Below are 72089 nucleotides of genomic sequence, written 5' to 3'. Positions count from 1 at the left end.
TCCACAGCGAGACAACGGGATATAATGAAGTGTCTGTCTTAAATCCATTGAAGGAATGCTATTAGCAGCCAGCGTAAAGAGAAGGGCCCAGCCCAATCCCTTTGAACTGCAGAACACAGTCGTACAGGGATGTTAATAGCAACATTCTCAACCATCTGGGTGGAGTTGTAACTTGGCTTTTAATGAAGTGAATGAAAAACACTTTAAGGAGAAGTAAAGATGTTTGGACAGGACAAGCCCCTTTAGAAAGCATTCAGTGTTTGTTTTGTTAAATGTTTTTAATGTTTCCTTGTTTCTGTGTTGCTCTGGTGGATTGTTATCTTTACTATAGAGGCCCAACTCAGTTCCTTATTATGAGATGATTATTTTCACATGAAGGGGAACTCTACCTTTTTATGTGAGGGACTGTTTATTTATTTTACTTTGGCCCTCGCCTCCCACCTCCCCCACCCAAAGAAAAGCTCTGTTTTAGCTTCTAATAAGAAGGAGATTTCTGTTCCTCATTTTGAAAAACTGAGAAAGTAAATACCACAGATTCTAGAGAATGGAACCTCAGATAAAACAGGAGATGAGTGAATGTTACAGTTCAAAGTCACATGCTTGTCACCACATACAACCCAGAGATTCCTTTTCTTGCAGGCATACTCAATAAATCTATCAAACAATGAACTTCTGGTAATTGCACCCCCCTCACCATTCCCCATTCCCGTTTCCCTCTCTCACCTTACCTCCTTACCTGCCCAACACCTCCCCCTTTCTTTCTTTCTTTCTTTTTAAATTTTTAAATTAATTTTTAAACAAACATAAGAAAACATCGATTACAAAGAGCTTGAGAGTACATAATTAATAGGCAAGAATACAAATACAAACAATTAATAATTCACATATAATGGTCTCCCAAACTCATCGTAGGTTACAAAAAATGGAAAAACAAAAAAAAACCCCAAAAAACCTAACCTAACTAACATGGGCTATTGTATCATATCAAGTATACACAGTAGTGTCAAAACTCCACACCTCTGTCCAAACAAGTAAAGATGATGACAAAAAGGTTTGGGAAACCTCCCCCTGCTGCTCCTCCTCCTTCCCTTTTTCCCGTGGTCTTTTCTATCAGACTCCCCCTTCTCCAGCTCTTTATCCCTTTCACCAATCAACTTCCCAGCCCTCCCACTCTCCTGAGTTCACCTATCACCATCTACTTCTTCCTCCCCTCCCCTCACCTTCTTGCACTGACTTTCTCATCTGAGGAAGGGTCTTGATCCGAAACGTTGACCGTATACTTTTCCATAGATGCTGCCTGGCCTGCTGAGCTCCTCCAGCATTTTGTGTGTGTTGCTTGGACTTACAGCATCTGCAGATTCCCCCTTCTCCAGCCCTTTATCTCTTTCACCAAACAACTTCTCAGCTCTTTAATTCAGCCCTCTTCCCCTCCCAGTTTCATGTATCACCTACCATCTTGTATTTCTTCCTCCTCTCCCCCTACCTTCTTACGCTGATTTCTCCCCTTCCTTTCAAGAGCACACACAAAACGCTGCAGGCCAGGCAGCATCTCTGGAAAAGAGTACAGATGACATTTTGGGATAAGACCATTCGGCAGGACTGGAGAGAAAAAGATGAGAAGTCAAGTTAAAAGGTGGGGGCCCCCAGTCCTGCTGAAGGGTTTCAGCCCAAATAGTCGACTGTACTCTTTTCCACAGATGCTGCCTGGCCTGCTGAGTTCCTCCAGCATTTTGTGTGTGTTGCTTATGTGGTGAAGTTCCTTGTTTTCCAGCGGCAGTATGTTGCTGTGGAGGCTCTCTGTTAGCTTCATCCTTGCTGTCTAAGTGGTATGCAGGTCCGTACAGTATGAAATAGAGAGCGACCTGTTGCCCACAACAGGCTCCCCTTCTCCACACAGCTGAAGAATGGCAGAGACTGACACGGTCTGCTACCATGGTGTCTCAGGAGCTGCCAGCCAGTGTTGGACTCAACTTAAGACTGCCTCAGGGACTCCAGCTCCAGATTTGTCCTCAGGGTTTACTCCCGAAGCCTTCCCCATGAATGAGTATAGTCACAGAACAGCGGAGGTTTGAGATCAGAGATTTCCTTCTCCTAAATGAGCTGCCAACTGTGGCTGACAAGCCCCACCTGCCCAAAACGACTGGTTTTAAGGTGCCAGTAACCCACCTTTGCCCATTCTGCTGTCAGTAGAAACAGTTCTGTTGGGCTTAGTAGCTAAGCTACACGTGAAGGCCAGGAACCGGACTTGGTTGTTGGAGGCTATTTGAGACGTACGCCATTGGGAGCATTTAATAGGTAGTGGGAGCTTGTCCCCATTACCACCTCACAGGCATCACAACCTTAAGAAACCTACAGTGCAATACATAATAATAAAGAAACTATAAATTACAATAAGAAATATATATATTGGATACAATAGGGTCTTTTAAGAGACTCTTAGATAGATATAAGGAGCTTAGAAAAATAGAGGGCTATGCAGTAGGGAAATTCTAGGCAGTTTCTAGAGTAGGTTACATGGTCAGCACAACATTGTGGGCCGAAGGGCCTGTAATGTGCTGTAGATTTCTATGTTTCTAAATAAGTGGTTCAAAAAGAGCAACAGCAGTGACGGTGGATTTCAGCTGTGGTTGTATTGAAAAGGGAATATTTCATGACTCCCATTGGAGCTGCATACAAACAGCTGCCATCTTGATCTCCATTAGTGTCTCGGCTCTCCCATGTGGTTTAGTTTTCTTTCTCCTGCTGAATTCAGTCGTACAGATGATGATAAGCTCTCAGGTGATCAGTGTACACACACAAATCCAGATTCTGTCCTCAGGCTCATGATACCACTCCAATATTCCATCAACTCCACATACTCATTGACTCCTGAGATTCTGGTCTAATTCAACAGCTGCTCCCTGAGCAAACATTAATCATTCTGATAAACCTAACTGACCAGTTCTGACGAAGGGTCTCGGCTCTTGACATTGACTCTTCATTCATCTCCATAGATGCTGCCTGACCTGCTGAGTTCCTCCAACATTGTGTGCATGTTAATCTGACCAATACACATTTCATTGCTTCCTTGGTATCCCTCATCCTTCAGGAGCATTGACAAAATATTTTATTTTGAAAGATAAAGATTAGTTTTATTTGTCATCTATATATATATATATATCAGAACATACAGTGTCAGCCAACACAGTTCGAGGATGTGCTGGGGGCAGCCCACAAGTGTCAACATGCTTCCTGCACCAGCACAGCATGTCCACAAATTCCTAACCCTAACCGTACTTCTTTGGGATGTGGGAGGAAACCCACGCAGTCACAGGGAGACTGTACAAACTCCTTACAGACCGTGGGGAGGAATTGAACTTAGGTCTCTGTCATTTAAAACTTTGCCACTATGCCACAAGTAGAACAGTACAGCACAGAAACAAGCCCTTCAGCCCATCTAGTCCATGCTGAACTATCTACTTGCCTCGTCCCATCAACCTGCACCCTGACCATAGCCCTCCCATCCTTGTACCTATTCAAATTTCTCATAGGTGTTGAAATTGAACCCGTGTCTACCACTTGTGCTGGCAGCTCGTTTCACACCTCCACCACCCTCTGGGTGAAGAAGCTCCCAACTGCCATGTCCCGCTTAAACATTTCACCTTTCACCCTTAACCCACTACCTCTAGTTCTAATTCTCTAATCTATTTCTAAATTTGGTGTCCAATGGATTGTAATTTTCTGACTGTCCATTCAGTAATCAGCAGGCACAAGAAAACGCCTGGCTCCCAGCCACTGGATAATCATACCTCAGCTAACTGAGAGGCCGCTCATGCTGTTCCTTATGGAACCATATTTTTGGCTGTGGAGTTTGAAATGAATGTTCTTTAGAGGATGAAAATCCCTTGTGGACTGATTTTTCTCACCATTCTTGTGTCTCTGGTTCACTTGTTGTGATGTCAATAACAAACATCTCAAGCAACACACACAACACACTGGTGGAACGCAGCAGGCCAGGCAGCATCCAGTCGAGACCCTTCGTCAGGACTAATGGAAAGAAAAGACAGTAAGGCATTCTTGCTTGAATTTCCAGCATCTGCAGATTTCCTCGTGTTTGTGTTTTTAAACAAACATCTCAAACTCAGTTTGAATTAAAAATACCAATTATAGAACAAGTTAACTTGCAGGTTGTGTCGGTGGTGAGGAAGGCAAATACCATGTTAGCATTCATTTTGAGAGGACTGGAATATAAAAGCAAAGATGGAACGCTGAGGCTTTATAAGTCATTGGTCAGACCACACAGAGTATTGGGAGCAGTTTGGCCCCCTTATCTAAGAAAAGATGTGCTGGCATTTGTGAGGGTCATAAGAATTATCCCAGAAATGAAAGGGTTAACATATGGGGAGTCCGTGCTGGTGGTACAGAGTTATCTACACTCAGTACGAGAGGTCCAGGGTTGGAACCTGGCCAGTTCCTTGCACAAGTTCCACCTGTGCTGTGTTGTAGGTTGAGCTAGAAACTCGGCCTCATAGAACAGACCAAAGCTAAAGAAATGGCAAGATTGCTGCCCAATGTACCAAACTGGTGTGGGGAGAAACTTCAACTTAAAACATATGGGGAGCACTTGATGGTTCTGGGCCTGGACTCACTGGAATTCAGAAGAAAGAGGGGAGACCTCATTCAAACCTAGCAAGTATTGAAAGGCCTTGATAGAGTGGACGTGGAGAGAGTGTTCCTTACGGTGAGGAAGTCTAGGACCAGAGAGTACTGCCTCAGAACTGGGAGATGTCTAGTTAGAACAGAGATGAGGAGGAATTTCTTAAGGCAGGGGTTCATGGATCTGTGGAATTCATTGCCTCAAACGGCTGTGGAGGTCGAGTCATTGGGTATATCTAAGGTGCCAATTGATTAGTTCTTGATTAGTCAGGACATCAAAGGTTAAGGGGAGAAGGAGGAGAATGGGGTTGAGAGGGAAAATAAATCAGCCATGATGGAATGGATGAACAGCCTCATTGGGCCAAGCGGCCTAATTCTGCTCCTTTACCTATTGATCTTAACATTGAACATAGAAGGTTACATCACAGCACAGGCCTTTCAACCCCCAATGCTGTGCTGGCCTTTTAACCTACTCCAAGATCAATCTAACTCTTCCCTCCTATGCAGCCCCCCTCCATTTTTCTCTTAGCTATCATTAATATATCTGTCTCTGCCACCCTCCCTGACAGTGGGTTCCATGTACCCATCACTCTGTGTAAAAGCTTAACTCTGACGCCTCCCCTGTACTTTCCTCCAATCACCTCACAATTATCCCCTTTGTATTAGCCATTTCTACCCTGGGTAAAAGTCTCTGAACGTCCACTTGATCAATGCCTCTTGTACATCTCTATCATATCACTTCTCACCCTCCTTTGTGCCAAAATGAAAAGCCTTAGCTCACTCAACCTATCCTCATAATGGCAAGGATGTAACAATGAGACTTTATAAAGCACTGGCAAGCCCTCACTTGGGGTATTGAGAGCAGTTTTGGGCCATTTATCTTAGAAAGGATGTGCTGAAACTGGAAAGGGTTCAAAGGAGGCTCACGAAATTGATTCCAGGATTGAACAGCTTGTCGTATGAAGAGTATTTGATGGTTCTGGGCCTGTATTCACTGGAATTCAGAAGAATGAGGGTGACAATTGAAACCTATCGAATGGTGAAAGGCCTCAGTAAAGTGGATGTGCAGAAGATGTTTCCCAAGGTGGGATAGTCTAGGACCAGAGAACACAGCCTCAGAATAGAGGGGCATCCTTTCAGAATGGAGATGAGAGGGATTTTCTTTAGCCAATCTGTGGAATCCGTTGCCACAGGCAGCTGTGGAGGCCAAGTCTTTACATCTACCTAAGGCAAAGGTTGATAGATTCTTGATTGGTCAGGGCATGAAGGGATACGGGGAGAAGGCAGGGTATTGGAGCTGAGAGTCTTGATGAAATGGCAGGGAGAGTCAATGAGCCAAATGGCCTAAATCTTCTATATCTTATAGCTTTATGGTCTGGTAGTCATAAGACATGCTCTTTAATCCAGGCAGCATTCTAGTAAATCTCCTCTGCATCCTCTCCAAAGAGTCTGGGCTTTTTTTTAAATCACCAAATTGCTTCAGTTCCATTCTCCACTTCTTCATTTTCTAGAGTCAGTCATAGAACACGACAGCTCCGAAACAGGCCCTTCGACCCATTTAGTTCATGCTGAGCTATTAACCTGCCAAGTCCCATCAACCTGCAGCCAGGCCATAGCTCTCTCGTCATGTATTATTTTTATTCCTGGTTGTTCTCGTGTCAGAATAGGTACAGCTGATAAATGTATATTTTTTTCCTCGGGTTGGGTAACATTTGAAGGAGAGTAATGAGGCCTTGCTGCTTGCAGGAGCATTCACATCATAAAAAGACTTCTTGTGATGTGCAGCCAATTCCTTCAGCAGATCACATTTTTCCATCTAAGGGCTCTACTCTGCCCAGTTGATCTCCAAAACGGAAACTTTGTGTTTGGGAAAGGAAATTTGCCATCTGTGCCCAGTTTTTGTTTCAGTGTGACTGCAACATTGTCTGTGGAAAGTGAGGAGAACAGCCCAGTCCATCACAGGAAAAGCCCTCCCCTCCACCGAGCACACCCACATGGGACGCTCCCATGGGAAAGCAGCATCCATCTTCAAAGACCTCAACCTTCTAGGCCTGGCTCTCTCCTCGTGGACCATCAAGGCCTGAGTCCTGAATCAGAATCAGGTTTAATATCACCGGCATATGTCATGAAATTTGTTAACTTTGTGGCTGCTGTACCTTGAGATGCATAATATTAAAAAATGTAAATTATAGAAAGTAATTTACAGTTAAATATAAAGAAGTTAAATTAAGTTAGTAGTGCAAAAAAAGTAGTGAGGTGGTGTCCATGGGGTTAACATGCATTCAGCAGCCTGGTGGCAGAGGGAAGCAGCCGTTCCTGAATTGTTGAGTGTGTGTCTTCACGTGATGTTTCAGAAGGAGTATGTCATCTAAAACACTCAAAAACTTCTGCAGATGCACCAGGGAGAGCACTCTGACGGGTTGGTATGGGGGGAAGCTACTGAAATAAACCGCAGAAAGTTGGTCAGCTCCATCATTGGCACTAGTCTCAGTACCATCCAAAACATCTTCAAGGAGCAGTCATAAAGGACACCCACCACCCAGGGCGTGCCCCCTTCTCACTGTTACCACCAGGAAGGAGGTACAGGAGCCTGACGGCACACACTCAGTGATTCAGGAACAGCTTCTTCCCCTCTGCCATCCGGGGAGAGGTACAGGAGCCTGAAGACACTCACTCAACGATTCAGGAACAGCTTCTTCCCCTCTGCCATCCGATTCCTAAATGGGCATTAAACCCATGAACATTACCCTACTATTTTTTAAAATTTCTATTTTTTGCATGACTTATCTTAATTTAATTATTTAATATTGTAACACTCGCTTCACCTAGCGGCTTAATATAGGGGGTGATAACCGCCTGCCCGGCCAAACTTAAGAATCTCATTTGGGTGGATGCTGCATGATGGGTCCCCTGTTACAAATTAGTACCCCGAAATAACAAACTGTACACAATATGCGATTAAATGATTCAGCTTTCTAACTCTTACTTTGACTATATGGTTAGTAGAGAAACAAAATATAAAGGATAAAGGGCCCAAATCTTATTAAGCAGTCCGTGCACAAAGTTGGAGATCACTCATAGGCTGATCGGTACCCATCCACCTCCTCTGATCTTCGCTGCCCCTCAGACCCTCGCTCTGAGTCCATCCTGTCCGGCGGTCTACCAAACCTCTGCATTCGCATCTTCTCACTTCATCTCTCTCTCTCTCTCTCTCTCTCCCTCTGGCAAAAGCCCCTGAAATCAACTGCTTCCAGAGTCACAAGACAGGGCAACAAAATCCTGATCGGCTAACATGCATCCACAGTCCTGTTATCTCCAGCCATAGCCCAAACATTGCAGCTACAGAGAAACCATTACTTCAGCTGTGAACATTGCAGAGAAACCATTACATTAGCAGTGAACATTACAGAGAAACCAATACATTAGCAGTGAACATTACAGAGAAGCCATTACATTAGCAGTGAACATTACAGAGAAGCCATTACATTAGCGGTGAAACCTTACAGCGTGTTACAGTCTTCCCCCGCCCCCCCCCCCAAATTGAGTCAAGTCCTCATGACTTTGATATAATTCACCATGCCTTCCTGCAAAACACAAAGTCCAATCCAAGTGCAAAAGGCAGTGACGTAGCTCCCCAGGACAGTAGAGATCACGCCCTGTTTCCCTGGCACTACATAGGCCAACCTATCCGTTGGTCTCCTAATTCTCTGAGACTTCCGTACCTCCTCACCTAACTCTTCAGGCTCAGATGCTACTTGAGGTACTTCGGGCGCACTTGGCGAATTCTCCCTCGATCTATCAGTTGTGACCCCCTGCAATCTGGAGCCCTCTCTCCCGTGTCCAGGCCCCACTTCCTCTCCTTCAGGATCCTGCTGTAACCCAGGCTGTCCACAGATAGCACCCCCCCCCCCACTTAATCTGACTCAGTGGGAGAAGAAGTTTCTTCCTCAATCAATGGGGGAGCTAGCAAAAGGCAGCATGTACCACACATTCAGATCATCATCCTCCAAATTAGTATCCTTCTCATGGGCAGGGCCCGGCCCAGCCTCTCCTGCTGTGGACCCCGTGTTTTAGCAGAGTCCTCTTACTAGGTGTAGGCTCCAAGTTGGGCTCTGGGTCCACCTGCACCTCTTGTCCCGGGGGCAACAGGTGGTTCCGATGGAGAATCTTGACAAGGCCCATTCCCATCCTCTGGTTTCACCCGGAAAACTGGTGGGTTTGGCATCTGACGCTCCACCACACAAGGCGTGGCCACCCAGTGGTCAGCCAACTTGTGCTTCCCAGAGATCCCCAAATTCCTCATGAGGATCCAGTCTCCCAGCAGGAATTGGGAGAACCTCACCTTTTGATCATACCTCCTCTTATTTCCTCGATTCTGCTTGGCAGCCGCGACCCCAGCCAATTTCTAAGCCCTTTACAGCTCTCTCCTCATGTCAGACACATACTTCAGAAAAGGCTTCGGTGGTAAGTCACCCTCGCCAGTCCCAAAACAAAGGTCGATGGGCAGCCTCGCCTCGCTCCCAAACATCAGATAATACGGCAAGTACCCAGTAGCTTCATTTCGTGTACAGTTGTAACAGTGAACCAGATGCCCAATATATTGACTCCAGCTGCTTTTCTTGCTGATCTCCAGGGTCCCGAGCATGTCTAGCAAGGTCCGATTAAACCCCTCTGGCTGGGGACCGCCCCATGGGTGATAGGGCGTAGTGCTCGACCTCTCAACTCCAAGCATGCCCGGTAGCTCATGGATGAGTCTGATCTCGAAATCCCGTCCCTGATCACTCTGTATCCACCTGGGAAGGCCATAATGAATTAAATACTTCTCCCATCACACTTTTGCCACCGTAGTCACCCTCTGGTCCTTGGTAGGAAAAGCCTGCGCGTATCTGGTGTAGTGATCCGTGACGACTAGGACATTTGCCTGGTGTGGGGTTCTATGGGCAGGAAATCCATACACACTAGATTCAAAGGCCTGCACTCTGCAAGTGGGACAAAGGAGCTGCCCGCTATGTTCTATGGTTCTAACCTTCCAGCAATAACAATTAACCTATAAAATCGCCAGAGAAACTGAGGAACTTCTGGAAAATATGACAATTACTTGAAAAGGTACTGAATACATACTGAACAAATTTACTGAAGCCCTGGTCCCAGGGCACATTCTGCACAACGAGGAAAGCTTTGCAATGCCTGCACTTTCTGAGGAGGCTGAAGAGAGCTGGACCATGGATGTCTCCGGATACGCAGTAGAGAGCATCCTAACGTACTGGATCACCATGTAGAATGGAAACTGCTCTGCAGTGGATAAGGAGACGAGGCACAGAAGATGTCATGGCCATCCGGTGCAACCAAGGAAGACCCCAACTGTGATGCCAGTTTGTACCACTGGATCCAGACTTCCAAGGTCGAGAGAGTGGAACTGCCCCAGTTCAACGACTTTTAAAACTCTGCTGCACAGGTTTCCTATCATCATCGGACATGATGGACAACACCAGGAACACGTATATCTCTACATTCCTACCCTAGCATTATCCTTCCCTTGTGAACTCTCGCAGTCCCACACTATGTCCATTGGGTTAGATCTGTGGACTCAGTAATACAAACCAGGAGCTTCTAATCCATTTGGCCTTGTTACAAGCCAACAGCCATCGGGGACACCCATCTTGGTTATTCATAACTGTTCCGTTGCCAGTTTTAAATACCAAAAACACAAGAGATTCTGCAGATGCTGGAAATCCAGAGAGGCCTAGATAGAGTGGATATGGAGAGGAGGTTTCCTATAGTGGGGGAGTCTAGGACCAGGGGACACAGATAGAGTGGATGTGGAGAGGATGTTTCCTATAGTGGGGGAGTCTAGGACCAGAGGACACAGATAGAGTGGATGTAGAGAGGATGTTTCCTATAGTGGGGGAGTCTAGGACCAGGGGACACAGATAGAGTGGATGTGGAGAGGATGTTTCCTATAGTGGGGGAGTCTAGGACCAGAGGACACAGATAGAGTGGATGTGGAGAGGATGTTTCCTGTAGTGAGGGAGTCTAGGACCAGAGGACACAGATAGAGTGGATGTGGAGAGGATGTTTCCTATAGTGGGGGTGTTTAGGACCAGAGGACACAGATGGAGTGGATGTGGAGAGGATGTTTCCTATAGTGGGGGATTCTAGGACCAGAGGACACAGATAGAGTGGATGTGGAGAGGATGTTTCCTATAGTGGGGGAGTCTAGGACCAGAGGACACAGCCTCAGAATAGAGGGACTTCATTTAGAACAGAGATGAGGAAGAACTTTTTTAACTGGAGGGTGGAGAAAGAGTGGAATTCATTGCCACAGACAGCTGTGGAGGCAGTCATTGAGTACATTTAAAGCAGAGGTTGATAAGTTCTTAATTACATGGGTTCAAAGGTTACAGAGAGAAGGCAGAAAAATAGGGTTGAGAGGGATAATAAATCAGCTATGATGAAATGGGGGAACTGACTCAATGGGCCCAATGGCCTAATTCTGCTCCTAAATCTTATGGTCTTATAGCATTTTGTGTGTGTTGCTCTAGATTTCCAGCATCTGCTGAATATTTTGCATTTACAGTGGAATATGTTTGAGGCAGTTTTAAAATCAGCAGCATGATCCAAACACAACTGAATGTTTAAATTGTTATTTGCTGTAAAAAAATCACAGCAGACTCAGGCAGCACTCTATATTTCCATCAACCGCTGTATAATATTTGAACTTAGTATACTCGCCCTCCCCTATTAACATTCTTTCTGCATCTTGTTAGAACAGCAAGATGATTAAGAAACTCTTTTTTTATATAATAATGGACCCAGAGTGCTGTGGGCATAAAGTTACAGTACTTACACAACATGTGCGGCCATTTAGGCCATTGAATAACACTTTGATATTAACCAGATGTTGAATACACAAGATATTTCACATCTGTTTGATATCATCTGGGCTGGTACTGCTTTTTTCTTGGGGCACTGGAATAAAATGAGAGAGAACTACGCACCTGCATGTTCCTTAGCGCCTCTTCCCAACTCCAAATTGTAGCCAGATCACCCAGTCTGCCCCCTGCCAAGTCTGCATGTTTTCCAGAAGCCTCCATCACTTCTTGCTTTCCACAATGACTCCAGCTGCATTGTGGGATTGCCAGTGTTGGATTAGGGTGTAGATTTCTTACTTAACTTGTGCTTTGCTTGTAGTTTACCTTTTATTTTTGTTTATAGAGATACTGTATGGAACAGGCCCCTCTGGCCCTTTGAGTCACACTGCCCAACAACCCCTGATTTAACCCTACAAGTTACAATCACCAATTAACCTACCAACCAGTACATCTTTGCACAGTGGGAGGAAACTGGAGAACCCAGATGAAACCCATGCAGTCTCAGGCAGAATGGACAAACTTGTTTTAAACAGTCGTCGTCGTGGCTATCCCTCGAGGTCGAGGATGATGGTCTTCATTCTGATGATCTATTTATGGGCTCTCGAGTGGCTTATGAGTTCAACCTTGGCTTTGAAAGTTCTTCCGCATTCAGGACAGGTAGTTGTCATGGTCCAGGCTGTGAAATCCACATTCCGGTTCACCGTCCAGTCCATGTTCCTTATTCCAGGTTTTCCGGGTTTCCCCAGTTTCTGTTGAGGCAGGTGATTCTTGTTTGGACTGGCTTCATAAATAGCTTCAGGATTCAGCCTCTGGCTATTGGGTGGTTCATGTCTAAACCTCCTGTCTGTATCCCTTCCCTTTAACTTCCTGACCCTTCTTCTCCAAGAAGGGTCAGAGCCGTCTCTACTTCCTGAGGAGACTGAGGTCCTTTAACATCTGCCGGACGATGCTGAGGATGTTCTATGAGTCTGTGGTGGCCAGTGCTATCACGTTTGCTGTTGTGTGCTGGGGCAGCAGGCTGAGGGTAGCAGACACCAACAGAATCAACAAACTCATTCGTAAGGCCAGTAATGTTGTGGGCGTGGAACTGTACTCTCTGACGGTGGTGTCTGAAAAGAGGATGCTGTCCAAGTTGCATGCCATCTTGGACAATGTCTCCCATCCACTCCATAATGTACTGGTTAGGCACAGGAGTACATTCAGCCGGAGACTCATTCCATCGAGATGTAACACTGAGCGTCATTCCTACCTGTGTCATTCCTACCTGTGGCCATCAAACTTTACAACTCCTCCCTCAGAGTGTCAGACACCCTGAGCCAATAGGCTGGTCCTGGACTTATTTCCACTTGGCATGATTAACCTATTATTATTTAATTATTTATGGTTTTATATTGCTATATTTCTTCACTATTCTTGGTTGGTGAAGCTGTAACGAAACCCAATTTCACTCGGGATCAATAAAGTATGTCTGTCTGTCTGTCTGTCTGGTGTCTTGCTTCTGCCTGGAGCGAAGCTTAGCTTTGCCTGGAGCCTTGCCCTGTTTGCAACTGTCTGTCTGTGTCCATGCCTTTGCTAGGTAGGTCTGGCTATTTTGCCACTACCTAGCATTGGGAACTGTCTCATTGTGTTCAGTGTTCTGTGTAATGAGTCCCGGCCCTATGTCCTGCACCCAAGGAGGGGACCCAGCTCTGTTCTGTGTAATGAGTCCTGGTCCTATGTCCTGTACCCAAGGAGGGGACCCGGCTCTGTTCTGTGTAATGAGTCCCTGCCCTACGTCCTGTACCCAAGGAGGGGACCCGGCTCTGTTCTGTGTAATGTCCCTGCCCTATGTCCTGTACCCAAGGAGGGGACCCGGCTCTGTTCTGTGTAATGTCCCGGCCCAATGTCCTGTACCCAAGGAGGGGACCCGGCTCTGTTCTGTGTAATGTCCCGGCCCTATGTCCTGTACCCAAGGAGGGGACCCGGCTCTGTTCTGTGTAATGAGTCCTGGTCCTACGTCCTGTACCCAAGGAGGGGTCCCGGCTCTGTTCTGTGTAATGTCCCGGCCCTATGTCCTGTACCCAAGGAGGGGACCCGGCTCTGTTCTGTGTAATGAGTCCTGGTCCTACGTCCTGTACCCAAGGAGGGGACCCGGCTCTGTTCTGTGTAATGAGTCCCGGCCCTATGTCCTGTACCCAAGGAGGGGACCCGGCTCTGTTCTGTGTAATGAGTCCCGGCCCTATGTCCTGCACCCAAGGAGGGGACCCAGCTCTGTTCTGTGTAATGAGTCCTGGTCCTATGTCCTGTACCCAAGGAGGGGACCCGGCTCTGTTCTGTGTAATGAGTCCCTGCCCTACGTCCTGTACCCAAGGAGGGGACCCGGCTCTGTTCTGTGTAATGTCCCTGCCCTATGTCCTGTACCCAAGGAGGGGACCCGGCTCTGTTCTGTGTAATGTCCCGGCCCTATGTCCTGTACCCAAGGAGGGGACCCGGCTCTGTTCTCTGTAATGAGTCCCGGCCCTACATCCTGTACCCAAGGAGGGGTCCCGGCTCTGTTCTGTGTAATGAGTCCTGGCCCTACGTCCTGTACCCAAGGAGGGGTCCCGGCTCTGTTCTGTGTAATGTCCCTGCCCTATGTCCTGTACCCAAGGAGGGGACCCGGCTCTGTTCTGTGTAATGAGTCCCGGCCCTATGTCCTGTACCCAAGGAGGGGACCCGGCTCTGTTCTGTGTAATGTCCCGGCCCTACATCCTGTACCCAAGGAGGGGTCCCGGCTCTGTTCTGTGTAATGAGTCCCGGCCCTACGTCCTGTACCCAAGGAGGGGTCCCGGCTCTGTTCTGTGTAATGAGTCCTGGCCCTACGTCCTGTACCCAAGGAGGGGTCCCGGCTCTGTTCTCTGTAATGTCCCGGCCCTATGTCCTGTACCCAAGGAGGGGACCCGGTTCTGTTCTGTGTAATGTCCCGGCCCAATGTCCTGTACCCAAGGAGGGGTCCCGGCTCTGTTCTGTGTAATGAGTCCCGGCCCTATGTCCTGTACCCAAGGAGGGGACCCGGTTCTGTTCTGTGTAATGAGTCCCGGTCCTATGTCCTGTACCCAAGGAGGGGTCCCAGCTCTGTTCTGTGTAATGAGTCCCGGCCCTACGTCCTGTACCCAAGGAGGGGACCCGGTTCTGTTCTGTGTAATGAGTCCCAGTCCTATGTCCTGTACCCAAGGAGGGGTCCCAGCTCTGTTCTGTGTAATGAGTCCCGGCCCTACGTCCTGTACCCAAGGAGGGGACTCGGCTCTGTGTTCCATGTTCCTCTCTCTCCCTCGACCTAGGCTCTGGGTTCTCGTCACATCCACGTGCCTCGCCCAGCACAGGAGTACGTTGCCCAGCCCGGTGCTGGGATTCCCTCGTCCTGTGCTGGGGTTCCCTTGCCCCGTCCAGGAGTCACTCGTACTCGTCCTGTAACCTCGTCATGTCCTCACCTGGTTCTGGACTTCGAGCCTGAGTCAAGACCCAGATTCTGGGTCCTTGTCCAGTCTCTGGCTTGGAGTCCAAGCCCAGGCTCCTAGTTCCCAGTTCCATGTCCTGGTTCCCTATCCTAGTCAGGTCCTAGCCCAGGCCTGGAGTCCTCGTCTTGTATGGGGCCGGTGTCATGTCCAGTGTCCTTTCTTTCCCCTCTTTCCTTGCTTCCTTCGCACACCTAGTCCTGTTTCTGGTACTTCAGTGTCTGTGTCTTGCAATTGGGTCCACTCCCAATGCTCCCCTTATGACAGTAGTTCCAGATGGCAGATCGGGTGCTGATTGTTGCTGCCTTTCTTTCCATTTTCTTCTCTTTTCTTCCAATTCTGCGCATTGGTCGGCTTTGAAAGTTGCTGTTCCTCCTCGCATGATGATTTGTCAGAGTTTCCTGTCCTTGGCATCGGTTTCCCAACTGTTGATGTTACATTTCTTCATGTTGTCTTTTTAGAAGTCTTTGAATCTGCCTCTTTTCCGTTTGCCTTTTTAAGCTGGGAGTAGAAAAATTGTTGCGGCAGATGTTCGTCTTTCACCCGAACAACATGACCGCTCCACCTTAGTTGGTTCTTGGTGGACAGTGGCAGGAACTGAATCGGGTCGCTGGTACCATAAAGGGTGGTGAAAACCACTGGGCTACCCTTTATTGAGATTATTTATTGTCATTCTTCAGTGCACGAGTGTAATAGAGAATGAAATAATTGTTACCCCTTATCCGACAGAGCTCAAAATAAAACATAATAAGATAAAGAACACAGTAATAATTTTTAAAACCACAATAAATATAAACACATAAGAAAGCTTATACAGATGGATTGATTGTACATCCATAAAGCGACACTGGGCACAGGAGAGTCTGTTCATAAGGTGACTGACAGGAAATGATAAAGTAGTGATGGTTGGGTGGTTGGGATAGTGGGTGGAGGTGTTGATCAGCCTTGCTGCTTGGATAAGTAACCATTTTTGAGGATTAGGGAGGTCCTGGTGTGGATGCTATGTAGCCCCCTCCCCGCTGGGAGTGGGACAAACATACATAAGCAGGGTTCGTGGGTTTCTTTAGAATATTGCTGGCCTTTTTCCAGCACCTTTCTGTGTCCTTGACAATGGATAGGCTGGTGCCGATGAGGTGTTGGGCAGTTTTGTGTGCCTATTATAGATCTTTCCTCTCCTATTAAGGACAGATACTTCCTTTTATCATTCCATTAGTATAAAAACAAGAATGAATATGATTTGACTGCCGTAACAGCTAATTAACCCCACCAGTCCTTTATTGCCAATACTCTCTGCTGGCCTGACTCACTTTATTTTGCAATCTGCAATTAATTAAACTTACAGCAGTGCAAAGATGGGGCACTGGAAAACGTGGGTCTTTTCATGAATTCCTTTGACAATTGTAGGCGACATTGTTAGGGAAGGGAGACTAAAGGGATGAGTCGTGGCTGCTTGGAAAAGCCACATAAAGGATCAGAAAATCTTGCATTGTAATATTTCAGAAGACTCCAGTCTGGAATTCCCTTTGAATTGTTCCTGTTTGCCGTCATAAAACCACAGGAACAGAATTAGCCCATTCAGCTCGTCAAATCTGCTCCTCCATTCTATCAAAGCTGATTAATTATCCCTCTCAACCCCATTCTCCAGCCTTCTCCCCATAACCTTTGACACTCTGACTAATCAAGAACAAAGATTAAGGGCTTTACTCTCTGGAGAGAAGGAGGATGAGAGGAGACATGATAGAGGTACACAAGATATTAAGAGGAATAGGTAGAGTGGACAGCCAGCACCTCTTCCCCAGGGCACCACTGCTCAGTACAAGAGGACATGGCTTTAAGGTAAGGGGTGGAAAGTTCAAGGGGGATATTAGAGGAAGGTTTTTTTACTCAGAGAGTGGTTGGTGCGTGGAATGCACTACCTGAGTCAGTGGTGGAAGCAGATACACTAGTGAAATTTAAGAGACTACTAGACAGGTATATGGAGGAATTTAAGGTGGGGGGTTATATGGGTGTAGTGAACTACATATACCTGTCTGGACATGCCCCCCGCTGACTGCTCCTGTGGCTCCTCCCATTGACCCCGGTATAAAGGTGATCAAGGCCTGAGCCCGGCCTCTCAGTCTCCAGGATGTAGTATGGTGGTCACTCACTGCTTGTTCCTTCTTCCAGTCAATAAAAGCCGATATCTCGCCTTTACGTCTCAGTTATTGATGGTGCATCAATGGGAGGCAGGGTTTAAGGGTCGGCACAACATTGTGGGCTGAAGGGCCTGTAATGTGTTGTATCAGCCTCTGCCACAATGACTTGGACATATTTATGCCTCCAGAGCCATCTGTGGCAATGAATTCCACAGATTCACCTCCCTCTGGCTGAAGAAATTCCTCCTCATCTCTGTTCTAAATGGACGTCCCTCTATTCTGAGGCTGTGCTCTGGTTCCAGACTTACTCAAAGAAGTTTTCCCGAGGTATGGCAGAAAACCTGATCCAGTGACTGCGCCGGGATGCCTTCTTTTCTTGACAATTAAGTAACTATTTCTGATGTGTGAATTATTTTTAATGAATGCCCACAGCTTTCATGGAGAATCACTACAACGGCTGGTGGGTGTGGGCTCTGTTGGTCAGGGTTGACCACAGATATTCAATCCCTGCTATCTAGCTGATGAGTCCAAATTAACAGCAGAGACTTATACAGTCTGGCACCAGTGCCATCACAGGAGTTGCCAGTCAGCGTTGAACTCCATGTAGGACCGCCTTAGCGACTCCAGCTCCGGACTTTTCCTCGGGGCTTATTCCCAAAGCCTTCCCGTGAGTGGACATAGCCACGAGGCAGTGGGGGGTTTGAGATCAGAGCCTCCCTTCCCCGAGATGAACAGCCAAACACGTGTGGCCAGGAGCTGGGCTTGGTTGTCAGAGGCTATTTGAGACTCACACCACTGGGAGCATTTAATCAGTAGAGGGAGCTTATCCCTGTTATCCACGGCTATAACAACCTTAACTATAATTACTGGAAAATTCATGAATAATTACACATATATAGGTGCTTATATGAAAATATAAACAAGTGAAGGAGAGTTATCCCCAACCACCCCCACCCCTCCCTCAGCTACGACCATCTTAAGAAACTTTGCAGCAGCTAACTGTTCCATGGCAAGATGGTGGCATGCGCACATATGCACACTGTGTGATACAAGTGTGCACACACACAATCGCACTCATGCACAAGCATAATAATCAGAACTGCAGGTTGTTTGTTTTTAATTTCCCAGCACAGACAGGAGTCAAGATTGTTTAATGTCATTTCCTGTGCACAAGTGTAAGGAAGAACAGAATAATTGTTATTCCGGATCTGAGCACCAAAAAGCACAATAAATACTGTATAGATATATCAAATAATTTATACTGTTTGAATTATTTGTTGGAACTTATGTCCATAAAGTGACTCTAGGCACAGGAGTCTCTGACAGGAAGTGATAACGTAGTGGTGGTTGGAGGTGTGGAGGGGTTGATCACTCGTACTGCTTGGGCAAAGTGACTGTTTCTGAGTCTGGTACTCTTAGCATGGATGCTATGTAGCCTCCTCCCTGATGAGCCCCATCACTGTTGTGTCATCAGTGAGCCTGATGATGTGATTCCTCGGCCGTCTGGCCACGTGGGGGTGTGAGAGCGGAGTGGACTCGGCACTCAGCCCTGGGGGGGGGGTACCCCTCATGAGGATGAATGTGAGGGGTGAAATTCAGCATTAAAATGTGAGGTCCTCCTTGTCAATTCCACCAAGGGTAAATAATCAAACAAGCTTAATCAATCACAGAACATAGAATGCAGAACACCACAGCACAGTACAGGCCCTTTGCCCCATAATATTGTCCCGAGCTTTTACCCTACTCCAAGATCAATTTAACCCTTCCCTCCCACAAAGCCCTCCATTTTTATATCATACAGGTGCCTGTGAAAGAGTCTGGTAAGGTGACCTGATAGAGGTGTCTAAGATGATGAGAGGCATTGATCAGGTGGGTAGCCAGAGGCTTTTTCCAAGGGCGGAAATGGCTAACATGAGGGGACACAGTTTTAAGGTACAGAGGGGATGTCAGAAGTAAGCCTGTATCCCTTTCCTCCTTTCCCCACCTTCTCATTCTGGCTTCTGCCCCCTGCATTTCCAGTCCTGATGACAGTCTCGGCCCAAAACATTGGTTGTTCATTCCCCTCCATAGATGCTGCCTGACCTGCTGGGTCACTACAGCATTTTGTGTTTATTCCTCTGCAGAATTTCTTGTGTTTATAATCTACAGTACTATGCACAAGTCTAAGGCACATATATATAGCTAGGGTGCTAAGACTTTTGCACAGTACTGTAATAATTTTATGTATCACACTGTACTGCTGCTGCAAAAAAAAAACAAATTTCATGACAGATGTGAGTGATAATAAACCTGATTTTGATATGGGTCTCTATTGTGGACTGAAAATGGGAGGGGGAATGAAGAGGGGAATCATGGTTGGGAGAAGTGAAAGGGAGAGGGAGGGAGCGGGAAGCACCAGAGAGACATTCCGTAATGATCAATAAACTAATTGTTTGGAATCAAATGATCTTGCCTGGCGTCTCACGGCTGGGTGTGTCTATACCCCTGGCTCTCCTTCTCTACCGCCTGTCCACACCCCTCCTGCAGCACTCCACCCTCACCATTCCCAATGTCCTTTGTTCCCAGCAGACTTACAAACTTGCTTTCCTCTCTGTGTTGACAAATGCAAGGCTATGCAGAAGTCTTAACACCGTAGCTGTACATATTCCACAGTCCTCTGAATTGATGACACGGATGAACTATTTCATGCACTATTGTCCGGTGATGCAAAGGTGCCTCAGTTAAAAAACTGAAGGGGTATTGTGGGAAGATGTGGAATTATCCACTTTGGAAGGAAGAATAAAACTGTAAATTACTATTTCAAAAGATTCAAAACGTTGTGAAATTCCATTATTGGGGGATGGCAGTAATCCGCTGTGAGCCTAGCTCCAAAGCTCAGGTTTTGTGTCCAACCCTCTCATTACATAGTGGAAAACATTAGCACGGTGCTCAGCACAACGCTGTTACAGCCCAGGATGTCAGAGTTCAGAGTTCAAATCCAGTGCTGTCTGTGCGTTCCTGCCCCTGTGTGTGTGGCTTTCCTCTGGGTGCTCTGGTTTCCTCCCAAGGTCCAAAGGAGTTCCAGTTAGTAGGTCATTGTAAGTTGTCCTGTGATTAGGCTAAGGTCAAATCGCTGGGTCGCTGGGCGGTGAGTCTCGAAGGGCCGCAAGGGTCTGTTCCACAATCTATCTCTAAGTAAAATACACTTACTTGATTCACTGGAAAATTTATTATCTGACTGTGGAACATATATTTTAAAAGTGACTCAACTGAAGGTTGATGTAGTAATGAGAGTAATGTTTCCAGTTGTCAGGAACCATTGAAATCCCTCAAATACAAGAGTTACTATACACAGACCACAGTAGGTACACATGTATTCAGAGCGTAATGGAATATTGACTTTCATTGCAGGGGATATGTTGTGTAAACATAGAAGCTCTGGTGAAAATTTACAAAACACTCGGGAGACTGCATCTGGATTATTTCATTTACGTTTGGCCTTTCTTATTTCCTGCGTCAGACTGGACTTGGAGTACTGTGAGCAGCTTTGAGTTCTTAATCTAAGAAAGGGTGTGCTGGTATTGGAGAGAGTCCAGAGCAGGTTCACAAGGATGATCCTGGGAATGAAAGGGTTATTGTATGAGGAGTAGCACATAGAAAATGCTGGAGGAACTCAGCAGGCCAGGCAGCATCTACGGAAAAGTATACAGTCGATGTTTTGGGCCGAGACCCTTCGTTAGTTCAGACCCATTTCATCCTGATGATGGGTCTCCACCCCAAACGACTTCTGTATTCCTTTCCATCGATGCTGCCTGGTCTGCTGAGTTCCTCCAGCATTTTGTGTGTGTTGCTTGGATTTCCAGCATCTGCAGATTTTCTCTTGTTTGTGGTTGTATTAGGAGTATTCGGTTGTTCTGAACCTGTATTTGTTGGAGCTTAGAAGACTTGACATCTATTGAATATTGAAAGGCCGAAATAGAGTGGATGTGGAGAGAACTTTCCCTAGAGTGAGGAAATCTAGGACCAGAGGCCAAGTCATTAAAGCAGATATTAATAGGTTCTTGATTAGTATGGTTGTCAAAGCTTCTGGGTGAAGGCAGAAGAATGGGGTTGAGAGGATTAATAAATTAGCCATGATGGAATGATGGTGCAGACTCAATGGGCCGAATGGCCTAATTCTGCTCCGATGACTTGTGGGCTTATTTTAACAGGCATGTGCTTGCATTGAAGACAATGCAGAGATAGTTCATTAGATGAACTCCTGGGATAAAGGTGTTGGTGTCTGAAAAAGGCTGGTGTTTAGACAAATGAGAGATGATCCTATTCAAGCCTATGGGCTGGAGTGGAGACTGACAGTAGATGCTGAGGGGGTATTACCGTCAATGGGTTTACAAGAGAAATCTGGGTAAGTTCATGGTCAGAAGGGGTATGGAGGTGCAGGTCAATGGAACTAGATCGGCATGGACTAGGTGAGCCAAAAGACCTGTTTCTGAGCTGTACTGTTCTATGACTCTATCTAGGACTGGGAGGTACAGTTTCTGAATGAGGAACCACCCCTTTCAGCCGGGGGTGAGGAAAAATTTTATCTCTAGGAGTTATGGATCTTACCTCTTACCCACCTAGTGGCTCTGACATCCAATATCATGACGTGTTTAGAGAGGCTGGTTATGGCATGTATCTGCTTCTGGCCTCCTAGATTGTTATTCGTTTATCGCCCAAACAGGAGTAAGGCAGGAAATCCAGTTAAGATGGTGCTACCTAGACGGTACGATAGCTTCCTCGTAGTCAAAGAGCTAAGAAAACTGACTAAAAACATCACTAAAAATACCTTTTCCAAGGTAAATTGTGTTAACCAGTGTTGGCAAGGCATGTTCAGGGAATGAATCGATGCTGATGGAGTTTTAATTCCATACAGTCGGCCCAGGAGAGAGGGTGAATCATTCTGGATGCTGTAACGAGAAGTCAGGGCAGAGGAGATTCGATTTTGATACTCGAACAACTGGCCCGGGTGCAAAGTCGGATCACTGTGGGCACTAAGCTGATTTGACGAGTTTGAGAGCAGCTTCAGGCTGAGCACAAAATCTGGGCCCAGAACAAATTACCGGGCAGCAGTGGTCCCTGGGTCCTAGTGTCTCTGTTTAGACATTGTTTACGCCAGCCCAGATCGGAGGTGAGAGCTCTCACTCGCTCTCCGTAATGTTCACCCCTCTCTCCAGAGCGCTGGAGCCTTTTGCTGTTCCGTCGACAGGTCAATTTAGATGTCAGTCCAGATTGGAGGTGACAGCTGATTTTGCTCATTCTCTGTGATGTTCACTCACTTCTCTCTCCAGAGCATCGGCGAGTTTTACTGTTTGGTTGTTGGGTCAGTTCAAACACCCATCCAGATTGACTGAAAAGACAGGGTGTCAGTCAAGTCAAGTCACTTTTATTGTCATTTTGACCATAACTGCTGGTACAGTGCATAGTAAAAATGAGACGTCTTTTCAGGACCATGATGTTACATGACACAGTACAAAAACTAGACTGAACTATGTAAAAATCCGGATGAGAGCTGATTTCACTCATTCTCTGTGATGACTATCTTGATGGCACTGAGGCAGTGACGACTGACCCGGCTGCTGTGCATCATGACTGCTAACATGATGAACTGATAAGTGAGGCTTTGGGCCTACTCCTGTCTGCCATGGGGTTCAGATCTGAGGACTCATTTTTGGCTCAAAATACAGTTGCTCGCTTCAATTGTTTGCATGATTTTAATTTTTTTTCGTTAATTGGGTTCTTTCAGGTTTCTTGCTTTGTGGCTACCCATGAGCAAGCAAATCTCGAGGTTGTATCCTTTATACATTCTTTGATCATAAGTGTATTTGAAATGACACTGACGCCTCCCTGACCCTGCACTCATTTCTGAAGCATCTGGACAGTAAAGGCCCCTACATTCAATACAGTTCTTCCAAGCAAACTCGTAAACCGAAGAATCCACTCTTCCTCAGTAATGATCAGCAGCAATACCTCCACAACCATTATCCTCAAAACTGGTGCCCCACACAGTTGTGTCCTCGGCCCCTTCTCTACTCCCTGTACACACAGGACTGTGAGGCCAAGCTTTGCTCCAGCTCAGTTTGCATGTTTGCAGATGATACACTGTGGTGGGCCGTATCTCAAATAATGATGAATCAGAGTACAGGATGGAGATAGAGAGCTTAGTGACATGGTGTCTTTCCTCTCAGTGTCTACAAACAAATGAGCTGGTCGTTGACTTTCAGCAGCAGTCAGTGCACATGTTCCTCTCTACATCAACAACGATGAGGTTGACAGGGTTGAGTGCTTCTCGTTCCTCGCAGTGCTCCATTTGTGCTGGTCCAACCATGTTGCCACCACGGTCAGGAAAGCTCACTTCCTCAGGAGGCTGAAGGGATTTGGCACGTTCCCCTTGACCCTCTCCAATTTTTATCAATGGATCACAGCTTGGTTTGACAACTCTTCAGCCTGAAACTACAGCGAGTTGTGGGCGCAGCTGAGTCTTTCACAGGAATCAGCCTCATCTCTGCTTACACTGCTCACTGCCTCACTAAAGCAGCAAGCATAATCAAATACTTGGCCCACCACCCCCATCGCGTCAAAGGTACCAGAGCCTGAAGATCTGTACCACCAAGCTCAAGAAAGCTTCTTTTCCAGTGCTTTAAGTAAAATGGATGGGTCCTTAGTATGATAAAATGCATAGTTGACCTCACAGTCCTCCTCATTTTGATCCTGCACCTTATTGTCCACCAGCACTACACCTTCTCTACAACTGTTACACTTTCTTCTGTATTCTGTTATTGTTTTACCTTGTTCTACTTCAATGCACTGAGTATAAGAAATAAGGTGGATAATCTTGTTGCACTATTACAGATTGTCAGGTGTGATGTTATGGCCATCACTGAATTGTGGCTGAAGGATGGTTGCAGTTGGGAGCTGAATGTCCAAGGTTACAAGTTGTATTGGAGGGAGAGGAAGGTAAGCAGAGGAGTGGTGTGGCTCTACTGGTGAAGAACGTCATCAAATCAGTAGAAAGATGTGACATAGGATTGGAAAATGTTGAATCCTTGTGGGCTGAGTTAAGAAACTGCAAAGGTAAAAGGACCCTGATGGCAGTTTTATTCAGGCCTCCCAACAGTAGCTGGAATGTGGACCACAGATTACAACGGGAAATAGAAAAGGCATATCAAAAGGGCAATGTTATGATAGTCATGGGAGATTTTAACATGCAGGTTGACTGGGAAAATCAGGTTGGTAACGGATCTCAAGAGTGAGTTCGTTGTATGCCTACGAGGTGGCTTTTTAGAGCAGTTTGTCATTGACTTACCGGGGATCAGCTATACTGGATCAGGTGTTATGTAATGAACCAGAGGCGATTAGAGAGCTTAAAGTAAAAGAACCCTTAGGAGCCAGTGATCACAATATGATTGTGTTCAGCTTGAAATTTGATAGGGAGAAATTAAAGATTGATGTAGCAGTATTTCAGTGGAGTAAGGGAAATTACAGTGGTATGAGAGAGGAGTTGGCCAAATTGGAAGGAGATGCTGGCAGGGATGACAGCAGAGCAGCAATGGTGTGAGTTTCTGGTAAAAATGAGGAAGGTGCAGGATAGATGTATTCAAAAACAAAGAAATACTCAAATGGCAAAATAGTACAACCGTGGCTGACAAGGGAAGTCAAAGCTGATGTAAAATAAAAGAGAAGGCAGATAACAAAGCAAAAATTAGCAGGAAGATAGAGGATTGGGAAGCTTTTAAAAACTTATATAGAGCAACTAAAAGAATCATTAGGAGGGAAAAGATGAAATATGAAAGCAAGTTAGCAAACAATATCAAAGTGGATAGTAAAAACATTTTCAAGTATGTTAAAAGTAAAAGATGAGAGTGGATATAGGACTGTTAGAAAATGAGGCCGGAGGGAAAATAATGGAGGACAAGGAAATGGTTGATGAACTAAATTAGTATTTTATAGACAATAGGTGCAGAAGGAGACCATTCAGCCCTTCGAACCTGCACCGCCATTTTGAGATCATGGCTGATCATCTACTCTCAATACTCAGTTCCTGCCTTGTCCCCATATCCCTTGATTCCCCTATCCATAAGATACCTATCCAGCTCCTTCTTGAAAGCACCCAGAGAATTGGCCTCCACTGCCTTCCGAGGCAGTGCATTCCACACCTCCACAACTCTCTGGGAGAAGAAGTTTTTCCTTAACTCTGTCCTAAATGATTTACCCCTTATTCTCAAACCATGCCCTCTGGTACTGGACTCTCCCAGTATCTGGAACATATTTCCTGCCTCTATCTTGTCCAATCACTTAATAATCTTATATGTTTCAATCAGATCCCCTCTCAATCGCCTTAATTCCAGCGTGTACAAGCCCAGTCTCTCTAACCTCTCTGCGTAAGACAGTCCAGACATCCCAGGAATTAACCTCGTGAATCTACGCTGCACTTCCTCTATAGCCAGGATGTCCTTCCTTAACCCTGGAGACCAAAACTGTACACAATATTCCAGGTGTGGTGTCACCAGGGCCCTGTACAAATGCAAAAGAATTTCCTTGCTCTTGTACTCAATTCCCTTTGCAATAAAGGCCAACATTCCATTAGCCTTCTTCACTGCCTGCTGCACTTGCTCATTCACCTTCAGTGACTGATGAACAAGGCCTTTGTATTTCTCCCTTACCTAACTCTACACCGTTCAGATAATAATCTGCCTTCCTGTTCTTACTCCCAAAGTGGATAACCTCACACTTATTCACATTAAACGTCATCTGCCAAGTATCTGCCCACTCACTCAGCCTATTCAAGTCACCCTGAATTCTCCTAACATCCTCATCACATGTCACACTGCCACCCAGCTTAGTATCATCAGTAAACTTGCTGATGTTATTCTCAATGTCTTCATCTAAATCGTTGACGTAAATCGTAAACAGCTGCGGTCCCAATACCGAGCCCTGTGGCACCCCTCTAGTCACCACCTGCCATTCCGAGAAACACCCATTCACCGTTACCCTTTGCTTTCTATCTGCCAATCAGTTTTCTATCCATGTCAATGTCTTCCCCCCAATGCCCTGAGCTTTGATTTTACCCACCAATCTCCTATGTGGGACCTTATCAAATGCCTTCTGAAAATCGAGGTACACTGCACCCACTGGATCTCCCTTGTCTAACTTCCTGGTTACATCCTCGAAAAACTCCAATAGATTAGTCAAGCATGGTTTGCCCTTGGTAAATCCATGCTGGCTCGGCCCAGTCCTATCACTGTTATCTAGATATGCCACTATTTCATCCTTAATAATGGACTCTAGCATCTTCCCCACCACCGATGTCAGGCTGACAGGTCAATAGTTCTCTGTTTTCTCCCTCCCTCCTTTCTTAAAAAGTGGGATAACATTAGCCATTCTCCAATCCTCAGGAACTGATCCTGAATCTAAGGAACATCCGCAATTTCCAGAGCCACCTCCTTTAGTACCCTAGGGTGCAGACCATCTGGACCTGGGGATTTGTTAGCCTTCAGTCCCATCAGTCTACTCATCACCGTTTCCTTCCGAATGTCAATCTGTTTCATTTCCTCTGTTACCCTATGTCCTTGGCCCATCCATACATCTGGGAGATTGCTTGTGTCTTCCCTAGTGAAGACAGATCTAAAGTACTTATTAAATTCTTCTGCCATTTCTCTGTTTCCCATAATAATTTCACCCAATTCATTCTTCAAGGGCCCAACATTGTTCTTAACTATCTTTTTTCTCTTCACATACCTAAAAAAGCTTTTGCTATCCTCCTTTATATTCCTGGCTAGCTTGCATTTGTACCTCATTTTTTCTCCCCATATTGTCTTTTTAGTTAAGTTCTGTTGTTCCTTAAAAACTTCCCAATCATCTGTCCTCCCACTCACCTTAGCTCTATCATACTTCCTTTTTTTTAATGCTATGCAATCTCTGACTTCCTTTGTCAACCACTGTGGCCCCTTTCCCCCCTTTGAATCCTTCCTTCTCCGGGGGATGAACTGATTTTGCACCTTGTGCATTATTCCCAAGAATACCTGCCATTGCTGTTCCACTGTCTTTTCTGCTAGGATATCTGTCCAGTTAACTTTGGCCAGCTCCTCCCTCATTGCTCCATAGTCTCCCCTGTTCAACTGCAACACTGACACCTCTGATCTGCCCTTATCCTTCTCAAATTGCAGATAAAAACTTATCATATTCTGGTCACTACCTCCTAATGGCTCCTTTACTGCAAGATCGCTTATCAAATCCTGTTCATTACATAACACTAAATCCAGAATAGTCTTGTCCCTGGTCGACTCACATACAAGCTGTTCCAAGAATGCATCCCATAGGCACTCTACAAACTCCCTATCCTGGGGTCCAGCACCAACCTGATTCTCCCAGTTCACCTGCATGTTGAAATCCCCCATAACTACTGTGACATTACCTTTGCCACATGCCAATGTTAACTTCCTATTCAACGCACCCAATATCCATGCTACTGTTTGGTGGCCTGTAGACAACACCCATTTGGGTCTTTTTGCCCTTACTATTCCTCAGTTTTATCCACACAGACTCTACTTCTCCTGATCCTATGTCCCCCCTTGCAAAGGACTGAATCTCATTCCTCACCAACAGGGCCACCCCACCCCCTCTGCCCACATTTCTGTCCCTACGATAGCACGTATACCCTTGTACATTCATTTCCCAGGTCTGATCTCCCTGCAACCATGTCTCGGTTATCCCAACAACATCATAGTTACCCATTTGCTCCTGGGCTTCAAGCTCATCCGCCTTATTTCTGACACTTCGTGCATTCAGATATAGAATTTTTAGCCCATTTCTCCTCTCTCTGTTTAAATCGCTGCCTATTGTGCTTAACCCAGCTCCCCGAACTCCCATCAGGCTATAATATGCCCCTTGAATTTTGTTGTCCTTCCTAAATTTACTTATTCTTTCTGCACATTTAACTCCATGTTCCGTCAGACAATCCCTCCGTACATGTGTCCTCCATATCACTTGTTCCGCCTCACCTTTCTCTACTACACACTTAATATTCCAGAACCGTGTAGTCTGTATTTTGCATCAATCTTCACTGTGGAAGACACTAGCAGTGTGCCTGATGTTGAAAGGTGTGAGGGAAGAGAAATGAATGCAGTTACATTACAAGAGAGAATGTGTTCAAAAAAGCTGAAAGATGTAAGGCTACATAGGTCATCTGGACCAAATGAACTGCATCCTAGAGTTCTGAAAGAGGGAACAATAGAGACTGTGAAGGCATTATTAAAGATCTTTCAAAAATCACTGGACTCTGGCATGGTGCCGGAGGACTGGAAAATTGAAAAAGTCACTCCACTCTTTAAGAAAGGAGGAAGGTAGCAGAAAGAAAATTATAGACCAGTTAGCCTAACCTCAGTGGTTGAGAAGATGTTAATTGTTAAGGATGAGGTGATGGAGTACTTGGTGAGATTGAACAAGATAGGACAAAGTCAGCATGGTTTCCTTAAGAGAAAATCCTGCCTGACGAACCTGTTAGAATTCTTTGAGGAGATTACAAGTAGGATAGATAAAGGGGATGCAGTAGATGTTGTATATTTGGATTTTTAGAAGGCCTTTGGCAAGCTGCCACACATGAGGCTGCCTACCTTACCAAGCTAAGAGCCCATGGTATTACAGAAAAGTCACTAACATGGTTAGAGCATTGGCTGATTGGTAGAAGGCAGCGAGTGGGAATAAAAGGATCCTTTTCTGGTTGGCTGCCAGTGACTTGTGGTGTTCCACAGGGGTCGGTGTTGGGACCACTTCTTCTTATGCTGTATATAAACGATTTAGATGATGGAATTGATGGCTTTGTTGCCAAGTTTGCAGATAATATGAAGATTGATGGAGGGGCAGGTAGTGTTGAGGAAACAGGCAGTCTGCAGAAGGACTTAGACAGATTAGGAGAATGGGCAAGAAAGTGGCAAATAAAATACAATGTTGGAAAATTCATGGTCATGCACTTTGGCAGAAAAAATAAATGTGCAGACTATTTTTTAAACAGAGAGGAAATCCAAAAAATCTGAGATGCAACGTGACTTTGGAATCCTTGTGTAGAACACTCTGAAGGTTAACTTGCAGGTAGAGTCGGTGGTGAGGAAGGCAAATGCAATGTTAGCATTCATTTCAAGAGGTCTAGAATGTAAGAGGAGGGTAGTGATGCTGAGGCTTTATAAGGAACTGGTGAGGCCTCACCTTGAGTATTGTGAACAGTTTTGGCTCCTCATCTAAGTAAAGATGTGCTGGCATTGGAGAGGGTTCAGGGGAGGTTCACAGGGATGATTCTGGGAATGAAAGGGTTGTTTGATGGCTCTGGGTCTGTATTCACTGGAATTCAGAAGGATGAGGGGGATCTCATTGAAACCTTTTGAATGTTGAAAGGCCTAGACAGAGTAGATGTGGAAAAGATGTTTCCCATGCTGGGGGAGTCTAGGACAAGAGGGCACAGCCTCAGAATTGAGGTGTTTCCATTTAAAACAGATGTGGAAAAATTTCCTTAGCCAGAATTTGTGGAATCTATTACCACAGGCCACTGTGGAAACCAGGTCATTGGGTGTATTTAAGGCAGAGCTTGATAGGTTCTTGATTAGACGTGGCATCAAAGGTTACGGGGAGAAGGCCGGGGAGTGGGGCCATGATTGAATGCCAGAGCAGACTCGATGGACCAGATGGCTTACATCTGCTCCTATGTCTTATGGTAATGAATTGATCTGTATGAATGATACACAAGACAGGTTTTTCTCTCTACCTTGGTACCTGTGACAATCATCAGTCAATTTACTTCTTCAGCTCTCCAAGGGTCTATATGTAGCCAAGCTCATGAGAGACAGATGTTCAACTACAAGGGATTTGTTGAGTATGGAATGAGAGTGGCTAATATTAGGTCAGCTGTTACCATGGAGTCATTGTGTCATCAAACACCACAGCACAAAAACAGGCCCTTCCACCTGCTGACCAGGGATTCCCAACCTGGGGTCGACAGTCCCCTTGCTTAATGGAATTTGTCCATGGCATAAAAAGAGTTGGGAACCCTCAGACTGCGCCCATCTACCTGCACCAGACCGAAGCCTTCCATACCCCTCCCATCCAAACTATCCAAACTTCTCCTAAGTGTTGAAATCATCTTCCACTTGCACCTGCAGCTCATTCCACACTCTCACCACCCTCTGAGTGAAGAAATTAACCCTCAGGTTCCAATTAAAAATTTCACCTTTCACTTTTAACCCATGACCTCTAGTTGTAGTCCCACCCAACCTCATGGGAAAAAGCCTGCTTGTGTTTGCCCTATCTATACCCCTCATAATTTTGTACACTTTGATCAAATCCTCCCTCATTCTCCTATGCTGTAAGGAATAAAGTCCTAACTGATTAATCCTTTCCTGTAACTCAGTTCCTCAAGATCTGGCAACATCCCTGTAAAATATGTCTGTGCTCCTTCAGTCTCATTGATATCCTACTGAATGCTGGAGCAGGTTTGAGGTGCCAGCAGGCAGATTGCTGCTTCAGGTTCCTGTGTTCTTGCCATATTTGTTGGCATTGTTGAACATGTGTTGCTGGATGTCTGTAGAGTTCTGTGTGATAGAAATATTTCCTCATTAATAACACATTGAAGAATGTCTAAGTGTACACTCAATGGCCACCTTATTAGGCACCTCCTGTATGTAATAGAGGCCATGAGTTTATGTCCGTGATCTTCTGCTGCTGTAGCCCATCCGCTTCAAGGTTTGACATGTTGTGTGTTCAGTGTGAACAGTATGTCGACTGTTCCAGCGACTTAAGACCCGAAAATCTCCAGGTCCAGATGGGGTCTCCCCCTCCTGTCTATGAGCCTGTGCTGATCAGCTGGCTCCCATCTTCACTCAGCTCTTTGATAGATCTCTGGAGCTGAGTGAGGTTCCGACTTGCTTCAAGCGCTCCACCATCATCCCGGTCCCCAAGAAACCCACCATCACAGGACTGAACGACTACAGACCTGTCGCACTGACATCTGTGGTCATGAAATCCTTTGAACGCTTGGTGTTGAAGCACCTGAAGACCCTCACCAGCAGCCTGCTGGATCCCCTGCAGTTTGCCTATCGGGCAAATAGGTCAGTAGACGATGCAGTCAACCTGGGACTGCACTATATCCTGCAACATCTGGATCGTCCTGGGACCTATGCTCGGATGCTGTTTGTGGATTTCAGTTCGGCGTTTAACACCATCGTCCCTCATACCCTCTGCTCCAAATTGTCTCACCTCACTGTGCCACCTGACCTCTGCGATTGGATTTACAGCTTCCTGACCAACAGAAGTCAGCAGGTAAAGATGGGACAGGTCACCTCGGATACTCGAATCACCAACACCGGCGCCCCCCAGGGGTGTGTCCTCTCTCCACTGCTGTTCTCCCTCTACACCAATGACTGCACCTCCTCCAACCCCTATGTGAAGCTTTTGAAGTTTGCAGACGACACCACCGTCATCGGACTCATCCGGAACAGTGATGAGTCTGCATGTCGACAGCAGGTGGACCAACTGGCACTCTGGTGCAGTCGGAACAATCTGGAGCTGAACACGCTCAAGACAAAGGAGATGATAGTGGATTTCAGGAAACATCCCCCCGTTATGTCCCCCCCTCACAGTCCTCAGCAGCCCTGTGTCCACCGTGGAGAACTTCAGGTTCCTGGGAACCACCATCTCTCAGGATCTGAAGTGGGAGCAGAACATCAGCTCCATCCTGAAGAAGGCCCAGCAGCGGATGTACTTCCTGCGGCTCTTGAGGAAATATGGTCTGCCTCAGGAATTGCTGCTGCAGTTCTACACTGCAGTCACTGAGTCTGTCCTGTGCACCTCCATCACTGTGTGGTTTGGAGCCGCCACCAAGCAGGATAGAACCAGACTACAGCGCACAGTGAGGACTGCCGAGCGCATCATTGGAGCCTCCCTGCCCTCTATTGTGGACCCGCACTCTTCCAGGTTGAAGAAGAGGGCGGGGAACATCATAAAGGACTCCTTCCATCCTGCGCACGGACTGTTTGAACTGCTTCCGTCTGGTAGGCGCTTCAGATCCCTCCAGACTAAGACTAATAGGCACTGGAGAAGATTTTTCCCTACTGCGCTCACTTTGCTGAACAGTTAACTGCCGGTTAACTGTCGGCTAACTATTACTTGGATTGCACTACCTGTATGTATAATCTATATTTTCATTTATATTTATCATCTGTTATGAGCAGAGAGACAACATCTGCCGGAAGTAAATTCCTTGTATGTGTACAGGTACTTGGCGATTAAAGTCTGATTCTGATTCTGAGATGCTCTTCTGCACATCACTGTTGCAACGTGTGGTTATTTATGTTGCCTTCCTGTCAACTTGAACCAGTCTGGCCATTCTCCTCTGACCTCTCTCATTAATGAGGCATTTTCACCCACAGAAATGCCACTCACTGGATTTTTTCGTTCGTTTTTCACACCATCCTCTGTAAACTTGAGACTGTTGTGTGTGAAAATCCTAGGAGATCAACTGTTTCTGGGATACTCAAACTGCCCAGTTGGGCACCAACGATCATTCCACGGTCAAAGTCACTTAGATCACATTTCTTCCTCATTCTGATATTTGGTTTGAACAACGACTGAACGTCTTGAACGTGACTACATGCTTTTATGTATTGAGATGCTGCCACTTGATTAGCTGATTAGATATTTGCATTAACAAGCAAATGTAGAGGTGTACCTAATAACATGGCCAATGTGTGTAGATTTTATTACAGCCATCCAACAGAACATCATCAATGAATGGTTAAGTACTGAAGAGTGTGATAGAACAAAGGGATCTTGCAATGCAGGTCCATAATTCTTTGAAAGTGGTGTCACAGGTTGATAGGGTTGTTAAGAAAGCTTTTGGCACGTTGGCCTTCATAAATCAACAGGAGTACAGCTGCTGGGATGTTATGCTGAAGTTGTATAAGATATTGGTGAGGCCTAACTGTGTGCAGTTCTGGTCACCTACCTACAGGACAGATGTAAACAAGGTTGAAAGAGTACAGAGAAGATTTACAAGGATGGATTATAAGGAAAGATTGAACAGGTTAGGATTTTATTCTTTAGAATGTAGAAGATTGAGAGGAGATTTGATAGAGGTAGACAAAATTATGAAGGGTACAGATAGGTTAAATGCTTTTTCTGGGTGAGACTACAACTAGAAGTCATGGGTTAAGGGTGAAATGTGAAAAGTCTAAGAGGAACAGGATGGGAAACTGCTTTACTCAGAGGGCCATGAGAGTGTGGAACAAGTGGAGCGTGCAAGATTGATTTCAATGTTTATTAGAAGTTTGTTCAGGTACATGAATGGTAGGGATATGGAAGGCTATGGTATTAATGAAGGTTGCTGGGAGTAGGTGGATTAAATGGGCTGAAGGGCCTGTTTTTGTGCTGTACTTTTCTATAACATTGCATGACCATACAATTGTTGTGTTGAGATTACCTGTAGACTAGAGACTCTGCTCCTGATCACTATCTCATCAGCTCTTTCACATCTAAATGCCAGATGTGGGAAGGGTCAGATTTAATTACATTGACTCATCCACGAATGTGTCACCTCCTACTCGATCAATTCAGATGTGAAGGCAAACCAAGGTTTTGCAGAATTGGTAAATTGATTTATTTATTGTCACATGTATCATGGTACAGTGAAAAATTTGTTTTGCGTGCCATCCACACAGATTGGATCATTACAACAGTGCAAGTACAAGGGGAAACTATGCAGGAGAGTCTTGTCAGTGAATCAAGATTAAAGATACTTCAATGTCATTTCCAGGACACAAAAGTAAAGAAGAATGAAATAATTGTTACTCCAGATCCGATGCAACACAAAAAATTCAGTAAGATAAAGAACTCAGCAATAAATATAAGTAGATAAGATAGCTTATATACGTAGATTGATTGTATGTCCATAAAGCGACACTGGGCACAGGAGTGTCTGTACATCAGGTGACTGACAGGAAATGATAAAGTAGTGGTGGTTGGGGGTGGAGAGGGGTAGGTTCGTGGGCGGAGGTGTTGATCAACCTGACTGATTGGGGAAACTAACCGTCTGATAGTCCTGGCGTGAATAATACGTAGCCTCCTCCCTGATGGGAGTGGGATAAACAGTCCATGGGCAGGGTGTGTGGGATCCTTCCTGATGTTACTGGCCCTTTTCTGGCACTTCTCTGTGTATATGTCCTTGATGGCAGGTAGGCTGGTGCCATCTTACTTGCCAAAGAAGACTTCTGTGATCATTTTGGTAGTGGTGTCCATTCCACCTCAAGCCAATGTCAAACAGGCTCTAGACGATCTGAGTGATGAGAGCAACAGGCATGAAACAGTGCATCCTAATGCCTTTGCCATCATTATGGAGGATTTTAACCAGGCCAGCTTGAAAAAGTCTCCAAATAATTATTATCAACAATCACTTACAGTAGCAGTGTAACCAACACACTGGACCATTCATTGCTACACCTCCATCAAGAATGCCTACCGTGCTCTCCCACTCCCTCACTTGAGGAAGTCTGATCACCTGGCTGTACTTCTACTCCCTGAGTACAGGCAGAGACTGAAGACTGCAGCACCGGCAGTGAGGATCAAGAAGGTACGGACAAGGGAAGCACAGGAGCACCTACAGGACTGCTTTGAATTGGTGGACTGGACCGTATTCAGGGATTCATCTTTGAACCTGGATGAGTGTGCTGCAGTTGTACTGACTTCATTAAAACCTGTGTGGGTGAGTGTGCGCCCACAAAAACCTACTGAATGTTCCAAAACCATAAGCCGCGGATGAACCAGGAGATATGTCATCTGCTGAGGGCTAGATCTGTGGAATTTGAGTCTGGTGGCCCAGGTCTGTACCAGAAAACCAGGTAGGGCTTGCGGAGGGCTGTTTCAGGAGCAAAGAGACATCTCGAGTGAGGTTGGAGGCAACTCCAGATGCACATCAACTTTGGCAGTGCTTGCAGGCCATTTCTTCCCACCGAGTGAAACCCAACATGAATGGCAGCGATGCTTCACTATCAGACGAGGCCAACACGTGCTTTGACATTTCCTGCAACATCCTGTGCTCTCTGTCTTGGAGGCGGACGTCCGTCCTTCAGGAGGGTGAACCCTCGCAGGGCAGCACTCCAGTGGAGCACCTATAAGGCTCTGAAATGCTGTGCCAACCAACTGGCAGGAGTGTTCAAAGACATTTTCAATCTTTCTGCTGGAGCCAGAAGTTCTCACCTGCTTCGGAAAGGGCAACAAATATACCAGTGCCCAAGAAGTGCAGTGTGAGCTGCCTCAATGACTGTTGTCCTGTAGCACTCACATCGACAGTGATGAAATGCTTTGAGAGGTTGGTCATGACTAGACTGAACTCCTGCCTCAGCAAGGACCTGGACCCACTGCAATTTGCCTATTGTCACAATAGGTCTATGGCAGACACAATCTCAATGGCTCTTCACACGGCCTTAGATCACCTGGACAATACAAACACCTTTGTCAGGATGCTGTTCATCGACTATAGCTCAGTGTGCAACACCATCATTCCCACAGTCTTGATTGATAAACTAGAGAATGTGGGCCTCTGTTATTATTATCGTGTATTGCATTGTACTGCAGCCACAAAGTTAACAAATGTCATGACATATCCCAGAGAATGTCCAGATGGAGTACCTGGTAAGGCTCTGAAAATCTGTACCAACCAACTAGTGGGAGTATTCAAGGACACTTTCAACCTCTCACTGCTACAGACGGAAGTTCCCACTTGCTTCGAAAAGGCAACAGTTAAACCAGTGCCTAGGAAGAATAATGGGGACTGCTTTAATGACTATCACCCAGTACACTCACATCTATGGTGATGAAATGCTTTGAGAGGTTGGTCATGACTAGACTAAACTCCTGCATTAACAAGGACCTGGACTCATTGCAATTTGCCTATTGCCACAATAGGTCAACGGCAGACACAATCTCAATGGCTCTTCACACGGCTTTAGACCACCTGGACACCACAAACACCTACATCAGGATTCTGTTCATCGACTATAGCTCACCATTTAACATCATCATTCCCACAGTCTTGATCAATAAACTACAGAACCCGGGCCTCTGTGCCTCTCTCTGCAATTGAACCCTCAACTTCCTAACCAGAAAACCACAATCTGCGTGGAATGGTGATGATATCTCCTCCTCACTCACGATCAACACTGGTGCACCTCAGGAGTGTGTGCTTAGCCCACTGCTCTACTCTATATATATGCATGACTGTGTGGCTAGGCATAGCTCAAATACCATCTATAAATTTGCCGACGATACAACCATTGTTGGTAGAATCTCAGGTGGTGATGAGAGGGCGTACAGGAGTGAGATATGCCAACTAGTGGAGTGGTGTCACAGCAACAACCTGGCTTCATCAGTAAGACGAAAGAGCTGATTGTGGACTTCAGGAAGGGTAGGATGAAGGAACACATACCAATCCTCATAGAGGGATCAGAAGTGGAGAGAGTGAGCAGCTTCAAGTTCCTGGGTGTCAAGATCTCTGAGGATCTAACCAGGTCCCAACATATCGATGTAGTTATAAAGAAGGCAAGACACCAGTTATACTTTATTAGGAGCTTGAAGTGATTTGGCATGTCAACAAATACACTCAAAAACTTCTATAGTTGTACCGCGGAGAGCATTCTGACAGGCTGCATCACTGTCTGGTTTGGAGGGGCTACTGCACAGAACTGAAAGAAGCTGCAGAAGGTTGTAAATGTAGTCAGCTCCATCTTGGGTACTGACCTACAAAGTACCCAGGACATCTTCAGGGAGCGGTGTCTCAGAAAGGCAGCGTCCATTATTATGGACCCCCAGCACCCAGGACATACCCTTTTCTCACTGCTACCATCAGGTAGGAGGTACAGAAGCCTGAAGGCACACACTCAGTGATTCAGGAACAGCTTCTTCCCCTCTGCCATCCGATTCCTAAATGGACATTGAAGCTTTGGACACTACCTCACTTTTTAAAAAATATAGCATTTCTGTTTTTGCATGTTTTTTTTAAATCTATTCAATATATGTAATTGATTTACTTGTTAATTTATTATTTTATTTTATATTTTTTTTTCTTCTAGATTATGTATCGCATTGAACTGCTGCTGCTAAGTTAACAAATTTCACGTCACATGCTGGTGATAATAAACCTGACTCTGATTCTAAGAGAGTGAGGTGGCTTTTATTGAACTGCATTGCTTTATGACACATCCCAGAACTGCCACTTTCTTCACACCCTCTCTAAAGCTTCTACACTCGTTCTATGATGAGGTGACCAGAACTGAACACAATATTCCAACCAGGTCTAACCAGGGTTTCGTAGAGCTGAACATGAACACAGTTTATCGTCCATCCTGACTTCCACCTGCACTGGACCTTTTCCAGTTCGCTTATTCCAGTCGATCCACTGATGTCATAGTCTCTGCCCTGTCCTGTCTCGCCTGATAAATGGGATCTCACATGCCAGGCTGCTACTTATAGATTTCAGTTTGTCATTTAACACCATCATACCCCAGAAACTGGTGGGAAACTGTCCTCGCTGGACCTCAACACCTCCATCTGCAACTGGATCCTGGACTTCTTAACAGTAAGGCCACAGTCAGTCTGTGTGGGCGGCAGTGTCTCTAGCCCCACTACACTGAGCACTGGCACTCCCCAGGGCTGTGTGCTCAGCCGGCTGCTGTCAACACCGCTGATGCATGGCTGTGTCACAGGATCCGGCTCAAATTGTGTCGTCAGGTTTGCAGATGACTCAACAGTGGTTGGCTTATCAATGATGATGACGAGATGGAGTATAGACAGGAAGTGGAGCAGCTGGTGGATTGGTGTGAGAAGATCACCCTAAGTCTGAATGTGGACAAGACAAAGGAGATCTTAATTAAGGAGATCATTGTGAACTTTGGGAAAGTGCAGATGGCCCACAACCCTTCCACAAGTACTTGGCTCCTCCACTGAGAGAGTTAAGTCCATTCACCAAGTTCCAGGGGGTTCACATCATGAACGACCTCACCTGATCCCTTAATATTACCTCCCTGAACAAGAAGGCACAGCAGCATCTCCACTTCCTCAGGAGATTGAGGAAAGCGAGGCTCCCCCCATCTTAACTGCATTTTACAGGAGCTCCAGAGACTGTCCTAACTATTGCATCTCCATCTGGTATGGGGGCAACCAAGCATTGGACTGGAAGTCCGAACAAAGGACTGTGAGAACCTACCATCTATCGGGGACACTTATCAGAGTGTATGCGAGGTCTTTAGCATTATGATGATCCCACTCATCCATCCTCTTTGACTTTCTACCATCAGGCAGGAGACTCCGATGCATAAAAACAAGAACGGTCAGGAAGAGAAACAGCTTCTGCCTCAGGCCGCTAGGCTTCTGAACACCCTGGCGCATTGCATACCAAATGTCACTGGCCGACTTGTTCTGAACCTTACAATATTTAATTTCTGCGGTTTGGTTTATTTATGTGTAGATTTCATCCTTACTTTCATAAGTTATTGTGTGTAATAAATCTACATTTGTGTAATAAATCTGTGGTTTGGAGAAATGTTGTCTCATTTGACAGTATACATGTATGTAGTTAAATGACAATAAATTTGACTTGATCTTACAGAGATAGTGAGGCCGCCTTCCGGAACCCTGTCCTGCCGAAGGGTTTTGGCCTGAAACGTCAACTGTACTCTTTTCCATAGATGCTGCCTGACCTGCTGAGTTCCTCCAGCATTTTGTGTGTGTTACTCTGTCCATAGACACTGTCTGACCTGCTGAGTTCTTCCAGTATTTTGTGTGTGTTACTCTGTCCATAGACACTGTCTGACCTGCTGAGTTCCTCCAGTATTTTGTGTGTGTTACTCTGTCCATAGACACTGTCTGACCTGCTGAGTTCTTCCAGTATTTTGTGTGTGTTACTCTGTCCATAGACACTGTCTGACCTGCTGAGTTCCTCCAGTATTTTGTGTGTGTTACTCTGACCATAGACACTGCCTGACCTGCTGAGTTCCACCAGCATTTTGTGTGTGTTACTCTGACCATAGACACTGTCTGGCTGCTGAGTTCCTCCAGTATTTTGTGTGTGTTACTCTGACCATAGACACTGTCTGACCTGCTGAGTTCCTCCAGCATTTTGTGTGTGTTACTCTGACCATAGACACTGTCTGACCTGCTGAGTTCCTCCAGCATTTTGTGTGTGTTACTCTGTCCATAGACACTGTCTGACCTGCTGAGTTCCTCCAGCATTCTGTGTGTGTTACTCTGTCCATAGACACTGTCTGACCTGCTGAGTTCCTCCAGCATTTTGTGTGTGTTACTCTGTCCATAGACACTGCCTGACCTGCTGAGTTCCTCCAGCATTTTGTGTGTGTTACTCTGTCCATAGACACTGTCTGACCTGCCGAATTCCTCCAGCATTCTGTGTGTGTTACTCTGTCCATAGACACTGCCTGACCTGCTGAGTTCCTCCAGCATTTTGTGTGTGTTACTCTGTCCATAGACACTGTCTGACCTGCCGAGTTCCTCCAGCATTCTGTGTGTGTTACTCTGTCCATAGACACTGCCTGACCTGCTGAATTCCTCCAGTATTTTGTGTGTGTTACTCTGTCCATAGACACTGTCTGACCTGCTGAGTTCCTCCAGCATTTTGTGTGTGTTACTCTGACCATAGACACTGTCTGACCTGCTGAGTTCCTCCAGCATTTTGTGTGTGTTGCTTGGACTTCCGGCATTTGCAGATTTCCTCTTGTTCTGGAACCATGTGTTCTTTTTGCAGTTCCTCTGGTTCCTTAAGGTTGTCGTGGCTGGAGGGAGGAGGCTCGTGGGGATGAGCTCCCACTATCTATTAAATGCTCCCAATTGAGCTGCCACTGGTTATCAGCTCTCAGTCCTGGCTGCTGTCGTGTTTTTGGAGAGACCTTAAACATATAATTGTGCCAGTGGATGGACGAAAAGTGTTCCTTCCTGTTCATCACACACAAAATGCTGGAGGAATTCAGCAGGTCAGACAGTGTCTATGGACAGAGTAACACACACAAAATACTGGAGGAACTCAGCAGGTCAGACAGTGTCTATGGACAGAGTAACACACACAAAATGCTGGTGGAACTCAGCAGGTCAGACAGTGTCTGTGGTCAGAGTAACACACACAAAATGCTGGAGGAATTCAGCAGCCAGACAGTGTCTATGGACAGAGTAACACACACAAAATGCTGGAGGAACTCAGCAGCCAGACAGTGTCTATGGACAGAGTAACACACACAAAATGCTGGAGGAACTCAGCAGGTCAGACAGTGTCTATGGACAGAGTAACACACACAAAATACTGGAGGAACTCAGCAGGTCAGACAGTGTCTATGGTCAGAGTAACACACACAAAATGCTGGAGGGGTTCAGCAGGTCAGACAGTGTCTATGGACAGAGTAACACACACAAAATGCTGGAGGGGCTCAGCAGGTCAGACAGTGTCTATGGACAGAGTAACACACACAAAATGCTGGAGGGGCTCAGCAGGTCAGACAGTGTCTATGGACAGAGTAACACACACAAAATGCTGGAGGGGCTCAGCAGGTCAGACAGTGTCTATGGACAGAGTAACACACACAAAATGCTGGAGGGGCTCAGCAGGTCAGACAGTGTCTATGGACAGAGTAACACACACAAAATGCTGGAGGGGCTCAGCAGGTCAGACAGTGTCTATGGACAGAGTAACACACACAAAATACTGGAGGAACTCAGCAGGTCAGACAGTGTCTATGGACAGAGTAACACACACAAAATGCTGGAGGAACTCAGCAGCCAGACAGTGTCTATGGACAGAGTAACACACACAAAATGCTGGAGGGGCTCAGCAGGTCAGACAGTGTCTGTGGACAGAGTAACACACACAAAATACTGGAGGAACTCAGCAGGTCAGACAGTGTCTATGGACAGAGTAACACACACAAAATGCTGGAGGAACTCAGCAGGTCAGACAGTGTCTATGGTCAGAGTAACACACACAAAATACTGGAGGAACTCAGCAGGTCAGACAGTGTCTATGGACAGAGTAACACCCACAAAATGCTGGAGGAATTCAGCAGGTCAGACAGTGTCTATGGACAGAGTAACACCCACAATATGCTGGAGGAACTCAGCAGGTCAGACAGCATCTTTGGAAATTAATAAACAACTGGTGTTTCAGGCTGAGACCCTTCCAGGTCCAGAGTTCCTTCAGCAAACCCTTCCTGAGGTTTTTCCATCCTGATGAAAGGACCGGGCCCAAAATGTTAATTCTTGATTCCCCTCCTTAGCAGGTCGAGCAACATGTAAGTGTCTCCAGCGTTTTGTGGTGGGTGCGGGTTCAATTGCAACATCTAAGGTAGATTTGGATAGATACGTGGATGAGAGGGATATGAGTGTTATGGTCTGGGTGTAGATGGTCAATGGGTCTAGACAGCATGGACTAGATGGGCCAAAGACCCGGTCTGTGCTATAGTGTTCTATGATGCATGCTCAGCTTTTTTATCAGTACCTTATGAAATAAAGAATGACTTTATGGAAATTCATTTGGTAACTTTAATTTCAAGCCCATGAATGGAAAACCCTTCAAAAATTGGAGAATACAGCCCAGTCTATCACAGGAAAACCCTTCTCCACCGTTGAACAGATCTACAAGGAGCACTTCCACAAGAAAGCAGCTTCCATCATTGGGGATCCCCACCACCCAGGCCACTGCCACCATCAGGCAGGAGGAACAGGAGCCTCAGGACACACACCACTGGGTTCAGGAACAGCTATTACCTCTCAAACATCAGGCAGGAGGAACAGGAGCCTCAGGACCCACACCACTGGGTTCAGGGACAGTTATCACCCCTCAACCATCAGGAAGGTGGTATAGGAACATCAGCACCCACACCACCGGGTTCAGGGACATTATTACCCCTCAAGCATCAGGAAGGTGGTATAGGAACATCAGCACCTACACCACTGGGTTCAGGGACATTATTACCCCTCAAGCATCAGGCTTTTGAACCCGAATAGGTAACTTCACTTACCCCAACACTGAACTGTCTTCACAACCTATGGATTCACTCTCAGTACTCTACAATTCTTGATCTAAATATTATTTATGGCTTATCTATTTATTAGCTGTTTTATTTACACAGTTTGCTTTCTTCATATTGATTGTCAGTCTGTGATTGTGTAATTTTTAATGTATTCTATTTCTTTGAGTCTACTGTGAATGCCTGCAAGAAAATGAATTTCAGGATAGTAGATGGTGACACAGACATCTTTGCCCCCACTTAATTTAATGTTTATATACATTTCTCACTGTAGTTTATAGTTTTTATCATTATGTATTGCAATGTACTGCTGTCACGAAACAAAGAATTCCACAACATGTGCCGGGGATATTAAACCTGATTCTGATACATACGTACTTTGATAATTTGTTTAAAACATTGACGATCCAAAAGGAATTCATGATAACAGCAAGCACAATTAACCCCAAACAACATTTCTTTCTCTGTAATTTAGTTTGCTCTCCTGCAGGCACTGTCCCACGCTGAGCTGCAACCCATTGGTGTTGACAGCTCTCAGTACCTCACCTCACTCGAGTGCTCAATTATTACGTGTGAGCGCGGACAGCAAGTGCTGGCAGGCTGTTCTGCCGTGTGTGGCAAAAGGCATGACAGCCCATTCAGACCTGTGCTCACTCCATGCTGATCAGGGGATGGGACGTTAGCTGGTTTTTCCACTCCCAAGCGCAGACACATGCAGACAAACCAGGTGCCCCCAGCGTTACACTGACGTGGGCAGCGAGGCAGGCCCCAAGCTTAGAACCTGATTCAGAACTCGGCTTAATGTCACCAGCATATGTCATCAAATTTGTTGTTCTGTAGATAGATAGATAGATCTATATATATCTACAGAATAGATATATAAAATAAATTGACAAAGTAGTACAAAAAGAGAGGGGGAATATAGTGAGGTAGTTGTCCGAGGGTTCATCGTCCATTCAGAAATCTGAGGGCGGAGGGGAAGAACCTGTGCCTGAAACATTGAGTGTGTGTCTTCAGGCTCCTGCACCCCCTCCCTGATGGCAGAGGGGAAGAATCTGTTCCTGAATCGTTGAGTGTGTGTCTTCAGGCTCCTGTACCCCCTCCCTGATGGCAGAGGGGAAGAAGCTGTTCCTGAATCACTGAGTGTGTGTCTTCAGACTCCTGCACCTCCTCCCTGATGGCAGAGGGGAAGAAGCTGTTCCTGAATCACTGAGTGTGTGTCTTCAGACTCCTGCACCTCCTCCCTGATGGTGGAGGGGAAGAAGCTGTTCCTGAATCGTTGAGTGTGTGTCTTCAGGCTCCTGCACCCCCTCCCTGATGGCAGAGGGGAAGAATCTGTTCCTGAATCGTTGAGTGTGTGTCTTCAGGCTCCTGTACCTCCTCCCTGATGGTAACAATGAGAAGAAGGTCCTGAATGACGGATGTCAGCTTTTTGAGGCATTACCTTTCGAAGATGGTCTCGATGCTGGGGAGGTGACTGCCTGCAACAGAGCTGGCTGAGCTTACAACTTACTGCATCTTTTTCTGATCCTGTGCAGTGGCCCCTCCAGACCAGACAGCGATGTGACTGTTATAGTGCCATGTAAGACAGAAAACTTAGAAATCTACAGCACATTACAGGCCCTTCGGCCCACAATATTGTGCCAACCAAATAATCTATTCTAGAAACTGCTTAAAATGCATAACCCTCTATTTTTCTAAGCTCCATGTACCTATCCAAGAGTCTCTTAAAAGACTCTATTGTATCCGCCTCTACCACCGCCACTGGCAGTGCATTCCACGCACTCACCACTCTCTGTGTGAAAAACTTAGCTCTGACATCCCCTTTGTACCTATTTCCATGCATCTTAAAACTGTGCCCTCTCATGTTAGCCATTTCCGCCCTGGGAAAAAGCCTCTGACTATCCACACGATCAATGCCCCTCATCATCTTGTACACCTCTATCAGGTCACTTCTCATCCTCCGCAGCTCCAAGGAGAAAAGGCCAAGTTCACTCAGACTATTCTCCAATCCAGGCAACATCCTTGTAAGTCTCCTCTGCACTCTCTCTATAGTATCCACATCCTTCCTGTAATGAGGTGATAAGAACTGAACACAGTACTCCAAGTGGGGTCTAACCAAGGTCTTATATATCTGTAATACTACCTCACGGCTCTTGAACTCAGTCCTACAGTTGATGAAGGCCAACTCACCAGACGCCTTCTGAACAACCCTGTCAACCTGCACAGCAGCTTTGAGTGTCCTATCAACATGGAACCCAAGATCTCTCTGATTCTCCACACTGCCAAGAGTCTTACATTAATACTATATCCTGTCTTCAAATTGGGCTGACCAAATGAACTGCCTCACACTTATGGGGGGTGAAGTCCCAGCCCAATTCTGCATCCTATGAATGTCCTGCTGTAACCTCTGACAACCCTCCACACTATCTACAACATGCCCAACCTTTGTGTCATCAGCAAACTTACCAACTTACCCTTCTAATTCCTCATCCAGTTCATTTATAAAATCACAAAGAGGAGGGGTCCCAGAACAGATCCCTGTGGAACACCACTGGTCACCGACCTCCGTGCAGAAAACAAACCATCAGCAACCACCCTTTGCCTTCTGTGGGCAAGACAATTCTGGATCCACGAAGCAAGATCTCCTTGAATCCCATGCCTCCTTACTTTCTGAATGAGCCTCGCATGGGGAACCTTATCAAATGCTTTGCTGAAATCCATATACACTACATCCAATGCTCTGCCTTCATCAATGTGTTTTGTTACATCCTCAAAATATCCAATCAGATTTGTAAGGCATGACCTGCCCTGACAAAGCCATGCTGACTATCCCTAATCAGATTATGTCTCTCCAAATGCTCATAACTCCTGCCTCTCCGGATCTTCTCCGACAACTTGCCCACCACTGGAGTAAGACTCACTGGTCTGTAATTTCCTGGCTTATCTCTCCTCCCTTTCTTGAACAAGGAAATAATGTTTCTAACCCTTCAATCCTCTGGTACCTCCCCCATCCCTATTGATGATGCAAAGATCATCGCCAGAGATTCAGCAATCTCCTCCCTCACTTCCCGTAGTAGCCTGGGGTACATTTCATCTGGTCCCAGCAATTACACCACATACAACCCTGAGATTCATTTTCTTGCAGGCATTTACAGGAGAAAAAAGGAATACAATAGAATTTATGAAATATTATACATGAATTACAAACAACTAATGTGCAAAAGAAGACAAATTGTGGAAATCATTTTTAAGTAAATAAATAATACCGAGAACACGAGATATAAAGTCCTTCAAAGTGAGTCCATAAGTTATGGAATCAGTTCAGTGTTGGGGTTAGTGAAATTATCCGAAATGTGTAGCATTTGATAGAATGTATTTCTAGATAGAACAGAGAACAGTACATTATAGGAACAGGCCTCTTAACCCAATATGTTGTGTTGACTAAATTCAGCTGGAAATTAAATAAGCCTGTACAATGCCCATATCTCTCCATTTTCTTCAGATTCATGTCTCCATCTAACTATCTTTTAAAAGTCTCTAACATATCTGCCAGGCAGCTCGTTTCAGGCACCCACCGCTCTGTGTGTAAAAAAAACTTGCCCCACACATAACACACACAAACTGCTGGTGGAACACAGCAGGCCAGGCAGCATCTATAGGGAGAAGCACTGTCGACGTTTCAGGCCGAGACCCTTCGTCAGGACTAACTGAAAGGAAAGATAGTAAGAGATTTGAAAGTAGTAGGGGGAGGGGGAAATGCAAAATGATAGGAGAAGACCGGAGGGGGTGGGATGAAGCTAAAAGCTGGAAAGGTGATTGGCGAAAGTGATACAGAGCTGGAGAAGGGAAAGGATCATGGGACAGGAGGCCTCGGGAGAAAGAAAGGGGGGGGGGAGCACCAGAGGGAGATGGAGAACAGGCAGAGTGATGGGCAGAGAGAGAAAAAAACAAACAACTAAATATATCAGGGATGGGGTAAGAAGGGGAGGAGGGGCATTAACAGAAGTTAGAGAAGTCAATGTTCATGCCATCAGTTTGGAGGCTACCCAGACGGAATATAAGGTGTTGTTCCTCCAACCTGAGTGTGGCTTCATCTTGACTGTAGAGGAGGCCATGTGTCCTGACTTATCCTTATTAGCGGAACAAGTGCTACACCTGCCCTTACACTTCCTCCCTCACCACCATTCAGGGCCCCAGACAGTCCTTCCAGGTGAGGCGACACTTCACCTGTGAGTCGGCTGGTGTGACATACTGTGTCTGGTGCTCCCGGTGTGGCCTTTTATATATTGGTGAGACCTGACGCAGACTGGGAGACCGTTTCGCTGAACACTTACGCTCGGTCCACCAGAGAAAGCAGGATCTCCCAGTGGCCACACATTTTAATTCCACGTCCCATTCCCATTCTGATATGTCTATCCATGGCCTCCTCTAAATTTCGTTAATGCCCTTCCTCCCCATCTTACCCCATCCCTTATTTCGGAGGAACCAAAACTGTAAGCAAAACAGATGTGGCCGAACTAGAGTTTTATAAAGCTGCAACATAACTTCCTGAATTTTCAACTCAATACCTCAGCTATATGCCTTCTTAACCATCGTATCAACCTGTGTAGCCGGTTTCAGGGAACTATGAATTCAGACCCGAAGATCCTCGGCTCATCAGCACTGTTAAGGAAGGGTCTTGCTGTTAACACTGTACTGTCTGTTTGCATTTGACATACCCAAAGTGTAACACCTCACTGCTTGACTAAAATATTTTCAGGGATTTTTTTTCAAGCAGTTTGTTTTCTATAAATAATCTGGAGTGTGTATTGTAAATGCTTGAATGTGTTGTTAAATCAAAAATGCCCTGGGTTAAACATTGTATTGTGGTCAGTTAGTGAAGCCAGCCAAAACAAAAGAAGATAAGAAATCGGAGCAGGAGTCGGCCATCGAGCCTGCTCCGCCATTCAGTAAGATCATGGCTGATCTGGCCAGGGACTCATCTCCACCCACCTGCCTCTTCCCCACAACCCTCAATTCCCCTACTATGCAAAAATCTATCCAACCTTGTTTTAAATATACTTACTGAGGTAGCCTCCACTGCTTCATTGGGCAGAGAATTCCACAGATTCACCACTCACTGAGAAAAGCAGTTCCTTCTCATCTCCATCCTAAATCTACTCCCCCGAATCTTGAGGCTATGTCCCCTAGTTCTAGTCTCACCTGTCAGTGGAAACAACTTTCCTGCTCTGTGCAATCTATCCCTTTCATAATTTTATATGTTTCTATAAGATCTCCTTTCATTCTTCTGAATTCCAGAGAATACAGTCCCAGGCAATTCAATCTCTCCTCATAGGTTAAGCCCTTCATCTCTGGAATCAACCTGGTGAACCTCCTCTGCACTGCCTCCAAAGCCAGTATATCCCTCCTCAAGTAAGGAGACCAGAACTGCATGCAGTACTCCAGGTGTGGCCTCACCAGTACCCTGTATAGTTGCAGCATAACCTCCCTGCTCTCAAATTCAATCCCTCTAGCAATGAAGACCAACATTCCATTTGCCTTCTAGATAGCCTGCTGCACGTGCAAACCATCTTCTTGTTATTCATGCACAAGCACTCCCAAGTCCCTCTGCACAGCAGCATGCTGAAATTTAACATTTAAATAACATATTACATAGAATATACAGCACATTACAGGCCCTTCAGCCCACAATGTTGTGCCGACCCTCAAATCCTGCCTCCCATATAACCCCCCCACCTTAAATTCCTCCATATACCTGTCTAGTAGTCTCTTCAATTTCACTAGTGTATCTGCCTCCACCACTGACTCAGGCAGTGCATTCCACGCACCAACCACTCTCTGAGTGAAAAACCTTCCTCTAATATCCCCCTTGAACTTCCCTCCCCTTACCTTAAAGCCATGTCCTCTTGTACTGAGGAGTGGTGCCCTGGGGAAGAGATGCTGGCTGTCCACTCTGTCTATTCCTCTTGATATCTTGTACACCTCTATCATGTCTCCTCTCATCCTCCTTCTCTCCAAAGAGTAAAGCCCTAGCTCCCTTAATCTCTGATCATAGTCCATACTCTCTAAACCAGGCAGCATCCTGGTAAATCTCCTCTGTACCCTTTCCAATGCTTCCACATCCTTCCTATAGTGAGGCATCCAGAACTGGACACAGTACTCCAAGTGTGGCCTAACCAGAATTTTATAGAGCTGCATCATTACATCGCGTCTCTTAAACTCTATCCCTCGACTTAAGAAAGCTAACACCCCATAAGCTTTCTTAACTACCCTATCTACCTGTGAGGCAACTTTCAGGGATCTGTGGACATGTATCCTCAGATCCCTCTGCTCCTCCACACTACCAAGTATCCTGCCATTTACTTTGTACTCTGTCTTGGAGTTTGTCCTTCCAAAGTGTACCACCTCACACTTCTCTGGGTTGAACTCCATCTGCCACTTCTGCATCCTATTAATGTCTCTCTGCAATCTTTGACAATCCTCTACACTATCTACAACACCACCAACCTTTCTTTGTGTCATCTGCAAACTTGCCAACCCACCCTTCTACCCCCACATCCAGGTCATTAATAAAAATCACGAAAAGTAGAAGACCCAGAACAGATCCTTGTGGGACACCACTAGTCACAACCCTCCAGTCTGAATATACTCCCTCCAGCACGACCCTCTTTCTTCTGCAGGCAAGCCAATTCTGAATCCACCTGGCCAAACTTCCCTGGATCCCATGCCTTCTGACTTTCTGAATAAGCCTACTGTGTGGAACCTTGTCAAATGCCTTACTAAAATCCATGTAGATCACATCCACTGCACTAACCTCACCTATATGCCTGTTCACCTCCTCAAAGAACTCTATCAGGCTTGTTAGGCATGATCTGCCCTTCACAAAGCCTTGCTGACTGTCCCTGATCAGACCATGATTCTCTAAATGCCCATAGATCCTAACTCCAAGAATCTTTTCCAACAGCTTTCCCACCACAGACGTAAGGCTCACTGGTCTGTAATTACCTGGACTATCCCTACTACCTTTTTTGAACAAGGTAGTAGGGATTTGCCTCCCTCCAATCCTCCGGTACCACTCCCGTGGATAACGAGAACATAAAGATCCTAGCCAGAGTTTCAGCAATCTCTTCCCTTGCCTTGTGGAGCAGCCTGGGGAATATTCCGTCAGGCCCCGGGGACTTATCCATCCTAATGTATTTTAACAACTCCAACACCTCCTCTCTCTTACTATCACCATGCTCCAGAACATCAACCTCACTCATATTGTCCTCACCGTCATCAAGTTCCCTCTCAGTGGTGAATACTGAAGAGAAGTATTCATTGAAGACCTCGCTCACTTCCACAGCCTCCAGGCACATCTTCCCATTTTTACCTCTAATCGGTCCGACCTTCACTCCTGTCATCCTTTTGTTCTTCACATAATTGAAGAATGCCTTGGGGTTTTCCCTTACCCTACTCGCCAAGGCCTTCTCATGCCCCCTTCTTGCTCTTCTCAGCTCCTTCTTAAGCTCCTTTCTTGCCACCCTATATTCCTCAATGGACCCATCTGATCCTTGCTTCCTAAACCTCATGTACGCTGCCTTCTTCCACCTGACTAGATTTTCCACCTCACTTGTCACCCATGGTTCCTTCACCCTACCATTCTTTATCTTCCTCACCGGGACAAATTTATCCCTAACATCCTGCAGGAGATCCTTAAACATCAACCACATGTCCACAGTACATTTCCCTGCAAGAACATCATCCCAATTCACACCCACAAGTTCTAGCCTTATAGCCTCATAATTTGCCCTTCCCCAATAAAAAATTTTCCTGTCCTCTCTGATTCTTTTTCCATGATAATGCTAAAGGCCAGGGAGTGGTGATCACTGTCCCCCAGATGCTCACCCACTGACAGATCTGTGACCTGACCCGGTTCATTACCTAATACTAGATCTAGTATGGCATTCCCCCTAGTCGGCCTGTCAACATACTGTGACAGGAATCCATCCTGGACACACTTAACAAACTCTGCCCCATCTAAACCCTTGGAACTAATCAAGTGCCAATCAATATTAGGGAAGTTAAAGTCACCCATGATAACAACCCTGTTATTTTTGCACCTTTCCAAAATCTGCCTCCCAATCTGCTCCTCGGTATCTCTGCTGCTACCAGGAGGCCCTATAGAATACCCCCAGTAGAGTAACTGCTCCCTTCCTGTTCCTGACTTCCACCCATACTGACTCAAAAGAGAATCCTGCTACATTACCCACCCTTTCTGCAGCCGTAATAGTATCCCTGACCAGTAATGCCACCCCTCCTCCCCTTTTCCCCCTCTTTATCCCTTTTAAAGCACTGAAATAATAATCTTCTCTTTCATTTTCTCTTCTAGAGTGGATGACCTCACATTTACCAGCATTGTACTCCATCTGCCAGACCCTTGCCCACTCACTTAACCTATCTATATCTCTCTGCAGACTCTCCGTATCTTCTGCACAATTTGCTTTTCCACTTGATTTAGTGTCATCAGCAAACTTAGATACACTACACTCGGACCCCTCTTCCAGATTGTGAACAGTTGTGGGCCCAACACCGAACCCACCATTCACCACTGATTGCCAACCAGAGTAACACCTATGTACAACATCCATCTGTTCCCCTCTATCCACCACGCTTGTTATATCCTCAAAGAACTCCAGTAAGTTTGTGTTGGCAATGTTGGTGTGCTGACTACATATCACACAACCTCTCATTGTGCCAGAACACTTCCTACACATGAGGAAAGCTGACTGATTCCTCTACTTTCTGAGGAGGCTGAGGAGAGCCGGACTATACTCATGTTCTATGGAGCATCCCCACAAGTTGCGTCACTACATGGTACAGACACTGCAGTGCGATTGACAGCAAGACTCTGCAACGGGCAGTCAGAACTGCCCAAAGCATCATCAGCACCAGCCTACCCACCATCAAGGATAAAGATACAGAAAGATGTTGGAAAAGGGCCAGTGACATCATGAAGGATCCAACCCACCCTGCTCATGGACGGTTTGTCCCACTCCCATCAGGGAGGAGACTACATAGCATCCACACCAGGACTATCAGACTCAAAAACAGTTACTTTCCCCAAACAGTAAGGCTGATCAACACCTCCACCCGCTAACCCACCCCTCCACACCCCCAACCACCACTCCCTTATCATTTCCTGTCAGTCACCTTATGCACAGACAATCCTGTGCCCAGTGTCACTTTATGGGCATACAATCATTCTATGTATATAAGCTATCTTATGTATTTATAGTTATTGTGTTTATTGTGCTGTATCAGGTCTGGAGAAACAATTATTTTGTTCTCCTTTACACTTACTTTAAGCAATCTTGAATCTTTACAGCAGGAAAGGGGAGAAAGGTGGTAAGGGGGTGGGGTAATCCAGTCACTTGCTACAGGAAGCATGTCTGGCAAAGCAGGTGAAGCCAGGGTCAGTCTGACAGGAATACACCAGGAAATAGCTAATGACGTTCAGAGCTGAATCAGAATCAGGTTTAATATCACAGGAATATGTCATGAAATTTGTTTTGTGGCAGCAGTACATTGCATTACATAATTTAACAATCTACAAATTACAATAAGCAATATATACAGTAGATTCCAGTGAATTCGACACATCAGGATTAGTACATTTTGGCCCAATTAAGCAGCTTCCCCAGTTAGATGAAGTTTCATGCAAATAGTTACAAAGGTATAAAAAAGACAAATTACTATGTAACCACTTATGTATTTAAATGAAATACAGAACAACTGAGAACACTATTAATACCATGACAGTACCATAACACTGTGTATTAGTTCCTAATAGTTATCGACAGAGGAATTCAGGAATTTATCCAGTGTACACTGCCATGTTCTTTTGATTGACTGTTACTGAACATGATCAGTGCAGACACCTAAGGTAATTCTTTTTCAGCTCATGTCAAATCTTTTTGTGGCATTGTGGCAAGGTCTGATTTTTTTTTAAGGGCAAAATAAAAACCAAAATGCTCAAAAATAATGGCTCTTTGAATCAGCGTCCCAAAATCGACAAAACACAAGCACATACAAATGACATTATTTACTAAACTGTTTGCTCTAAGCACAGAGTAATGTCTAATGTCCTACACGACTGACACTGGGTAGGAACTGTTTAGCATCAGTTTCCTGTCCCAATTAAACAACATAGTGTCCCAAATAAACAAAGGGAATCCCAACTTTACTTTATTGTCACCAAACAATTGATACTAGAGAGTACAATCATTACAGCGATATTTGATTCTGCGCATCACGCTCCCTGAAGTACAAATTGAAGTAAATATAATAAAAAATTTAAATTATAAATCATAATTAGAAAATAGAAAATAGAAGTACAGTAGTGCAAGTCAGGTCCAGATATTTGGAAGGTACGGCCCAGATCCGGGTCAGGATCCGTTCAGCAGTCTTATCACAGTTGGAAAGAAGCTGTTCCCAAATCTGGCCGTACGAATCTTCATGCTCCTGAACCTTCTCCCAGAGGGAAGTGGGACAAAAAGTGTATTGGCTGGGTGGGTCGTGTCCTTGATTATCCTGGCAGCACTGCTCCGACAGCGTGCGGTGTAAAGTGAGTCCAAGGATGGAAGAACTACTTACTCCATATGAACTATTTACTCCATTAGTTTTTGTTCTTTAGGAGTTGTCCCAAATAAGCAGCTTCCCTGATTAACTGAAGGCCCAATTAACTAAAATCAACCGTATATTAAAAGATTAAATAAATTAAGTAGTACAAAAAGAGCAAAAAATATAAAAAGTAAATAGTGAGGTAGTACACATGGGTTCATTTGTCCATTCAGAAATCTGACACTGATAGGGAAAAGTATTGAGTGTGTGTCTGCAGACTCGTACCTCCTCCTCGATGGTAGCAATGAGAAGAGGGCATGTCCTGGGTGGTGGGGGTCCTTAATGATGGATGCCACCACTTTGAGGCATCACCTTTTGAAGATGTCCTTGATGCTGGGGAGGATAGTGCCCATGATGGAGCTGGCTGAGAAGGTGATGTTGACAGCTAATCATACAGATAATGTTGGAAATATAACTTGGAGGTGCGAGAAGGAAGCCAAGACTTATCATCTATGTTATCTATTTGTGAGTTCCCAAACATTGTGAGGGAAAAATGGAAACATTGTTCCTTAATGATCTAATTGAAACAAGGCTGAAAGACTGGAAAAAAAAACAAACTCAAAGCCACATTTAATCAAAGTGTATGCTAAATTTGAAAATGTGCCAAGATAGTGAATTACCAAAAAACCATCCCACACACAATACCTAATAGCTACATTAAAACTGAGTGGGATAATTTACTGACTTACATCTTCTGACCTCTTCTCCTCACCAGCCTGTCACCTCCCCCTGGTGCCCCTCTTGCTTTCTTTTCTCCCATGGTCCACTCTTTGGTCCAATCAGATTCCTTCTTCTCCAGCCCTTTACCTTTTCCACCAATCAGCTCCCAACTTCTCTCTTCATCCCTCTCCCCACCCACCTGGTTTCACCTATCAACTTCTAGCTTGCCCTTCTACCCCTCCCCACACCTTTTTATCCTGGTGCCTTCCCCCTTCCTTTCCAGTCCTGATGAAGGAAAACGGCCTGAAACATTGACTGTTTATCCATTTCCATAGATGCTGCCTGACCTGCTGAGTTCCTCCAGCATTTTGTGTGAGTTGCTCTGGATTTCCAGTGTCTGCAGGATCTCTCATGTTGAAGATTTTCTGCAGAGGCTTTGATCGGTTGCCAAACACAGACTACTAACAATGGCAGGTACTTCCAAGGAGTTGTCGGATCAGAGAAGTTTTTTCTGTCAGCGTGGGTGAGGCCTAGCTCATGCTCACTTTGTTTTCATGGTTTGTTCAGGCATTCATCAGGTGAAGGCTGGATTTATTCTCCTGACTGTGCCCTAAAGGTACAAATACCTGACAGTTTCATTAATTAAATAGTATACTACTTCACCCTGTTACCTTGGGTTTCGCCAGGCCTTCGTTTCAGGCCAATGTCCTGGGTGTGTACTGAGATTTTGGTGGATAGTGACTGTCCACTGTGTCTGACGATGTCAGGAGACCTGTGGGAAAGTTTTTAAAGAGAAAAAGCCATTACACTGGGGAAATTCCACCCTCTCAAGCTCAGAAGGCCAGGTCCAGTGGTACCCGTAGTCATTACAGATTGGGGTCTTCCTTGGTTGCAGTGGGTGACCATGATGTCTTCTGGCCTCATCGTGTCCTTCACTGACCACAGCTGATGAGCCCCGTCTGCCCAGAGTGACTGGGTTTAATGTGCCAATAACCCACCTTTGGTCCCTCTCCTGTCAGTAGAAACAGTTCCACCAAGCATAGCAGCTAGGGCACACATGAAGGCCAGGAGCTGGACTTGGTTCAATCTATTCAGAAATAGCAATAATCTCTTCTCTTTACTAAACCCTCACGAATCTCAGCTCCAGGTTGGAGCCACTAAGTAGATGGCTAGGACATGTCAGGTGAATACCCTCTGGCCAAATCCTGAAAGACCTGCTGTAAGGGCAGTTGGCAAGAAGGACACACCCAGCTGGTCAAGGATGACCGCAGAAAGGATCTGAAGCTGGGAAGACAGAGCAGACGGTGGGCCGCCTGGAATCTGGCAGTTCGAAAAGCATGCAAAACACCCACATTGACAAGCTGGCTGCCAAGAGAGTTCAGTGCAAGGAGAGGGGCTCAAACCAGAGGCCCACCTTCCTTCACCTGCAGCCAGTGGAAGAGATTGTCACTCCAGAGCGGGGCTCCTTATCCACTCTAAGAAGTGCACCACCGCCAGCTGACTTTTCCTATGTGTTACCCACCACCTTTCAAGACAAAAGGTTGCCTACAACAGCAACAGGTCTTCTCCGCTATGCCATCATGGCTGATCTATTATCCCTCTCAACCCCTTTCTCCTGCCTTCTCCCTGTGACCTTTAATACCCAGATTAATCAAGAGCCTATCAACCTTCGCTTGAAATATACCCAACGACTTGTCCTCCACAGCTGCCTGTGGCAATGAATTCCATAGATTCACCATCGTTTGGCTAAAGACATTCCTCCTCACCTCTCTAAATGGATGTTCCTCTATTCTGAGGCTGTGCCTTCTGGTCATAGAATCTCCCACTTTAGGAAACATCCTTTCCACATCTATTCTCTCTAGGCCTTTCAACATTCGATAGGTTTCAATGAGATCCTCCTCGTTCTTCTGCACTCCAGCAAGTACAGGCCTAGAGCCATTAAATGCTCCCTACGTGTTAGCTGCAGTTGTGGCCTGCAACCATTGGTACTCATCTCATTGCTGAATTGACTCTGTGACTGCAACCTGCATCCATTAGGCCTCCATTACTCACTTCAGTGTCTACTTGCCTGTCCTTTTGATACAAGGTGTATCCTTGGATGTTAAATTCCCAAATATAAACTTTCAGCCATGACTCAGTGATGCCCACAATGTTATACCTGCCAATCTCTAACTGTGCTACAAGATCGTTGGCCCTATTCCTTATACTGCATGCATTCAGATATAACACCTTCAGTTCTGTATTTATCACCCTTTTTGACAGCCCCCAAGTTACACAAACTCTAATTTACCCTACAATCTACATACCATATCATCTACCGTACATACCGAAGAAGGCCCTGGAGAGACTTGTTCTAGAGCAGCTCCGGCCTATGGTCAGGCCACACTTAGACCCCCTCCAGTTCACCTACCAGCCCCGACTAGGAGTTGAGGATGCCATCCTCTACCTGCTGAACCGTGTCTACGCCCACCTGGACAAGCCGGCGAGCACTGTGAGGGTCATGTTTTTTGACTTCTCCAATGCGTTCAACACCATCCGCCCTGCTCTGCTGGGTGAGAAGCTGACAGTGATGCAGGTGGATGCTTCCCTGGTGTCATGGATTATTGATTACCTGACTGGCAGACCACAATACGTGCGCTTGTAACACTGTGTGTCAGACAGAGTGGTCAGCAGCACTGGGGCTCCACAGGGGACTGTCCTGTCTCCCTTTCTCTTCACCATCTACACCTCGGACTTCAACTACAACACAGAGTCTTGCCATCTTCAGAAGTTTTCTGATGACTCTGCCATAGTTGGATGCATCAGCAAGGGAGATGAGGCGGAGTACAGGGCTACTGTGGGAAACTTTGTCACATGGTGTGAGCAGAATCATCTGCAACTTAATGTGAAAAAGACCAAGGAGCTGGTGGTGGACCTGAGGAGGGCTAGGGCACCGGTGACCCCTGTTTCCATCCAAGGGGTCAGTGTGGACATGGTGGAGGATTACAAATACCTGGGGATACGAATTAACGATAAACTGGACTGGTCAAAGAACACTGAGGCTGTCTACAAGAAAGGTCAGAGCCATCTCTATTTCCTGAGGAGACTGAGGTCCTTTAACATCTGCCGGACGATGCTGAGGATGTTCTACAAGTCTGTGGTGGCCAGTGGCCAGTGCTATAATGTTGTGTGCTAGGGCAGCAGGCTGAGGGTAGCAGACACCAACAGAATTAACAAACTCATTCGTAAGACCAGTGATGTTGTGGAGGTGGAACTAGACTCTCTGACGGTGGTGTCTGAAAAGAGGATGCTGTCCAAGTTGCATGCCATCTTGGACAATGACTCCCATCCACTCCATAATGTACTGGTCAGGCACAGGAGTACATTCAACCAGAGACTCATTCCACCCAGATATAACACTGAGCATCATAGGAATTCATTCCTACCTGTGGCCATCAAACTTTACAACTCCTCCCTCGGAGTGTCAGACACCCTGAACCAATAGGCTGGTCCTGGACATTTCCACTTGGCATGATTAACTTATTATTATTTAATTATTTATGGTTTTATATTGCTATATTTCTTCACTATTCTTGGTTGGTGCGGCTGTAACTAAACCCAATTTCCCTCGGGATCAATAAAGTATGTCTGTCTGTCTGTCTGTCTGTCCGTACATATACACATCATCTACATACATGCACATACACATACCAGTCCATCCTCACATTCTCACTACACACGGCATCGACTTGTGTACCAGCTTCCCCATCCTCTGCCCTATCACTCGGGCTCCTATCCTCCTGCCAATTAAGTTTAAATCCTCCCCAACAGCTCTACCAAACTTGCCCGTAACAAGATTACTCCATTGTGTTCAGGTGTAATCCGTCCCTTTTGTAGAGGTACCATGGCAGACTATGTGGTCTCTTTTGATTCAGTCTGGTACCAGGACCCCATCAGCTGAGTCAAGCCCACAGACAGGAAGACAGGGACTTGATGACGCACACCTCAACAATGGCTTCTTCCCCAGTGTCATTGGGTTCCCAAGCTGACCTGAAGAACTCTAACTTAGAGTATATTTTTGCCTCCTGACCCTTACCAAATTTTATTCATGCTCCATAGAAAACTGTCTAGTTGGATGCAAAACAGCTCAGTATGGCAACTGCTCTGCCCATGACCACAGGAGACTGCTGAGAGTTGTGGACACAACTCAGCACATCACAGAAACCATTCTCCCCTCTCTGCACTTCTCACTGTCTCAGCATAATCAAAGACTCGGCCAACCCTGGACATTGTTTCTTCTCCCCCTCACATCGGACAGGAGTTACAAAAGCCTGGACGCACCCACACAAAGCTTGTGGGCACCTTTTACCAACCTCCACCCCACCATCCTTTTCACATCTTTCTGCCAGGCCAATGAACATTTAAAAGGTTTCAATTAAATCCCCCCCCATCCTTCTAAATTCCAGCGAGTACAGACCCAAAGTCATCAAACATTCCTCGTATAATAACCCTTTCATTCCCAGAATCACCCTGGTGAACCTTCCCTGAACCCTCTCCAATGCCAGCACATCTTTTCTTAGATGAGGAGCCCAAGACTGTTCACGATACTCAAGGTGAGGCCTCACCAGTGCCTTATAAAGCCTCAGCATCACATCCCTGCTCTTATATTCTAGGCCTCTTGAAATGAATGCTCACGCTGCATCTGCCTTCCTCACCACCGACACAACCTGCAAGTTAACTTTCAGGGTGTTCTGTACAAGGACTCCCAAGTCTCTCTGCATCTCAGATTCCCGGGTTTTCTCCTCATTTAGAAAATTGTCTGCACATTTATTTCTACTACCAAAGTGCATGACCATGCATTTTCCAACACTGTATTTAATCTGCCACTTTCTTGCCCATTCTCCTAATCTGTCTAAGTCCTTCTGCAGCCTACCTGTTTCCTCAACACTACCTGCCCCACCACCAATCTTCGTATCAATAGACAATAGACAATAGGTGCAGAAGTAGACCATTCGGCCCCTCGAGTCTGCACCGCCATTCTGAGATCATGGCTGATCATTCACTATCAATACCCAGTCCCTGCCTTGTCCCCATATCCCTTGATTCCCCTATCCATCAGATATCTATCTAGCTCCTTCTTGAAAGCATCCAGAGAATTGGCCTCCACCATCTTCTGAGGCAGTGCATTCCACACCTCCACAACTCTCTGGGAGAAGAAGCTCTTCCTCAACTCTGTTTTAAATAACTGACCTCTTATTCTCAATCCATGCCCTCTGGTACTGGACTCTCCCAACGTCTGAAACATATTTCCTGCCTCAATCCTATCAAATCCTTTATCTTAAACGTTTCAATCATCTGCAAACTTGGCAACAAAGGCCTATTCCATCATCTAAATCATTGATGTACAGCATAAAAAGAGGCGATCCCAATACTGATCCCTGTGTAACACCACTAGTCACTGGCAGCTAACCAGAAAAGGATCCTTTTATTCTCACTCGCTGCCTCCTACCGATCAGCCAATGCACTAACCATGTTAGTAACTCTCCTGTAACACCATGGGCTCTTAACTTGGTAAGGTAAGCAGCCTCATGTGCAGCATCTTGACAAAGGCCCTCTGAAAGTCCAAATATATTGCATCCACTGCATCCCCTTTATCTATCCTACTTGTAATCTCCTCAAAGAATTCCAATAGGTTCGTCAAGCAAGATTTTCTCTTAAGGAAAGCATGCTGACTTTGGTAAGCAGCATCATGTGTGGCACAACATCTAGCCACCCTGCAGGTGGTTGTTCTGCCTCTTGTCTCCTGGTGACCAGAGTTTAAATCCTGTTGTGATGTGTCACAGTGGCCTTGTGATGTCAGGGTTTGCCTCTCCTTGAGTGGTCACACCTCAACATGGTATTTGGTCATTGGTCATTGGCTGAGTTACAGAGACATGAAGAGAGTGAAAGGAGTAACTGGTTTCCATGGTGACTCTGGCTCTGTGACCTTGAGTATGGTAGAGGTGGGATTGCTCATTCTTCCTGCTCTGTTGTCCGGGTTCACGGAGATTCAGAGCTAAAATGCGGCTTGAGAAGAAGGAAACAGCTGAAACATTGTGCAAAATAATCAGAATTATTCTTTCTGGTTACATTTAACCTAAAAGAATTGGGAAATAAAATAGAATATTGAAACATAAATGAATAATGAAAGTGACATTTGCAAGGTCTCCTTGTGAACACTGTCCCACTGGAAACGCGGTGATGTTACTAATAATGTTCTGTGAACACTGTCCCACTGGAAACGCGGTGATGTTACTGATGAATTTCTGTGGGCATGGGCCTACTCCCCCCTGTCCCACTGGAAATGCGGTGATGTTACTGATAATGTTCTGTGGGCACTGTCCCACTCCCTGCTGATTTCTTGAATACGTTTCCATACTTCAGTCCCCTTGAGCACAGCCACATTTTTAGGAGCTTCCTGTGTTCATTGTCCCACACTTGGGATCCTGTCTCAAGCACTCCCACTGACCCATTAACATTTGGGCTAGGGTTAACCTGCATGCGCAGGATTGCTAGAATGTTCCGGCACATGGCTGGGTTAAGATGTGTTTGTTTATTACAGAAAATAAAAGTTCTCTAATTCTACCAGAATATGATTCTTCATTGTTAACCCACCGTACGTTTGAACAGAAGTAACAAACAAGAAGTGTATAAGATGATGAGAGGCATTGATCGTGTGGATAGTCAGAGGCTTTTTCCCAGGGCTGAAATGGCTAGAACAAGAGGGCACAGTTTTAAGGTGTTTAGAAGTAGGTACAGAGGAGATGTCAGGGATAAGTCTTCTACTCAGAGAGTGGTGAGTGTGAGGAATGGGCTGCCGGAGGCAGTGGTGGAGTCTTTTAAGAGACTCCTGGACAGGTACATGGAGCTCAGAAAAACAGCGGGCTATGGGTAACCCTAGGTGATTTCAAAGGTAAGGACATGTTCAGCACAGCTTTGTGGGCTGAAGGGCCTGTATTGTGCTGTGGGTTTTCTATGTTTCTATGAGATCGAGGTGCAAAACCTCCTGTTTGTGTGGCTGCTGCATGATGTGTTACCTTGCTACAAATCAGAACCACAAAATAACAGACTGTACAACATATGCAACTAAATAATTTAGCTTTATCATTCTTAATTCGACTAAAAGTTTAATAAAGAAAAGCAAAAAGAAAAGGGCCCATTTTAATGATACAGTCTAATGTGCACATGTTGGAACTCACGGTTTCCCTTCCATTGGTCCTCCATTGATTTATTCCAGGCTTTGTCGACTCCCGGCCCCACTCCAAGTCCCCTCCTTTCTGCTGTCTACAACCTCTCCATTCTGGCATCTTCTCTCTCCATCTTCCGCTGAACAAAAGACCCAGATCACCTCGTTCTCAGGCACACAATGAAAAAGAAACTCTCCCTTCATTGGACAGCACACATTCCAAAGCCCCCGTTATCTCTAGTCATAACCCAAACACTGCAGCTACAGAGAAACCATTACACTAGCAGTGAAACCTTTCCCAGGGTGTTACATAATGAACACAATCAATATAAATACATAAGATGGCTTATACACAGAGATTGATTGCATGTCCATAAATGACACCAGGCTGTACACAAGGAGACTGACAGGAAATAATGAAGTCTTGGTAGAGTTACTGAGTATCACTATTAATTTATTAACCAAGCATCTTCATTCTACAAGAACACACACAGAATCCTGGAGGAACTCAGCAGGTCAGGCAGCATCTATGGAGAGGAATAAACTGTTCATGTTCAGGCCAAGACCCTTCATCAGAACCTGAAACACCAACTGTTTATTCCCTCCATGGATAGTGTCTTACCCTCCGAGCTCCTCCAACATTCTATGTGTGTTGCTCCGAATTTCCAGCATCTTTAGATCCCTCAGACTTACATAGAACCACAGAACACCACAGCACAGAAAACAAGCCATTTGGCCCTTCTAGTCTGTGCCAAAATTTTATTCCACTAGTCCCATTGACCTGCATAACCCTCCAGACCTCTCCTATCCATGTATCTATCCAATTTATTCTTAAAACTTAAAAGTGAGCCCACATTTACTGCGTCAGATGGCAGCTCGTTCCACACTCCCACTTTTTCTCTGAGTGAAATTCCCCCTAATGTTCCCACTAAACCTTTCCCCTTTCACCCTAACCCATGTCCTCTCAAATTCATTTCTCTTAATCTAAGTGGAAAGAGCCTACTCGCATTTACTTTGTCCATACCCCTCATAATTTTGAAAATCTCTATCAAATTTCCCCTCATTCTTCTACGCTCCAAGGAATAAAGTCCTAACCTGTTCAATCCTTCCTTGTAACTCAACTCCTGAAGACCCAGCAACAGCCTAGTAAATTTTCTCTGCACTTTTTCAATATTACTGATATCCTTTCTATAGTTAGCTGACCAGAACTGTACACAATACTCCAAATTTGGCCTGACCAATGTCTTATACAACCTCAGCATAACATCCCAACTCCTATACTCAATACTTTGATTTTTGAATGCCAGGATGCCAAAAGCCTTATCCTTGTAGTGCAAGTTGATAGGGTAGTTAACGGAATGCTGTTGTGAGTTGGTCTTCATCAGTTGGGGCATTTAGTTCAAGAGCCATGAGGTAATGTTGCCCCTCCCTAAAACCCCAGTTACACCACACTTGGAATATTGTGTTCAATTCTGGTTGCCTCCTTATAGGAAGGATAGAAACATAGAAACATAGAAAACCTACAGCACAATACAGGCTCTTCGGCCCCCAAAGTTGTGCAGAATACCTCCCTTCCTTAGAAATTACTAGGCTTTCCCATAGCCCTCTATTTTTCTAAGCTCCATGTACCTATCCAAAAGTCTCTTAAAAGACCCTATCGTATCCAGTTCCACCACTGTTGCTGGCAGCCCATTCCACGCACTCACCACTCTGAGTAAAAAACCTACCCCTGACATCTCCTCTGTACCTACTCCCCAGCACCTCAAACCTGTGTCCTCTTGTGGCAACCATTTCAACCCTGGGAAAGAGCCTCTGACTATCCACACGATCAATGCCTCTCAACAGCTTATACACCTTTATCAGGTCACCTCTCATCCTCTGTCGCTCCAAGGAGAAAAGGCCGAGTTCACTCAACCTATTCTCATAAGGCATGCTCCCCAAACCAGGCAACATCCTTGTAAATCTCCTCTGCACCCTTTCTATGGTTTCCACATCCTTCCTGTAGTGAGACGACCAGAACTGAGCACAGTACTCCAAGTGGGGTCTGACCAGGGTCCTTGACATGGAAGCTTTAGAGAGGGTGCAGAGGAGATTCACCAGGACGCTGCCTGGATTAGAGAGGGTGCAGAGGAGATTTACTGGGATGCTGTCTGGATTAGAGAGGGTGCAGAGGAGATTCACCAGGACGCTGCCTGGATTAGAGAGGGTGCAGAGGAGATTTACCAGGATGCTGCCTGGATTAGAGAGGGTGCAGAGGAGATTTACCAGGATGCTGCCTGGATTAGAGAGGGTGAAGAGGAGATTTACCAGGAAGCTGCCTGGATTAGAGAGGGTGAAGAGGAGATTTACCAGGAAGCTGCCTGGATTAGAGAGGGTGCAGAGGAGATTTACCAGGATGCTACCTGGATTAGAGAGGGTTCAGAGATTTACCAGGAAGCTGCCTGGATTAGAGATGGTTCAGAGGAGATTTACCAGGAAGCTGCCTGGATTAGAGAGGGTTCAGAGGAGATTTACCAGGAAGCTGCCTGGATTAGAGAGTACGCCTTGTGTTGATAGGTTGAACATGCTAGGGCTTTTCTCTGTGGAGCAAAGGAAGGTAAGAAGTGCCTTGATAAAGGTGTACAATATAATAAGTGAAAAGATCAAAAAATTTCTATCGCTGCACAGCAGAGTATCCTGAACACCTCCATCACGGCTTGGTATGGAAACACAAATACCTTTGAACAGAAACTCCTACACAAAGTAGTGGATACTTCCCAGCCCATCATAGGAAAATCCCTGCAATACACACACTAAATGCTGCAGGAACTCAGCAGGCCAGGCAGTATTTATGGAAAAAAGTACAGTCGATGTTTTGGGCCAAGACCTTTCAGCAGGACTGGAGAAAAAAAGATGAGGAGTAGAGTTAAAAGGTGGGGAGAGGGGAGAGAGAACCACCAGGTGATAGGTGAGGGGCAAGGGGGGAAGTAAGGAGCTGGGAAGTTGATTGGTGAGAGATACAGGGCTGGAGAAGGGCGAGTCTGATAGGAGAGAAGAGAAGGCCATGGAAGAAAGAAAAGGGGTAAGGGACACCAGAGGGAGGTGATGGGCAGGTAAGGCAATAAGCTGAGGGAGGTAAAAGGGGATGGGAAATGGTGAAGTGGGGAGAGGCCATTATCAGAAGTTTGAGAAATCGATGTTCATGCCATCAAGATGGAGGCTACCCAGACGGAATATAATGTGTTATTCCTCCAACCTGATTGTGGCCTCATTACTACAGTAGAGAAGGCCATGGGAAGTGGAATTAAAATGGCCACTAGGAGATCCTGCTTCTTCTGGCAGATGGAGCACAGGTGCTCAGCAAAATGGTCTTCCAATCTACATCGAGTCATGCGGAGAAATTTCTTTAGCCAAAGGGCGGTGAATTTGTGGAACTTGTTACCACAGACAGCTGTGGAGGTCAGGTCGTTGGGTGTATTTAAGAAAGAGATTGATAGATTCTTGATTAGACATGGCATCAAAGGTTACAGAAAGAGAAGTCTGGTAAGTAGGCTGAAGTGCAGATAAAGGATCAGCCATCAATGGTGGAGCAGACTTGATGGGCCAAATGGCCTAATTCTACTCCAGTGTCTTATGGTCTTATAGCTTGTCCTCCTTCCATTCCCCACCTCTCCTCTTATTCTGGCTTCCTCCTTCCTTTCCAGTACAAAAGAGGAGTCTTGGCTCGAAATGCTGACTGTTTATTCCTCTCTGTAGTTGCTGCCTGACCTGCTGAGTTCCTCCATCATTCTGTATGTGTTGCTCTGGATTTCCAGCACCTACAGAAACTCTTTTGTTTAACACAACCTCCTGACTTTTGAACTCAGTGCCTTGACTAATGAAGGCAAGCAAGCCATATACCTTCTTACCCACTCTATCAGCCTGTGTTGCCACTTCCAGGAAGCTGCGAACTTGGACCCCAAGATCGCTCTGCTCGTCAACACTGTTAAGCATCTTCCCCTTAATAGTGTACTGTCTCTTTAATTTGACCTGCCAAACTGCATCACCTTACATTTGGCCAGTGTTAAACTACATTTGCTATTCCTCTGCCTATGTCTGCACCTGACATAAATCCTGTTGCATTCATTACCATCCACAACACTACCGATCTTACTAATCCACACATTCACATTTGAATCCCGGTCATTTATATCAAAAGCAGCAGAGGTTCCCTGTTGTTTAAAAAGTGATAAGAATTTAACTTTGGAAACAAAATTGAGAAGAAGGTTGGTGAATACATGACTAAAGGTAACATGCCTGAACAACTGTCGCACTCACCTCAATAATAAGCAAATGCTTTGAGAGGCTGGTCAAGGACGACATCTGCACCCAAGCGGAACCTCCTACAATTCACCTACCAACACAACTGATCAACATCATTCATCATTCAACATTCAGCTTTCCATCCAGGCTTGGCAGGAAGCTCAGAGACCTTGGGCCTCGACCCTGCCTTGTGCAGCTGGATCCTGGACCCTGTCAGATCGCCAGCAGGTGGTAAGAGTGGGCTCCCTCACCTCCACCCCTCTGACTCTCAATACAGGAGCCCCTCAGGGCTGTGTACTGAGTCCCCTCCTTTACTCCCTGTATACCCATGACTGTGTCGCCACCCACAACTCTAATCTGCTAAATAAATTTGCCGACACTACATTGATTGGCCTAATCTCAACCAATATTGGAGGTGGCCTACAGGGAAGACGTCATCTCTCTGACACAGTGGTGTCAAGAAAGCAACTTCTCCCTCAATGTTGCAAAAACAAAGGAGCTGGTTGTGGATTACAGGAGGAATGGAGACAGGCTAATCCCTACTGACATCAATGGATCTGGGGTTGAGAGACTGAACAGCTTTAAGTTCCTCGGCATCCACATCACCGAGGACCTCACGTGATCTGTACACACCAACTGTGTGGTGAAAAAGGCACAACAGCGCTCCTTTCATTTCAGACTGTTGAGGAAGTTTGGTGTAAGCCCCCCAAATACTAACTTTCTACAGGGGCACAATTGAGAGCATTCTGTCTGGCTGTGTCACTGCCTGGTATGGGATCTGTACCTCCCTTAATCGTAGGATTCTGCAGAGAGTGGTGCGGACAGCCCAGCACATCTGTAGTTGTGAACTTCCCACTATTCAGGACATTAAAAGGACAGGTGTGTAAAAAGGGCCTGAAGGATCACTGGGGACCCGAGTCACCCCAACCACAAACTGTTCCAGCTGCTACCATCCGGGAAACAATACCACAGCATAAAAGCCAGGACCAGAAGTCTCCAGGACAGCTTCTTCCACCAGGCCATCAGACTGATTAACTCATGCTGGTCTGAGTGTATTTCTATGTTACGTTGACTGTCCTACTTATTAAAAATTATTATAAATTACTATGATTGCACATTGCACATTTAGATGGAGATGTAACGTAAAGAATTTTACTCCTCATGTATGTGAAGGAAGTAAGAAATAAGGTCAATTTACATCATTTCAATTCAGTTCAATAAAGGTGACCAGACAATGTCACTCCAATGTCAGTACATCCATTCTAAAATAAGGAGCCCAAAACTGCTCACAATACTCCAAGTGTGGTCTCACGACTGCCTTATAGAGCCTCAACATCACATCCCTGCTCTTACATTCTATACCTCTAGAAATGAAGGCCAACATTGCATTTGTCTTTTTCACCACTGACTCAACCTGGAGGTTAACCTTTAGGATATCCTGCACAAGGACTCCCAAGTCCCTTTGCATCTCTGCATTTTGAATTCTCTCCCCATTTAAATAATAGTCCGCCCATTTACTTCTTCCACTAAAGTGCATGACTTTCATTTGCCACTTCTTTGCCCATTCCTCTAAACTATCTAAGTCTATCTGCAGGCACTCTGTTTCCTCAACACTACCTGCTCCTCCACCTATCTTTGTATCTTTGTAAAATTTAGCCACAAATCCATTAATCCCATCGTCTCATAGTCCCATATATGGGATAGAGTTTGTCAACTGTTACATCAATGATTTAGATGAAGGCATTGAGAATAACATCAGCAGGTTTGCTGATGATACTAAGCTGGGTGGCAGTGTGACATGTGATGAGGATGTTAGGAGAATTCAGGGTGACTTGGATAGGCTGAGTGAGTGAGCAGATACTTGGCAGATGATGTTTAATGTGAATAAGTGTGAAGTTATCCACTTTGGGAGTAAGAACAGGAAGGCAGATTATTATCTGAACGGTGTAGAGTTAGGTAAGGGAGAAATACAAAGAGATCTAGGAGTCCTTGTTTATCAGTCACTGAAGGTGAATGAGCAAGTGCAGCAGGCAGTGAAGAGGGCAAATGGAATGTTGGCCTTTATTACAAGGGGAATTGAGTACAAGAGCAAGGAAATCCTTTTGCATTTGTACAGGGCCCTGGTGAGACCACACTCCAGGGTTAAGGAAGGACATCCTGGCTGTAGAGGAAGTGCAGTGTAGATTCACGAGGTTAATTCCTGGGATGTCCGGACTATCTTACACAGAAAGGTTAGAGAGACTGGGCTTGTACACGCTGGAATTAAGGAGATTGAGAGGGGATCTGATTGCAAAATATAAGATTATTAAGGGCTTAGACAAGATAGAGGCAGGAAGTATGTTCCAGATGCTGGGAGAGTCCAGTACCAGAGGGCATGGTTTGAGAATAAGGGGTAGGTCATTTAGGACAGAGTTAAGGAAAACTTCTTCTCCCAGAGAGTTGTGGGGGTCTGGAATGCACTGCCTCGGAAGGCAGTGGAGGCCAATTCTCTGGATGCTTTCAAGAAGGAGCTAGATAGATATCTGATGGATAGGGGAATCAAGGGATATGGGGACAAGGCAGGAACTGGGTATTGATAGTAGATGATCAGCCATGATCTCAGAATGGCGGTGCAGACTCAAAGGGCCGAATGGTCTATTTCTGCAACTATTGTCTATTGTCTAACTGTGTTCAGGGAAGTTTCCTTCACCAGTACATAGAAGTCCCACCAAGAGAGTGTGCAATACTCGATCAGCAATGAGGAATGAGACAGGGCAGGTGCCAAAAGTTTGCTTAGGGGAACACTTTGCATCTAGTAACTACAAAGCCATTAATTTCAAAGTAAATATGCAAAAAGATAGGTATGGTCATGGGTTGAAATTCAAAATTGAAGAAAGGCCAATTTGATGATATCAGAAGGGATCTGGCAAGTGTGGATTGGGACAGGCTGTTTTCTGGCAAAGACGTGCTTGGTAAGTGGGAGGTGTTCAACACCGAAACTTTGAAAGTATAAAGATTGCAAAAAAAAGTAAATCAGAATCAGAATCAGGTTTATTATCACCGGCATGTGACGTGAAATTTGTTAACTTAGCAGCAGCAGTTCAATGCAATACATAATATAGCAGAGAAAAAAATAATAAATAAGTAAATCAATTACAGTGTACGTATATTGAATAGATTTTTTTTAAACGTGCAGAAACAGAAATACTGTATATTAATAAACAGTGAGGTAGTGTCCATGGATTCAATGTCCATTTAGGAATCAGATGGCAGAGGGGAAGAAGCTGTTCCTGAATCACTGAATGTGTGCCTTCAGGCTTCTGTACCTCCTACCTGATGGTAACAGTGAGAAAAGGGCATGTCCTGGGTGCTGGAGGTCCTTAATAATGGACGCTGCCTTTCTGAGATACCGCTTCTTACAGATGTCCTGGGTACTTTGTAGGCTAGTACCCAAGATGGAGCCGACTACGTTTGCAACCCTCTGCAGCTTCTTTCAGTCCTGTGCAGTAGCCCCTCCATACCAGACAGTGATGCAGCCTGTCAGAATACTCTCCACAGTACATCTATAGAAGTTTTTGAGTGTATTTGTTGACATTCCAAATCTCTTCAAACTCCTAATAAAGTATAGCCGCTGTCTTGCCTTCTTTATAAATACATCGATATGTTGGGACCAGGTTAGATCCTCAGAGATCTTGACACCCAGGAACCTGAAGCTGCTCACTCTCTCCACTTCTGATCTCTCTATGAGGATTGATATGTGTTCCTTCGTCTTACCCTTCCTGAAGTCCACAATCCGCTCTTTCGTCTTATTGACATTGAGTGCCAGGTTGTTGCTGTGACACCACTCCACTAGTTGCCATATCTCACTCCTGTACACCCTTTCATCACCACCTGAGATTCTACCAACAATGGTTGTATCATCAGCAAATTTATCGATGGTATTTGAGCTATGCCTAGCCACACAGTCATGTGTATAGAGAGAGTAGAGCAGTGGGCTAAGCACACACCCCTGAGGTGCACCAGTGTTGATCGTCAGCGAGGAGGATATGTTATCACAAATCCGCACAGATTGTGATCTTCCGGTTAGGAAGTTGAGGATCCAATTGCAGAGGGAGGTACAGAGGCCCAGGTTCTGTAACTCCTCAATCAGGATTGTAGGAATGATGGTATTAAATGCTGAACAGCATCCTGATGTAGGTGTTTGTGTTGTCCAGGTGGTCTATAGCCATATGGAGAGCCATTGAGATTGCATCTACAGTTGACCTATTGTGGCGATAGGCAAATTGCAATGGATCCAGGTCCTTGCTGAGGCAGGAGTTCAGTCTCGTTATGACCAACCTCTCAAAGCATTTCATCAACAGGTGTAGGGAACCTTGGTTTTCAAGAGATATTGACGCACTGGTTAAGAGAGAAAAGGAGCAGCATATCAGGAATAGGCAAGTAGGAACAAATGAGGTGTTGATGGAGTATAAGCACCTTATGGAGGTGGAGTGATGCAGTATAAGCACCTTATGGAGGTGGAGTGATGGAGTATAAGAGGACACAAGAAAGAAATCAGGAGGGCTAAAAGAAGGCATGAAGTTGCCTTTGCAGGTAAGATGAAAGACAATCTTAAGGGATTCTACAGATATCCTAAGAGCTAAAGGATTTCAAGGGACAAAATTGCTCCTCTGGAAAGTCGGAATGTAATCCATGTGTGGAGAGATGGCGGAGAACGTAAATGGATTTTTTGCATTGGAATTTACTCAGGAGACAGATATAGAGTCGTCAGAAGTGAGGCAATGCAGATGTGGACACTGTACAGATTACAGAGGACGAGGTATTTGCTGCCTTGAGGCAAATTACAATGGCAAATCCCCAGGACCCGACAAGCGTTCCCTTGGATGCTACAGGAGGCAAGTGCAGAAATCACCAGGGCCCTAGCAGAGATATTTAAATCATCCTTAGCAACAGTAGTGGTACCAGAGGATTAGATAATAGCTAAAATGTAGTTCCACTGCTTAAGAAAGGTTCTAAATATAAACCAGGAAAGCAGATGCTGATGAGCCTGACATCAGTTGAGGGAAAGTTATTGGAAGGCATTGCAAGGGATTGGATATTGAGTATTTGGTTAGGCAGCAACTGATTTAAGTACTGTCAGCTTGGCTTTGTGTGTAGTAGGTCATGCTTAACCAATCTTACACAGTTTTTTGAGGAAGTGTCCAGGAATGCTGATGAAGCCAAGGCAATGGATGTTGTCTGCATGGACTTTAGCAAGGCTGTTGTCAAGCTCCCGCATGGGAGGCTGGTCAAGAAGGTGCACTTGCTTGGCATTCATGATGATGTATTAAATTGGATTAGACCGGCTTCGAGGGAGAAGCCAGAGAGTGGTAGTAAAGGTCTGACTGTGATTAGTGGTGTGCAGCTAGTCGCTGGGACCTTTGTGGTTTGTCGCCCATATCAATGATCTGGATAGTAGTGTGATTAACTGGATCAGCAAATCCAGGCTACCATGCCTTGCAGACACAAAATTGGGCTGAAAAGTATCAGATGGAATTTAATACAGACAAGTGTGAGGTGTTGCACTTTGAGAGGACCGACCAGGATAGGTCTTACACAGTGAGTGGTAGGGCACTGAGGAGTGCGGTAGAACAAAGGGATCTGGGAACACAGATCCATAATTCATTGAAAGTGATGTCACAGGTAGGTAGGGTCATAAAGAAAGCTTTTGGCACATCGTCCTTCATCAATCAAAACAGTGAGGACAGGAGTACAGGAGGTGGGATGCTACGTTGAAGTTGAATAAGACCTTGGTGAGGCCTAATTTGGAGCATTATGTGCAGTTTAGCTAAAGGGAAGATGTAAATAAAGTTGAAAGAGTGCAGAGAAAATTTACGAGAATGTTGCCAGGTCTAGAGGACCTGAGTTATAAGGAAAGATTGACAAGTTTAGGACTGTATTCTTTAGAACGTGGAAGATTGAGAGGCAATTTAATAGAGGTACACAAAATTATGAGAGATATAAATAGGAGACATGCAAGTAGGTTTTTTCCACTGAGGTTGGATGAGACTACGATCAAAGGGCATGGGCTAGGGTGAATGGTGAAAAGTTTAAGGGGAGCATGAAGGGAATCTTCTCCTCTCAGAGGCTCCAGAGAGTGTGCAATAAGCTGCCAGCACATGGTGCATCCAAATTCGATTTTAGCACTGAAGAGAAGTTTGGATAAGTACATGAATATGATAGGGTATAAAGGCCTATGGTCCCACTGTAGGTCGATAGGGATAAGCAGCTTAAATGGCTTCGGCATGGATTAGATGGGCCAAAAGGCCTGTTTCTGTGCTTACTTTTCTATGATCTTATAAATAAATAATGAGAACATGAGTTACAGGGTCCCTTGTAAGTGAGTCCATGGGCTGTTTCCTGCCATTCCATCATAACTGATGTATTATCCTTCTTAATTCCATTCGCCTGCCTTCCCCCTGTCACCTTTGGCATGGTGATAAATTCAATATTGGGGAGCCTGATGCCTGAAAGGTAAAAACTGTTCATAACTCTTAACGAGGAGGAGGGTAAAAAATATGCAAAATAAAACGTGTTGGCAAATGTCACAGAACCAGACCATCGTCGAGGAAATAACAGGGATGAAAGCTCTTGACTAGTTCTAATTGATTTATTCGGTCTCTTGATTTACTGCATTCTGATCTACAAGAACAAGAGCCCCATTTACAGGCCAGGACATTCCAACAAAATATTGTTTATGTCTGCCAGCACCCAGAATTACCATCGACATATCACACGAGGCAGTTTGTGAGGGACTAAAGATGAGGGAAGGATGCTGGGTGATGAAATGGAGCCGATCCAAATCACTTGTCAAACCATCAGAAAGGAGGAACAGACTCTCACCTCCTACAACATGTTGACTCATTTTTAAGGTTCTACAACTCATGCTCTTGGTATTTATTTCTTGCTTACTTATTTATTTGTTTGTTTGTTTGTATATTTATTTATCTATCTGTCTATCTATCGCTTATTTGTTTACTTATTTATTTTTGTTGTCTTTTGCACACTGGTTGTTGGTCGTGTGTGCCGTCTTTCATTGATTCTGTTATGTTTCTTCTATTTACTGT

This window comes from Hypanus sabinus, chromosome 14, assembly GCF_030144855.1.
Source record: "Hypanus sabinus isolate sHypSab1 chromosome 14, sHypSab1.hap1, whole genome shotgun sequence".
Lineage (NCBI taxonomy): Eukaryota > Metazoa > Chordata > Chondrichthyes > Myliobatiformes > Dasyatidae > Hypanus > Hypanus sabinus.
This window is presented reverse-complemented; position numbering follows the sequence as displayed.